At 42.3% G+C, this 71257-nt stretch overlaps 4 protein-coding genes and 1 long non-coding RNA gene across 11 annotated transcripts in view; 3 read left to right on the top strand and 2 right to left on the bottom strand.

The window, feature by feature from the left end:
• Window positions 1-9091: 9091 nt before the first annotated feature.
• On the top strand, window positions 9092-11524 carry LOC121581640 (patched domain-containing protein 3-like). The gene is made up of 3 exons (XM_041897128.1): window positions 9092-9195; window positions 9355-9500; window positions 9972-11524. Exons 1-3 carry the CDS (start codon window positions 9092-9094, stop codon window positions 11522-11524), a joined length of 1803 nt encoding a protein of 600 aa, XP_041753062.1.
• Window positions 11525-15804: 4280 nt separating this feature from the next.
• LOC121580619 (ATP-dependent zinc metalloprotease YME1L1-like) lies at window positions 15805-47483 on the bottom strand. 3 transcript variants are annotated; one of them, XM_041895591.2, is made up of 18 exons: window positions 47142-47482; window positions 31732-31863; window positions 29236-29416; window positions 28644-28742; window positions 28179-28285; window positions 27783-27933; window positions 27300-27383; window positions 26583-26735; window positions 25756-25908; window positions 25413-25545; window positions 24325-24387; window positions 24068-24180; window positions 23548-23703; window positions 23020-23171; window positions 19385-19511; window positions 18240-18313; window positions 16357-16443; window positions 15805-16131 (listed from the first exon to the last, which is right to left on the bottom strand). In XM_041895591.2, the coding sequence occupies exons 1-18, from the start codon at window positions 47172-47174 to the stop codon at window positions 15988-15990; spliced, it is 2142 nt and encodes a 713-aa protein (XP_041751525.1). In that variant the 5' UTR covers window positions 47175-47482; the 3' UTR covers window positions 15805-15987. The 3 variants fall into 3 exon arrangements, with proteins under 3 accessions (XP_041751525.1, XP_041751524.1, XP_041751526.1); XM_041895590.2 differs by having other exon boundaries at window positions 26583-26756; window positions 47142-47481; XM_041895592.2 differs by lacking the exons at window positions 15805-16131; window positions 16357-16443 and having other exon boundaries at window positions 18253-18313; window positions 19352-19511; window positions 26583-26756; window positions 47142-47483.
• LOC121580618 (nascent polypeptide-associated complex subunit alpha, muscle-specific form) lies at window positions 41716-45030 on the top strand. Of its 3 annotated transcripts, XR_006661708.1 has the most exons (3): window positions 41716-42512; window positions 43258-44196; window positions 44254-45030. XR_006661708.1 is itself a non-coding variant. In XM_045224636.1 (2 exons), the coding sequence occupies exons 1-2, from the start codon at window positions 41716-41718 to the stop codon at window positions 44018-44020; spliced, it is 1533 nt and encodes a 510-aa protein (XP_045080571.1). In that variant the 3' UTR covers window positions 44021-45030. The 3 variants fall into 3 exon arrangements, 2 of the variants coding, with proteins under 2 accessions (XP_045080571.1, XP_045080570.1); XM_045224636.1 differs by having other exon boundaries at window positions 41716-42439; window positions 43212-45030; XM_045224635.1 differs by having other exon boundaries at window positions 43258-45030.
• A 912-nt stretch (window positions 47484-48395) lies between the features above and the next one.
• On the top strand, window positions 48396-49229 carry LOC123492348. The gene is made up of 3 exons (XR_006661707.1): window positions 48396-48562; window positions 48993-49104; window positions 49193-49229. It is a non-coding gene; the product is annotated as an uncharacterized LOC123492348 (long non-coding RNA).
• Window positions 49230-61596: 12367 nt separating this feature from the next.
• LOC121580617 (acyl-CoA-binding domain-containing protein 5) overlaps window positions 61597-71257 on the bottom strand; it is a 12703-nt gene continuing 3042 nt past the window's right edge. For all 3 annotated transcript variants that reach the window (XM_041895585.2, XM_041895586.2, XM_041895587.1), the window contains 7 exons: window positions 69291-69512; window positions 67570-67640; window positions 67258-67429; window positions 66764-66969; window positions 66571-66624; window positions 63101-63210; window positions 61597-62806 (listed from right to left, as the gene is read on the bottom strand). In XM_041895585.2, coding sequence (XP_041751519.1) covers window positions 62794-62806; window positions 63101-63210; window positions 66571-66624; window positions 66764-66969; window positions 67258-67429; window positions 67570-67640; window positions 69291-69512 — 848 coding nt within the window. In that variant the 3' untranslated portion in view covers window positions 61597-62793. The remainder of the gene's footprint in view (window positions 62807-63100; window positions 63211-66570; window positions 66625-66763; window positions 66970-67257; window positions 67430-67569; window positions 67641-69290; window positions 69513-71257) is intronic.

The following is a 71257-nucleotide window of genomic DNA, read 5'->3' as shown; positions in this document are numbered from 1 at the left end:
CTGCCACCAATGTGTCCAGTGACAGGAAGGTGAGGAGGACTACTCTCAGTTTCCCTACTGTCTGTACTCATTTTAACATAACATTTTAGTCATTTAGCAGACGCTCTTATCCAGAGCGACTTACAGGAGCAATTAGGGTTAAGTGCCTTGCTCAAGGGCACATCGACAGATTTTCACCTAGTCGGCTCGGGGATTAGAACCAGCAACCTTTCGGTTACTGGCACAACGCTCTTAACCACTAAGCTACCATTACAAAACACAGCAGCCAGACCATAACACAAAATACAGTACACATCACTCAGTGCCAGCACACAGACAGATGTAGCAAAGATGGTTGAGAAGAGATTATATTGAAAAAGCAAATACCACCCTTATATCAACCTTACTATGACTTTTTAAATAAATGATTTGTGAACCATTTATGTAGTGCTTATGAAGACTTTATAATGTCCTATTCAGTTTTAATAAATTGTTGGTTTTAAGTGACCGAAATCTGAGGTGATTTGGCCATGTTGTTTAGAACTTTAGTTTAATTCAGTTTATTACGATGCACGTCACACAATTTAAATAGTACATCGGTCGAGAGTGGTCGGGAGAGGTTGTGTTTTCTCTAGCAGGAGGTAAGCTTGGCTTCTTATATGGTGTTGAGTAAAGCTTAAACCATGTATTTAGATTGTAGGTAGGTAGTTGTAGTTAGGTATTGTAGGTAGTTTATTTAGGTAGTTATTGTAGGTTATTGTAGGTAATTATTGTAGGTAAGTATTGTATACGGCGGAGCCCGGCGAAGCACGAGGCTAGCTAACCCACTACCTGGACCAATAAAGCTAGCTAGCTAGCGGGTAGCTACTGGTAACTTTTAGCAACGGTGGATAGTTGTTTCCAATGTTATTTCACGCTTAAGAGTACCTGTAATTAAGCCAGCTAGCTACCTACCATTCAGCTGTTTTTCTAACCTCATTATCTGAGGCATTAACGTTAGGTAGTTAGTAGCTAGTGTACTTAATTACAGCTACTGATTGCAGAAGACAAATGTCTTCTTGTCTGCCACCCAGACAGCTGGCGTCGGGTAAGTTTGGCTTTATACATAGCTTGGGCTTTGTCGAGTAAGGCTTAAATTATGTATTTAGATTGTAGTTAGGTATTGTAGGTAGGCATCGTGGGCTGTTGTGGGTAGTTATTGTAGGTTAGCATTGTATTCGGCGGTGCCGGGTGTAGCACGAAGCTAGCTAGCTAGCTAACTCACCTCCTGGACTAGCTGGCGAGTAGCTATTAGCAACGGTAGCAACTAGATACAATATCCTTTTAGCCAGTTACATTTGTTCGCAGCGCCGCCGTTTTTCAAACAAAGTCAACACAGCAGCCATTGCTAGCTAGCCAACACGACCAGCTAGCTGTACTGTAGCAGCTAAATACAATATATTTGTGCTAGCTAGCCAACGTTTAATTATTGCTGCGTTATGAAAGGAACTAGACACGGACACGAATTATCTGTTTAGTGTGTTAACACACTATTGGTAGTTTGTTGTAACCAAGTATTGGTGCTAAACTGTGTGTTATTGGATGCTAGCATGCTAGTTAGCTATGGCGTCATAGTTAGCTAGCTGAATAAAGTAAGTTGAGTCTATTCCTTGAAACATTGAACCGCTGTAGTTCACAACAATTCTAATTTCTAAAGTGGAAGTTGCGAGAGTTTTTATTCGGGTGGTTCAGTGAAACAATTATAGTTTCTGAGGTGGAAGTTGGGTGAGTTATATTTGGGAGTTTTGGTGAGGGAGGCCCTACTCTCTCCTTTCCCAGATGTTTAGTTCATTTCATTCCGATCTCCTCTGCATTATTGTAGCCATTTGCTACAGCCTGTCAACTATGCCTCTGCCTATCCCTGTTCTCTCCTCTCCGCACAGGCTACACAAACGCCTCACACCGCGTGGCTGCTGCCTCTCTAACCTGGTGGTCCCTGTACGCACCCCACACCTGGAGTTCCAGGTCTCAGGCAGCCTCTGGAACTGCCGTTCTGCTGCCAACAAGGCTGACTTCATCCCAGCCTATGCTAACCTCCAGTCCCTCGACTTCCTGGCGCTGACGGAAACATGGATTACCACTGAAAACACTGCTACTCCTACTGCTCTCTCCTCGTCTGAGCATGTGTTCTCGCATACCCCTAGAGCATCTGGTCAGAGGGGTGGTGGCACAGGAATCCTCATCTCTCCCAAGTGGACATTCTCAATTTTTCCCCTAACCCATCTGTCTATCTCCTCATTTGAATTCCATGCTGTCACAGTCACTAGCCCATTTAAGCTTAATATCCTTGTCATCTATCGCCCTCCAGGTTCCCTTGGAGAGTTCATCAATGAGCTTGACGCCTTGATAAGTTCCTTTCCTGAGGATGGCTCACCCCTCACAGTTTTGGGGGATTTCAACCTCCCTACGTCTACATTTGACTCATTTCTCTCTGCCTCCTTCTTTCCACTCCTCTCCTCTTTTGACCTCACCCTCTCACCGTCCCCCCTACTCACAAGGCAGGCAATACGCTTGACCTCATCTTTACTAGATGCTGCTCTTCTACTAATCTCACTGCAACTCCCCTCCATGTCTCCGACCACTACTTTGTATCCTTTTCTCTCTCGCTCTCCTCCAACACTACTCACTCTGCCCCTACACAGATGGTAATGCGCCGCCGCAACCTTCGCTCTCTCTCTCCCACTACTCTCTCCTCTTCCATCCTATCATCTCTTCCCTCTGCTCAATCCTTCTCCCTCCAATCTCCTGATTCTGCCTCCTCAACCCTCCTCTCCTCCCTTTCTGCATCCTTTGACTCTCTGTGTCCCCTATCCTCCCGGCCGGCTCGGTCCTCCCCTCCAGCTCCGTGGCTTGATGACTCATTGCGAGCTCACAGAACAGAGCTCCGGGCAGCGGAGCGGAAATGGAAGAAAACTAAACTCCCTGCCGACCTGGCATCTTTTCACTCCCTCCTCTCTACATTTTCTTCATCTGTTTCTGCTGCTAAGGCCACTTTCTACCACTCTAAATTCCAAGCATCTGCCTCTAACCCTAGGAAGCTCTTTTGCCACATTTTCCTCCCTGCTGAATCCTCCCCCCTCTCTCTCTGTGGATGACTTCGTCAACCACTTTGAAAAGAAGGTTGACGACATCCGATCCTCGTTTGTTAAGTCTAATGACACTGCTGGTCCTGCTCACACTGCCCTACCCTATGCTTTGACTTCTTTCTCCCCTCTCTCTCCAGATAAAATCCTGCGACTTGTGACTGCAGGCCGCCCAACAACCTGCCCGCTTGACCCCATCCCCTCCTCTCTTCTCCAGACCATCTCCGGTGACCTTCTCCCCTACCTCACCTCGCTGATCAACTCATCCTTGACCGCTGGCTATGTCCCTTCCGTCTTCAAGAGAGCGAGAGTTGCACCCCTTCTCAAAAAACCAACACTCGATCCCACTGATGTCAACAACTACAGACCAGTATCCCTTCTTTCTTTTCTTTCCAAAACTATTGAGCGTGCCGTCTTTAGCCAACTCTCTTGCTATCTCTCTCAGAATGACCTTCTTGATCCAAACCAGTCAGGTTTCAGGACTGGTCATTCAACTGAGACTGCTCTTCTCTGTGTCACGGAGGCTCTCCGCACTGCTAAAGCTAACTCCCTCTCCTCTGCTCTTGTCCTTCTAGACCTGTCTGCTGCCTTTGATACTGTGAACCATCAGATCCTCCTCTCCACCCTCTCCGAGCTGGGCATCTCCGGCGCGGCTCACTCCTGGATTGCGTCCTACCTGACCGGTCGCTCCTACCAAGTGGCGTGGCGAGAAGCTTTCTCCGCACCACGTGCTCTCACCACTGGTGTCCCCCAGGGCTCAGTTCTAGGCCCTCTCCTATTCTCCCTATACACCAAGTCACTTGGCTCTGTCATATCCTCACATGGCCTCTCCTATCATTGCTACGCTGACGATACACAACTAATCTTCTCCTTTCCCCCTTCTGATAACCAGGTGGCGAATCGCATCTCTGCATGTCAGACATATCAGTATGGATGACGGATCACCACCTCAAGCTGAACCTTGGCAAGACGGAGCTGCTCTTCCTCCCGGGGAAGGACTGCCCGTTCCATGATCTCGCCATCACAGTTGACAACTCCGTTGTGTCCTCCTCCCAGAGTGCGAAGAGCCTTGGCGTGACCCTGGACAACACCCTGTCGTTCTCCGATAACATCAAGGCGGTGACCCGATCCTGCAGGTTCATGCTCTACAACATTCGGAGAGTACGACCCTGCCTTACACAGGAAGCGGCACAGGTCCTAATCCAGGCACTTGTCATCTCCCGTCTGGATTACTGCAACTCGCTGTTGGCTGGGCTCCCTGCCTGTGCCATTAAACCCCTACAACTCATCCAGAATGCCGCAGCCCATCTGGTGTTCAACCTTCCCAAGTTCTCTCACGTCACCCCACTCCTCCGCACACTCCACTGGCTTCCAGTTGAAGCTCGCATCTGTTACAAGACCATGGTGCTTGCCTATGGAGCTGTGAGGGGATCGGCACCTCTGTACCTTCAGGCTCTGATCAGTCCCTACACCCAAACGAGGGCATTGCGTTCATCCACCTCTGGCCTGCTGGCTCCCCTTCCTCTGCGGAAGCATAGTTCCCGCTCAGCCCAGTCAAAACTGTTCGCTGCTCTGGCACCCCAATGGTGGAACAAGCTCCCTCACGACGCCAGGACAGCGGAGTCACTCACCACCTTCCGGAGACATTTGAAACCCCACCTCTTTAAGGAACACCTGGGATAGGATAAAGTAATCCTTCTACCCCCCCCTAAAAAATAAATAAATAAATATAATAATAAATAAAATAAAAAATAAAATAAAATAAAAAAAACATATTGTAAAGTGGTTATCCCACTGGCTATAGGGTGAATGCACCAATTTGTAAGTCGCTCTGGATAAGAGCGTCTGCTAAATGACGTAAATGTAAATGTAATTATTTCAATCAAATGAATAGAATCACAGCTGCCTGGCCAATTGCATGCTTAGGTAGCCTAGTGATCAGCGCTATCGAGACTCAGATGACTAAAGATATACAGTGGGGAAAAAATGTATTTAGTCAGCCACCAATTGTGCAAGTTCTCCCACTTAAAAAGATGAGAGAGGCCTGTCATTTTCATCATAGGTACACGTCAACTATGACAGACAAATTGAGGAAAAAAAATCCAGAAAATCACATTGTAGGATTTTTTATGAATTTATTTGCAACTTATGGTGGAAAATAAGTATTTGGTCACCTACAAACAAGCAAGATTTCTGGCTCTCACAGACTTGTAACTTATTCTTTAAGAGGCTCCTTTGTCCTCCACTCGTTACCTGTATTAATGGCACCTGTTTGAACTTGTTATCAGTATAAAAGATACCTGTCCACAACCTCAAACAGTCACACTCCAAACTCCACTATGGCCAAGACCAAAGAGCTGTCAAAGGACACCAGAAATAAAATTGTAAACCTGCACCAGGCTGGGAAGACTGAATATGCAATAGGTAAGCAGCTTGGTTTGAAGAAATCAACTGTGGGAGCAATTATTAGGAAATGGAAGACATACAAGACCACTGATAATCTCCCTCGATCTGGGGCTCCACGCAAGATCTCACCCCGTGGGGTCAAAATGATCACAAGAATGGTGAGCAAAAATCCCAGAACCACACGGGGGGACCTAGTGAATGACCTGCAGAGAGCTGGGACCAAAGTAACAAAGCCTACCATCAGTAACACACTACGCCGCCAGGGACTCAAATCCTGCAATGCCAGACGTGTCCCCCTGCTTAAACCAGTACATGTCCAGGCCCGTCTGAAGTTTGCTAGAGTGCATTTGGATGATCCAGAAGAGGATTGGGAGAATGTCATATGGTCAGATGAAACCAAAATAGAACTTTTTGGTAAAAACTCAACTCGTCGTGTTTGGAGGACAAAGAATGCTGAGTTGCATCCAAAGAACACCATACCTACTGTGAAGCATGGGGATGGAAACATCATGCTTTGGGGCTGTTTTTCTGCAAAGGGACCAGGACGACTGATCCGTGTAAAGGAAAGAATGAATGGGGCCATGTATCGTGAGATTTTGAGTGAAAACCTCCTTCCATCAGCAAGGGCATTGAAGATGAAACGTGGCTGGGTCTTTCAGCATGACAATGATCCCAAACACACTGCCCGGGCAACGAAGGAGTGCTTCGTAAGAAGCATTTCAAGGTCCTGGAGTGGCCTAGCCAGTCTCCAGATCTCAACCCCATAGAAAATCTTTGGAGGGAGTTGAAAGTCTGTGTTGCCCAGCGACAGCCCCAAAACATCACTGCTCTAGAGGAGATCTGCATGGAGGAATGGGCCAAAATACCAGCAACAGTGTGTGAAAACCTTGTGAAGACTTACAGAAAACGTTTGACGTGTGTCATTGCCAACAAAGGGTATATAACAAAGTATTGAGAAACTTTTGTTATTGACCAAATACTTATTTTCCACCATAATTTGCAAATAAATTCATTAAAATTCCTACAATGTGATTTTCTGGATAATTTTTTCTCATTTTGTCTGTCATAGTTGACGTGTACCTATGATGACAATTACAGGCCTCTCTCATCTTTTTAAGTGGGAGAACTTGCACAATTGGTGGCTGACTAAATACTTTTTTTCCCCACTGTACTTCATGAATTCATTGCCAAGAGGAGCCAATGTGTTATCCAATCTAATGTCATATTGTTTCATCTAAACCGCTAATATTTAATGACACAGTATGATCATCTCTCAGTCAAAATAATAAACTCTCATCCATGAGAATATATGCTCTAAAAAAAGTATAGAGTTTGTATACCGTATTAAAGCATAAGCTGTGCATTTGTTTGCGTGTGTATTTCTGTTCCCTGAAAGACAACATGGTTTATCCTGGTGTTGCATATAGCTCCCTGTCTTTACATGAGGTTTACTTCCTTATGGTGACTGGAGGTTTACATAATATGGCTTGCAGGTAAATTGGTCTCTTGTGCTCTGGGGCAATAAGGAAGCCTCTGATGAGAAGGTGTAAAGGGAAATTTTAATAACACTGACCGATGTTGTTTTCTTACTATCATTTTCCTGAGAAAAATCTAATAAATGTATCAATGTTGCCTTCAATTCATTAAAGTAGGAGTTTACACAGGTCTGTGTTGCCAATATGCACAATTTCATTAATATTGTTGCTCACACAGCAGACACATTTTGTTGAACTACTACATATAACATAATCCCTCTGCAAGATGGATGTATCCAATGTAGTTAATTTTTTGTAGATTTCTTTTCGGGTTTGCAAGATCCCAGCCAGCATTGTCTGATTTAAAGCTAGGGTCAGTCAGCAGCGGCGTGCTGTAGTGAGTCGGCACTGCCCCCAGGTTGGATGGACGGGAAACCAGGATGTCTACCCTAAAAAGATTATAGTCCATTCAGAATCTTTTAATTACATGATGCTACAGTATCACTGACAAAGGAGTGATCAACACTACAACAACCCATTGTTCCCTGGAGTAACGAAAAGCTTATCTGTAGAGGGTCAAATTACTTTTTGATGCTTCTTCCATAGTAATACGCACCTATTGTTTCCAATGCTGATTGATATGAGCCAATAACAGTAAATACTACAAATAATTTTACAACTCTGAACAACAAGGATTTTATTTGTTGAAAAGTCTATGAATCTATGATATGATTACTGTTGAATTGGAATCTTGTCGTGTAGTTTGACTGTTTTGAATTTCAGTTGTGAGGCATCAACAGCCAAACACCAACTGACATGACCCAGCTTTTGACAAAGGTTTCATTCATTCATAATGTACTTTATCATGTTATTTCAATACATAAACTAAAAAAATAATTGTGTTTTTTTCATGACTGTTATACTGAAAACTGTGTGAGGACGAGGGCTCCATTTCTTCCACTACATGAGGAATAAAGTTCAGACAGTGGAACACTGGTGCCATTGATAACAACCTAGCTATCCATCCAATGATGAGATAGATGGTTATTGGCCAATTTTCTTTGCTACCTGATAGTCAGGCTCCATCACATGCAAATATCCCCCTGATGAAGGGGTAGTAAATCCTCTGGTTACTGAGGACTGAGGCACACTGAGAGGTGAACTCTACTGCTCTGAGGACTGCTTTTGTGGATCGGAATTTATAAAGAGGCCAACATTAGCTATGGCTTTGGCGAAATACCACACAGACTGCATAGAAAAACCGATCCGCATGTGTTTCAGAATAATCGGCCATTTCATAGGAACACATCCGTGGTGGTTCTTCATCGTACCCATCATCATCTCGACAGCATTAGGAAGTGGATTTTACTTATTGGAAGACAGAACATCTAACGACATCGAAAAGCAGTTCACACCTCTAGAGGGACCAGCCAAGAAGGAAAGAAAATTTATTCAAGAATATTTCCCACAAGATGAATCCATGTTTTCCAGCTTGCGGTTGAGCACAGATGGAACATATGCATGTTTCATAGCCACATCTAAGGCAAACATTTTGACAGTGCCACCACTCGAGGAAATATTAGTCTTGGACAGCAAGGTTCGGAACATGACTGTGGAGTTTGAGGGTGAACCGTTGCAATATGTGGATATTTGCGCAACAGTGAATGGAAGTTGTTACACCAATGCCATACTGGACATTATAGGCTACAATGCTAGCAATGTTGATCTTATTAATTTGACGTTTCCAGCGCATTATTCTACATCTGGCAGGGTTTCCTTGAGGTCAACACTTGGTAGTGTGAAAATAGACAACTCAATTGTTCAAAGTGCCGAGGCAATACAACTTTTTTACTATTTACGAGAATACAACGAAACAAGAACCAACATTTGGCTGACTGAGTTTGTTAAGTTGCTCTCAGAAGAATCAACAAATGTCACAGAGGTGAGATACCATACATCCCTGTGTATATATTACAATGTTTTATTTGTGTTCTATTTTCCTGCCTGGACCTGTAATGTATGTTTCTTTGTAAAACATTTTTTTCTTTTTACAAAAAAGTATTTTTACACACTTTTGTCATCTCTTTCTAGGTGTCATATTCTACATCCATGTCAAGACAGTGGGAATTGGACAAAGTTCCAAAGAGTATTATTAGATTTTTTTCCATCACATATACTATTACCATTTCTTTTGCAATTGTTTCAAGCTTAAGGTTTGTAAAGCATTTATCTACTTTATGTTACATGACATGGACATGTAGATGTACATGTGAGGGGTGGTGGGGTGGTGGTGGTGGGGGGGGGGTTAGTTACATAGCACGTGTCCACAGTATGTATGGAAATCCACTTTTAAATGGTTTTAATTTCTTCAGGTTGGACAACGTGAGGAATAAGGTGTGGGTGGCCACCATTGGAGTCTTCTCTACAGGACTAGCAGTTCTTTCCAGTTTCGGGATGCTGTTGTTAATGGGTCTGCCTTTCGTCATGACTGTTTCTTCCTCCCCTTTACTGATACTGGGTAAGGGGAAAGAGTATTTTCTCTTCAAACCTTCATTAGTATTTCCTTTCCATTCCATTGAAGGTAAAATGTATAGATAATAGCTTCATACCAAGAGGGCAAATAACTTCCTTATACAACCAGTATACAACCAGACCATGACGTCATTGCAACCAGTTATGTCCGCTGGGTAAGGCCTTCAAATTCATATTCTAGTGTCTCGCTGAACTTTCTGCGTCATATGGCGCAGAGATTCTTCTAACATACCACATATTCTTCATTTGAATGTCATGAATTACTTAAATGTCATGACTGTCCATGCCTTTCTCTGTCTCAATCCACTGGGCACAGACATCAATTCAACATCTATTCCATGTTGGTTCAACGTAATTTCATTGAAACGACATGGAAGCAACGTTGATTCAACCAGTGTGTGCCCAGTGGGAAGTCATGTTCACCGCCTCGCTCAACGACAAACCCTTTCTGTTTAAGGTATCGGAATGAACGACATGTTTATCATGATCTCCTGTTGGCAGAAGACCAATGTCCATGACAGCGTGATAGATCGTCTGGCAGACACCTACGAAGATGCCGCCATCGCCATCACCATAACCACACTAACGGATGTCCTGGCGCTGTACCTGGGCTTCAGCGTGCCCTTTGGCTCTGTTCAGACCTTCTGTCTGTACGCTGGCACGGCTATTCTTTTCTGTTACATCTACAACATCACATTCCTTGGCGCGTTCTTAGCACTGAATGGCCAGAGGGAAACTAGCAACCGGCACTGGTTCACCTGTGTAAAGATTCCAGTGGATTGTCCTCCTGGGAAGTCGAGAAGGTATGGAATCTGCTGCGTTGGTGGGGCCTATGATCATGACACCGGGACAGAGGAGGAGCAACCAATTAGCGGCTTCTTTGGGAAGTATTACGGGCCGTTTCTGACCCAGAAATGGACCAAAGCGTCCATTGTGGTTCTCTACGCCGGATTTCTGGCTGTCAGCATCTATGGATGTGTTGAACTGAAGCAGGGAATTGAACTAAAGAACCTGGCTTTAGATGATTCCTACATTATCAAATATTACAACAACGAAAATACGCACTTCTCTCACTACGGTCCAAATGTTATGGTGGCTGTTAATAAGTCACTTGCCTACTGGGAAGAAGACGAGCGCAAAAATCTCAGCTTGTGCATTGCAGATTTTAAAAAGTTGGAAAATGTTGACAAAAACTTCTCTCTCTCCTGGCTTGACTCTTTCCAAAGCTTTGCAAAGGATCTTGATATAAACTCTGAAAATACCTTCAAAAGCAACCTGCTTCCCTTCTTGGAACAACGTCCAATGACCAGGCAGGACATTCATTTGGTTGCAGACAACAAGATCCGCTCATCTCGCTTTTTTCTTCAGACGCTAAACATCAGCACGTCAAAGAAACAGAAGGACATGTTGATAAGCCTCAGAAAAACTGCTGAAAAATGCCCCATCGATTTACTAGTTTATCATCCAATGTTTATCTACTTTGACCAGTACAACGTTATTGTGGATAACACCATCCAGACTACCGTGGTTGCCACAGTGGTGATGCTGGCGATCTCCTTACTCCTGATACCCAACCCGCTCTGTTCGCTGTGGGTGGCCTTCTCCATTGGGTCGATCATCGTGGGCATAGCTGGATTCATGGCGCTATGGGACGTGAATCTGGACTCAATCTCCATGATAAATCTGATCATCGGAATCGGTTTCTCAGTGAACTTTTCCGCCCATGTCTCGTACGCTTTTGTCTCGAGCGCCAAGGCCGACTTGAACGAAAAGGCTGTGGATGCGCTGGCCCAGATGGGTTATCCCATAGTGCAAGGAGCTGTCTCCATCCTTTTAGGGGTGGTGGCGCTCTATTTCTCAGAGAGCTACATCTTCAGGACTTTTTTCAAACTCATTTTCTTGGTTATTATGCTCGGGCTGGTTCACGGTGTTGCTTTCCTTCCTGTGTTTTTGACATTCGTTGGGATGTGCAGAAATGGATGGTGTAGTGATGCAACACTAAATACATGATGTAAATAAAAAATACAATACTTTTTTTTAGATGGTAGTGTGAATGAATTAAGGAATGTAAAATAGGTTAAAACCAACTGACGCCACTAGCTATTTCTCTTACGGACATAGTCATTGGATATTGACGTGAAACCACCTGTTAAAAAAATTGTTAACACAATAGTTTTCCTTCATCTGCGATTGATTGAATTGGTCGGTCCGATTTTCTTATGTTTCTATGTTATTCTCTTTGCTGTAATTTGACATTTTATTTACTTACACTGTGGACTTTCAGCTGCATTGGCAAAACTTGTGTTCTATAAAAGTTGCATACTGTATTATAAATACATTAAAATGGCTATTTAACACAAAAATCTGAATCTGTCAGTGTATTTACACAGGTGCAAATGTTTGCTAGTATATTTTAACATCTAGTTAAAGTTAAGTTATCGTTTTCTTCTTACAAAAAATTAATATATACATGTATATAGTTTCTTTATCAAGTTTAGTACATTTTCGACTTGCCTTGGGTGTTGTCGTTTAACCCAAATAGTTAGCTGATATATGTTATTGATCAACGTCCAGAATCTTCTGGCAAGCATTTGTGAACATATATCAACTACACTGTAGTTGAACATGCATACATTCTGATGTCAGGAAAGGTGTGCGTATCAAACAGATAAAACAGTGAAGATCATCCACAGGGGTTAAGATTATAATAGGGTTTTGTTTATTTAATTCAGCTGCACAAAAGATTCCTCCAACGTCTGTCATCATATCATTGAGAGAATGAAAAGCGTGTCAGCCAATTGCAGAGCCAGCCAATGCATACGCAGCCCAAAAGCCTTCTATCTATATACAGTGTTCCTGTTAAACCCCATTCATATATACAACTAAAGGTGGGTAAAAAGCCAAAAACAGGAGCTTGAAATGTACAAAGCATACAAATAAGTTATACTGGTTATACACTGGGCAATGTGGTATACAGTATTTCATAATAATAATAATAATCTTTGCCTCTAAAGAAAAGTCTGTATTCTTAAATGCTAAAAAGGTATGTATTTAAACCTCCATTCTATTGCAATCTTAACGCTTCCAACTCAACATTAGCAGACATTTCAAAAAGGATTTCAACACTCTTGCCTAAAGCGTTCATGCTAACCAAAGATGGAGATCCTAGATTGTTGAAGCGATTGAGTATTGTCTACAGATGCATTTGACCGTTTCCCTTAAAAGGCTCACACATCAGCAAATGACTATGATGGTACTTGCTTACAGTATGAGGTTCTGTGCTTGTGTTTAAAAACATACAACGTGAGGACATGTAAAGAAGAGATTCCCAGATCTACTGAACGGTGGAGACAGCTGGTGTTCAGATGTGAATAGAGAGTAGACAGCAGAAGTGGGGTGAACCAGGATATGAGGGGTTGTAGGGTCTTCTAATAGGTTTCATTGTTACTTTGAAAATTGTTTAGAACTAGAAACCAGATAACTTGAGTTATTTCTTCATTAAATGGATAAACTAATGTTGGCTGAATTGAAACTAAAAACGAACGATTTAATGGCCCGTCACTGCTTAATATACCAACGTTGGGTTTGAAGTAACAAACATAATTTCGAAGCACAGCAGCATTCCCTTCCATATACAGTACCAGTCAAATGTTTGGACACACCTACTTTTCCAGGGGTTTTCTTTATTTTTTTACTATTTTCTACATTGTAGAATAATAGTGAAGACATCAAAACTATTAAATGAAACATACGGAATCATGTAGTAACCCCCAAAAAGTTTTAAAACAAATCAAAATATATTTGAGATTCTTCAAAGTAGCCACCCTTTGCCTTGATGACAGCTTTGCACCCCCCCCCCCCTACCTTGTCACAACACAACTGATTGGCTCAAACGCATTAAGGAAAGAAATTCCACAAATTAACTTTTAACAAGGCACACCTGTTAATTGAAATGCATTCCAGGTTACTACCTCATGAAGCTGGTTGAGAGTATGCCAAGAGTGTGCAAAGCTGTCATCAAGGCAAAAGGGTGGCTACTTTGAAGAATCTCAAATATAAAATATATTTTGATTTGTTTAATACTTTTTTTGGTTACTACATGACTCCATATGTGTTATTTCATAGTTTTGGATGTCTTCACTAGTATTCTACAATGTAGAAAATAGTCAATATAAAGAAAAACCCTGGAATCAGTAGGTGTGTCAAATCATTTGACTGGTACTGTACTGTATATGCACACAGCATTTACATATTATATCACACATACAGAGTACATTTTCAGACTAAGAGATACCAATTTGTAAGTCGCTCTGGATAAGAGCGTCTGCTAAATGACGTAAATGTAAATTTAATATTTTAATTTTGGGTTAAGTCCTAACAGTACATTCCCAAAAGGGACAGGGAAAGGGGTATATCTAGTCAGTTGTACAACTGAATGCATTCAACTGAAATGTGTCTTCCGCATTTAACACAACCCCTCTAAATCGGAGAGGTGCGGAGGACTTGCTTTAAATCGACATCCACATCTTCGGCAACCCGGGGAACTGCCTTGCTCAGGGGCAGAACGACAGTTTTTTTTTTTACCTTGTCAGCTCGGAGATTCGATCCAGCAGAAAAACCTGGGAATCTTGGTAAACTACTTACGGAGAATCAGATTCAATCATGTCTCTGTAGTAGGTAGTCTCAGGTAGAAATAACTGCATTTTTTACTGAGGTTAGATTATTTCGTAGTGATTCTGGGTGTCCAGAGCAAGACATGGAATCAATGGACTTGGACTTTTACTTGGCATAAAACATTTAACACGTACATACAGTACATATACAGTGCCTTCAGGAAGTATTCATACCCCTTGACTTATTCCACATTTAGTTGTGTTACAGCCTGAATTCAAAATTGATTCAATAAATAAAATCCTCACCCATCTTCAAACAATACCCCCCATAACGACTGCTATTAGAACTTTTTGCAAATGTATAACCAAAAAAAAATAAGAAATACTAAAATATCTAATTTGCATAAGTATTCACATCCCTGCCTGAGTCAATACATGTTAGAATTACCTTTGGCAGCGATTGCAGCTGTGCGTCTTTCTGGGTAAGTCTAACAGCTTTCCACACCTGGATTGTACAATATTTGCACATTATTATTTTTGAAAATTCTTCAAGTTCTTTCAAGTTGGTTGTTGATCATTGCTAGACAGCCATTTTCAAGTCTTGCCATAGATTGTCAAGCAGATTTAAGTCACTCAGGAACATCCAATGTCGTCTTGGTAAGCAACACCAATGTATATTTGTCCTTGTGTTTTAGGTTATTGTCCTGCTGAAAGGTTAATTTTTCTCCCAGCGTGTCTGTTGGAAAGCAGACTGAACCAGGTTTTCCTCTAGGATTTTGCCTGTGCTTAGCTCACTTCAGTTTCTTTTTATCCCCCCCCAAAAACTCCCTAATCCTTGCCGATAACAAGCATACCCATAACATGATGTAGCCACCACCATGCTTGAAAATATGAAGAGTGGTAGTCGATGATGTGATGTGTTGGATTTGCCTCAAAAATAACACTTTGTATTCAGGACATAAAGTTAATTTCTTTGCCACATCTTTTGCAAACAGGATGCATGTTTTGGAATATTTTTTTCTGTACAGGCTTCCTTCTTTTCACTCTGTCATTTAAGTTAGTATTGTGGAGTAACTACAATGCTGTTGATCCATCCCCAGTGTTCTCCTATTACAGCCATTAAACTCTGTAACTGTTTTAAAGTCACCATTGGCCTCATGGTGAAATCCCTGAGCGGTTTCCTTCCGCTCCGGCAACTGAGTTGGGCAGGATGCCTGTATCTTTGTGGTGACTGGGTGTATTGATACACCATCCAAAGTGTAATTAATAACTTCACCATGCTCAAAAGGGATATTCAATGTCTGCTTTTTTTTTTTACCCATCTACCAAAAGGTGCCTTCTTTGCGAGGCAATGGAAAACCTCCCTGGTCTTTGTGTGGTTGAATCTGTGTTTAAAATTCACTGCTCGACTGAGGAACCTTACAGATGATTGTATGTGTGTGGTACAGAGATGAAGTAGTCATTTAAAAAAATCACATTAAACACTATTATTGCACAGAGTGAGTCCATGCAACTGATTATGTGACTTGTTAAGCACATTTTTACTCCTGAATTTATTTAGGTTTGCCATAACAAAGGTGTTGATTACTTATTGACTCAAGGCATTTCAGCTTTTCAAATTTGTAAACATTTCTAAAAACATAATTCCACTTTGACATTATGGGGTATTGTGTGTAGGCCAGTGACACAAAATCACAATTTTATCCATTTTAAATTCAGGCTGTGAATGCTTCTTGAAGGCACTGTACACAGCTCCGTAGCTCTGTTTGCGTAAGACTGTGAAATCACTGCGGACAGCGATTTAATGTCTCCCCACCCCATCTCCCCAATTAACCAGTGACGCCTCCACCCTTGGAAGTCTCATCTGGTCTCCAGGGCCTTGCCCTCCAGGACCATCTTGATCTCTCTGGCGTCCAGTGTCTCGTATTGCAGCAGGGCCCTGGCCAGGCTCTGGTGCTCTTTGGCGTGAGACTTGAGGAGCACCCTGGCCCGCTCGTACGAATCCTGAGGACCATACAAACCACCAGAGGAGTTGAGGGAATTTCTGAAACGGGCTTGGATATGTTCCAGTGCAATTACAGGGCTTAGACACACCTGTAAATTGGGTCTGTTATTTCCTTAAACTGTAACACTGAATAAGCCTGGTTTGAAAAATGGGGAACATAAAAAACCACAAGCCAAAGAGCACTGGGACAGGGGCTTGGAAGGTCGACGGAGGTGGAAACGTACCTTTAAAAGTTTCCTGACTTCGTGTTCGATGGCAGCCTGTGTCTTTGGGCTCTGCTTGGTTTGGTCAGCGTAGGTCATGACACCCAGCTACAACGCAGGTGAGAGACAGATAGTGTCACAATATATATATATATATATACACACAATGAGGGAAAAAATTATTTGATCCCCTGCTGATTTTGTACGTTTGCCCACTGACAAAGACATGATCAGTCTATAATTTTATTTAAACAGTGAGAGACAGAATAACAACAAAAAAATCCAGAAAAACGCATGTCAAAAATGTTATAAATTGATTTGCATTTGAATGAGGGAAATATGTATTTGACCCCTCTGCAAAACATGGACTTGATGGCAAAACCCTTGTTGGCAATCACAGAGGTCAGACGTTTCTTATAGTTGGCCACCAGGTTTGCACACATCTCAGGAGGGATTTTGTCCCACTCCTCTTTGCAGATCTTCTCCAAGTCATTAAGGTTTTGAGGCTGACGTTTGGCAACTCGAACCTTCAGCTCCCTCCACAGATTTTCTATGGGATTAAGGTCTGGAGACTGGCTAGGCCACTCCAGGACCTTAAATGTGCTTCTTCTTGAGCCACTCCTTTGTTGCCTTGGCCGTGTGTTTTGGGTCATTGTCATGCTGGAATACCCATCCACGACCCATTTTCAATGCCCTGGCTGAGGGAAGGAGGTTCTCACCCAAGATTTGACGGTACATGGCCCCGTCCATCGTCCCTTTGATGCGGTGAAGTTGTCCTGTCCCCTTAGCAGAAAAATACCCCAAAGCATAATGTTTCCACCTCCATGTTTGACGGTGGGGATGGTGTTCTTGGGGTCATAGGCAGCATTCCTCCTCCTCCAAACACGGTGAGTTGAGTTGATGCCAAAGAGCTCCATTTTGGTCTCATCTGACCACAACACTTTCACCCAGTTCTCCTCTGAATCATTCAGATGTTCATTGGCAAACGGGCCTGTATATGTGCTTTCTTGAGCAGGGGGACCTTGCGGGCGCTGCAGGATTTCAGTCCTTCACGGCGTAGTGTGTTACCAATTGTTTTCTTGGTGACTATGGTCCCAGCTGCCTTGAGATCATTGACAAGATCCTCCCGTGTAGTTCCTCACCGTTCTCATGATCATTGCAACTCCACGAGGTGAGATCTTGCATTGAGCCCCAGGCCGAGGGAGATTGACAGTTATTTTGTGTTTCTTCCATTAGCGAATAATCGCACCAACTGTTGTCACCTTCTCACCAAGCTGCTTGGCAATGGTCTTGTAGCCCATTCCAGCCTTGTGTAGGTCTACAATCTTGTCCCTGACATCCTTGGAGAGCTCTTTGGTCTTGGCCATGGTGGAGAGTTTGGAATCTGATTGATTGATTGCTTCTGTGGACAGGTGTCTTTTATACAGGTAACAAGCTGAGATTAGGAGCACTCCCTTTAAGAGTGTGCTCCTAATCTCAGATTGTTACCTGTATAAAAGACACCTGGGAGCCAGAAATCTTTCTGATTGAGAGGGGGTCAAATACTTATTTCCCTCATTAAAATGCAAATCAACTTATAACATTTTTGACACGAGTTTTTCTGGATTTTGTTGTTATTCTGTCTCTCACTGTTCAAATAAACCTACCATTAAAATTATAGACTGATCATTTCTTTGTCAGTGGGCAAACGTACAAAATCAGCAGGGGATCAAATACTTTTTTTCCCCTCACTGTATATGTAGTGCTGCAACATTGGGTGGTTCCCATTCATGCCAATAAAGCTAATTCAACACTACATGTCCGGAAGGTTATACAGTAAAATCATGGGACTTTGCTGATGCGTTATAAAAGACATGACTTCATTTTGTCTCTCCCTGACCAAACGTCCAGCATCCATAACTTACCCTCTCACACATACCAAATCTGGTCACCATCATTTTTGCAATTTTGGTGGCAGCATCAAAGTCACTTGATGCACCTGAAAAAACAACAAAAAAGATGAACGTGGTTTATATATAATTTGTTTAGTCTTTAAGCACTCTTGGAAGATGACTAATAGGGTAAAATATATAAATGTCTCAGCAACACTAATGACGTGGGTTAGTCAGAGCATGGTTCTGGTAACACTAATGACGTGGGTTAGTCAGAGCATGGTTCTGGTAACACTAATGACGTTGGTTAGTCAGAGCATGGTTCTGGTAACACTAATGATGTTGGTTAGTCAGAGCATGGTTCTGGTAACACTAATGACGTTTGTTAGTCAGAGCATGGTTCTGGTAACACTAATGACGTGGGTTAGTCAGAGCATGGTTCTGGTAACACTAATGACATGGGTTAGTCAGAGCATGGTTCTGGTAACGCTAATGACGTGGGTTAGTCAGAGCATGGTTCTGGTAACACTAATGACATGGGTTAGTCAGAGCATGGTTCTGGTAACGCTAATGACGTGGGTTAGTCAGAGCATGGTTCTGACAACACTAATGACGTGGGTTAGTCAGAGCATGGTTCTGACAACACTAATGACGTTTGTTAGTCAGAGCATGGTTCTGGTAACACTAATGACGTGGGTTAGTCAGAGCATGGTTCTGGTAACACTAATGATGTTGGTTAGTCAGAGCATGGTTCTGGTAACACTAATGATGTTGGTTAGTCAGAGCATGGTTCTGGTAACACTAATGATGCTGGTTAGTCAGAGCATGGTTCTGGTAACACTAATGACGTTTGTTAGTCAGAGCATGGTTCTAGCAACACTAATGATGTGGGTTAGATTCCTGAATGGGCCACATATTACTGAAAATATGTGTCACTCTTAATCTCCACAATTCTGTAAATCAGTTTGAATAACAGATAAATGACCATATCATACCCTCAAAAACATAAATCCCCAACATTTAGATTGAATATTATCTATTAGAAATTTGGATGACAGGATTGCACCCCTTGAGATGTGGAGGAGGAATATGCTTATTGCACTACATTACTGTACACGTTGACTGTAATTCTGTACTCAAATTACCCTCCTACACCAACTCTTCATCCCCCTGCATACCAGTGGTGATGAACTCATTGCCAAATATGATCTCCTCTGCCACGCGGCCTCCCATGCTGACGTCCATCTGGGCCAGCAGCTGAGCACGCGTCTCGCTCCAGCGGTCATCGTCCGGTAGCATGGACACCTGGGAGACAGTGGGAGAAGGAGTGAGGCCTGGCAGCAAATGGAACCAACTTATTGCACACTTGATGTCTCTAAAAACATCAAAAACAACTATTTAATTTGCCAGAAAAAAAAACCCAGGAGGAGGACTAAGCCGCTGTTCATAATTACCAAAATGAGGCCTTATTATATTGGCATGCTCAGCAGAACGGATTCCTAAAAAACATGGCGGTACAGATAAACTACAGTGCCTTCAGAAAGTATTCATACCTCTCGACTTATTCCACATTTTTGTTGTGTTAAAGGCAGCCTGAATTCAAAATGGATTCAATATATGTTTTTCCTCACCCATCATCACACAATAGCCCATAATGACAAAGTGAAAACACGTTGTTGTTTTTTTTTAAATCTTGGCAAATTTATTGCAAATGAAATAAAGAAATATCTAATTTACATAAGTATTTACAGCCCTTTGCTATGACCCTCCAAATTGCGCACAGGTGCATCCAATTTCCTTTGATCATCCTTGAGATGTCACTACAACTTGATTGGAGTCCACCTATGGCCAATTCAATTGTTTGGACATGATTTAAAAAGAAACACCTGTCTATACAGTGCATTCGGAAAGTATTCAGACCCTTAAACTATTTCCACATTTTGTTACGTTACAGCCTCATTCTAAAATGGATTAAATAAAATTAAAATCCCTCATCAATCTACACACAATACCCCAAAATGACAAAGCGAAAACAGGTTTTTAGAATGTTTGGAAATGTATTAAAAATAAAAAAACAGAAATACCTTATTTACATAAGTATTCAGACCTTTTCCTATGACTCGAAATGGAGCTCAGCTGCATCCTGTTTCCATTGATCATCCTTGAGATGTTTCTACAACTTGATTGGAGTCCACCTGTGGTAAATTCAATTGATTGGACATGATTTGGAAAGGCACACACCTGTCTATATAAGGTCCCACAGTTGACAGTGCATGTCAGAGCAAAAACCAAGCCATGAGGTCGAAGCAATTGTCCGTAGAGCTCTGAGACAGGATTGTGTCAAGGAACAGATCTGGGGAAGGGTACCAAAAAATGTCTGCAGCATTGAAGGTCCCCAAGAACACAGTGAACTCCATCATTCTTAAATGGAAGAAGTTTGGAACCACCAAGACTCTGCCTAGAGCTGGCCGTCCGACCAAACTGAGCAGCCGAGGCAAAAGGCAAAAGATTCTGTGATCTGATGAGACATAAATTTAAGTATTTGCCCTGACTAAAAAGCGCTATGTCTGGAGAAAACCAGGCACAGCTCATCATCCGTCTAACACCATCCCTACCGTGAAGCATGGTGGTGGCAGCATCATGCTATGGGGATGCTTTTCAGCAGCAGGGACTGGGAGACTGGTAAGGATGGAGGGAACAATGAATGGAGCCAAATACAGGCAAATTCTTGATGAGAACCTGCTTCAGAGTGCAAACAACCTTAGACTGGGGTGAAGATTTACGTTCCAACGGGACAATGACACCAAGCATACAGCCAAAAGCAACGCTGGAATGGCTTAAGAACAAGAATGTGAAAGTCCTTGAGTGGCCCAGCCAAAGGCCAGACCTCAATCCCATTGAAAATCTGTGGAAAGAATTGAAGATTGCTGTTCACCGCCACTCCCCATCGAACTTAACAGAGCTTGAGAAAACCTGCAAGCAAGAATGGGAGAAAATCCCAAAATCCAGATGTGCAAAGCTGATACAGACATACCCAAGACAACTCAAAGCTGTAATCGCCACCAGAGGTGATTCTACAAAGTATTGACTCAGGGGTGTGAATACTTATGGAAATGAGATATTTCTGTATTTCATTTGAAATTAAATTTGCAAAAATGTCTAAAAACATGTTTTCACTTTGTCATTCTGGGGTATTGTGTGTAGATGGGTGAGAGAAAATATAAATGTAATCCATTCTGAATTCAGGCTGTAACAACAACAACAACAACAACATGTGGAATAAGTCAAGGGGTATGAATACTTCCTGAAGGCGCTGTATTCCGGCGTCATAGCCTTCATATAAGAAACCAGTATCACAGTAAAAAAATAAATACACTGTTGATATTCTACTAATCAAATCAAAGTGTATTGGTCATGTGCACAGCAAGGTTATTCTAGTAAAACTAAAACAAACAAACTAATCATGAAAAAAAAAAACTGTTCAGTAAACTAAAAAAATTTAACAAACCTGTTTGAAAAACAAACTATACTGAAACTATAAATAAAACAAACTCAAATAAAATAAAAACCAGCATGAATTATGTTCAGTTTGAGGGTTTTTTCTAAACTTAGGGCAAAACGTAATAGGGTTTTCAAGCTTTTGGGGTGTTTTCAACAATGACGTATGCAAACCCTGGATGACTAAGCAGCCATCTTGGCACTCCTCCTCAGATGTAAAAAAAAGATTTTGGAAGCTATAGAAAAGCATGTATTATTGTCTACATTCATTTTGACACGTTTATTCTATTAGAGACACCTTAATGAATGCGTTTAAATTATATTATGTTAGCTAAACATAAACATTTAAAATAAAAATATATAGTAAAACATTTTCCTGAAAGTTTTCTTTGAGTACTAATGTTATTGTCCACATCACAACCAAAACATTCTTAAATACATGTAATTTTGTCCTGTAGAATTCCATTCATTCCTATGGAGGACTGCTTCTACTGGGGAGTGTCAATATGGCCGACCGGTGGCTTCAAAGCCTCTCATTGGCCAATACATAAATAGTATCAGCAATCCAGGGTTTATACACATTCATTGGTTTCCAAGCTACTGTGGCAGGTAAATGCGGCCAGGAGATGGCGGTGTTTCAAATAGGCCTAGCTTGTGTATCACTATCACTAGCTAACAACGAAGAAAAAAAACTCAGCTTGGTAGCTAACTTGATTCTTCTAACAGGTATGTACTACTAAAGTAAAAAAAAGCATTGGATTGGTATAAACATGGGTGAGACAGTTTCCTTCCGCCATATTTTTTGCACCAGTCTCTGTTTCCTTTAAAATCCAAGTCACAACAGCCTGTTGGGTTTGAGTGAAAACGGTGAGGTGAGAGGATGGGAGATGTGTGGGAGTGTGTAGGCATGTTGGAGTTTTTGACTTTATAATTGAAACCTTCCCTAACCTATGAGCTGACCCATCACCTTATGTATTACTGCCCCCCAGTGGCAAGAAGTGACATAGCAACAAAACATAAAACTACCCTACGCACGCTTTCTGTCCCTAATACTAAAACGAACAAATCTATAAACTGAAACGAAATAAAAACTAGCAAATCAGGTCTGAAAACTAACTGAAACTAAACAGAATTTTAAATAAAAGCGTATAGAAATAAATAAACGAATATAAAAACACAAAACTGTAATAACCTTATTAGTGCACAGGACATGGCGTAAACGGTAGAGTGAAATGCTACTAGTCTATCCATGTAGCACTCCCTACCCATCTTATTTCCTATAGATTTTAATTTCCCTATTTCCAGTCCTACTTACATGACCCAGCGTAGGTCCTCTGGGCATGATGGTGGCCTTGTTGATGGGCATGGCGTCCTTGGTGTAGTACGCCACGATAGCGTGGCCTGACTCGTGGTAGGCCGTGATCTCCTTGTTCTTCAGGTCTATCTCAACACTCCTCCTCTCTGGGCCTGTGGGAGGGAAGCGGGACAGATATAAAAGTTGATTTCCAAAACCTGCTCAAAGATCCCCGAATCTCCAATAAACTCCTAACCCCTACGTCAGGGATCATCAACTATATTCAGCCGCGGGCCGGTTTTTCTTTGAGTGGATTGTCGAGGGGCCGGAACATAATTAAAAATAAACCGCAAATTGACCGCAAGAAGCCCAAACAGATATAATATTTGACGAGTTGGGGGTTGGGGGCTGGGGGCTGGGGCTGGGGGTTGGGGCTGGGGCTGGGGCTGGGGGTGGGGGCTGGGGCTGGGGCTGGGGGTTGGGGCTGGGGCGATTTGTGATTAAGGGTTGTATTTCTATTTTCCTCCCCATTCCTACAGCAGAGCTCACCCATGAGGATCTTGTCCTTGGCGAAATCCAGCTCTTTGAGGGTCACCATGTCTTTGCCGTCCACCGCCGCCTTCAGAGCCGCCTGGTTGACCAGGTTCTCCAGGTCTGCCCCGGAGAAGCCCACTGTTCCCCTGGCGATGATCCCAGCCTCAATGTCTGCATGAAGTCGTTAGCAGGAACAGGTACAGCTAATCAACTACGGTGAGTCTTACTAGCATGTTTTTCTCTTTTAGTATGTACACATAGGCTATTAGCATGCAGCCACTGCAGATTCTCATATAGCCATTGTCTATAAGTATGCATCATTAGCATGTAGCTATATTCTATTAGCATGTATTCATTAGCAAGTAGCCATAGTCTATTGGCATGTTGCCACTGTAGATTCTCATATAGCCATAGTATATTTGCATGTACCCATTAACATTTAGCCCAGCAGATTCACTTGTGTGAAGCTATTGCTCATCAGCAATTGACTCAAGCTATGATCAACATAGGTCACACATGCATGTTGCTCACGTACCAGGGTCTACTTTGATCTTCCTTAGGTACCAGTTGAGGATCTCTGTGCGCCCCTTCACGTCTGGCTTGGGGACGGTGACCTGCATGTCAAAACGTCCTGGCCGAATCAGAGCGCTAGGGAGGGGAGGAGCTTCACTGACTTTAGGTTTGTTTTAACATGGCAAGTCAATCTGTACTCATGTCAACTAATGAAACCCTGTAAAAAAACAAACATGTCATTGAGCAACATCATTACGAGATGAATAAAGCTTAACATACTTATCCAAAGCCTCAGGGAAATTTGTTGCTCCAATGATGATGACCCCTTCGTTTGGTTTGAACCTGCGGGCGACAATCGTGACACGTTCAGGGAAGTCAGTGGATCCATCCTACTTGGAAAAAAACTGCTTGAATCAACGTTGTTTCCACATCATTTAAAAAAAAAATCTATGCGATGACGTTGAATCAACGTGGAAAACTGACTGGATTTGCAAAAAGTCATCAACGGGAATGTTGTATTTTTTTCACCCAACTTTTAATCTAAATCCAATGACATGGTGACATTTGTTGTTGATTTCATGCTGAATTCACAACTCAACAAAATGTAAATCAAAACTAGATGTTGAAATGACATCTGTGCCCTGTGGGATGTTTCTCCCCACAGAAAGTAGGGTCGTGTTCCGAACAGCACAAACGTTTTGCAACTAAAAAATCTGTGTTCTTATTGGACAATCTCACAAACCCCTACAACTTATTCAGAACGCTGCAGCCCGTCTGGTGTTCGACCTTCCCAAGTTCTCTCACGTCACCCCGCTCCTCCGCACACTCCGCTGGCTTCCAGTTGAGGCTCGCATCTGCTACAAGACCATGGTGCTTGCCTACGGAGCTGTGAGGGGAACGGCACCTCCGTACCTTCAGGCTCTGATCAGTCCCTACACCCAAACGAGGGCACTACGTTCATCCACCTCTGGCCTGCTAGCTCCCCTACCTCTACGGAAGCACAGTTCCCGCTCAGCCCAGTCAAAACTATTTGCTGCTCTGGCACCCCAATGGTGGAACAAGCTCCCTCACGACGCCAGGACAGCGGAGTCACTCACCACCTTCCGGAGACACTTGAAACCCTACCTCTTTAAGGAATACCTGGAATAGTATAACAGTAATCCTTCTACTCCCCCATAAAAATAAAAAATAAAAGTGGTTGTCCCACTGGCTATCATAAGTTGAATGCACCAATTTGTAAGTCGCTCTGGATAAGAGCGTCTGCTAAATGATGTAAATGTAAATGTAAATGTAAATGTATTTCACTTCGTTTTATAACGTTTTTCCTCACTGAACACAACCCAGAAAAAACGCGTCTGGAAACATACCCGTCCATCTCAGCCAGTAGCTGGTTGATGGTCTGTCTGGAGTAAGGGTGCATGGGAGACTCGATTCTCTTCCCTCCGACGCTGTCCAACTCGTCAATGAAGATCACACACGGGGCGTTTGCTTTAGCTTCCTCTGCAGATGAAATGTATAGAGAGGGTGGGTTGAAGTCTAGGGCTGGGGTCTCAGATATACGGTTGATAAATTATGACAATACCATCTAGCATCGTTGCAACCAGGTTATTTTTTTTAATTGTATTTTTAAAGGACAGTGAAAATTACAATATTAGGGTCAGGGTTGGAAGCCAGGAATAGGCCGAGACTTAAAGAGAAGATGGGACTCACTGAAGAGGTTCCTGATGCGACTGGCTCCAACCCCAACAAACATCTCATCAAACTCAGAGCCTGAGGCATAATAGAAGGGGACGTCGGCCTCTCCAGCCACGGCTCTGGCCAACAGAGTCTTCCCAGTGCCAGGAGGGCCAACCAGCAAGATCCCTACACACACACACACACACACACACACACACACACACACACACACACACACACACACACACACACACACACACACACACACACACACACACACACACACACACACACACACACACACACACACAGAGAGACAGAGACACAGAGAGACAGAGACACACACACACACACAGAGAGACATAGACATAGACGTAGAGATAAAGACCTATGAACAACTGTAATAGGTAATATACAGTAATACAATATTTACCTAACAAAGTAGCCAGTTTTTTTTTATGAATGTTGACTACAATATTAGATTGAAATCCAATGTGGAAGTAAACAACAAGATATGTAACTAAAAACTGTGAGTCAATTAAAGTGGTGACAAAGATTAATGCCGCCATTTAAAATGTCCCATCAGGGGAAGATCGTGTGCCTGCCTAAACAACTTCTTGAATTCAGAATTGTTCAGTCAGTCTACACCTGGGTCGTGCTCATTAGGGCACGGAAACTGCGTATATATATATATTTTTTTTGTAAAATGTTTTGCAACGGAAAAGAAAAATGAGCGTTTCTTACTGGACAAATCCACGTAGTCCTTCCTGTTCCAGTCCATTTATTTTCTCTATTTGGTGCCTAATGAACACAACCCTGATCAACTAAAGGCCATAAAAGAGTTCCACGGTCTACTGCACCTCTCGGCAGTTTCCCTCCGAGGACGGTGAACTTCTCTGGGCTGCGGAGGAACTCCACCACCTCCTGCAGCTCGTTCTTGGCCTCCTCCACCCCTTTGACGTGCTCAAACGTCACGTTCTTCATGTGGACAGGGTCCACCGCCGAGTCCAGGCCTGATGTGGTTCGGAATCGCACTGTCCAGAATGGTTAGATTAAGGTTCGAAAACACACTGCTCGGATGCAAAAGCGTTCTTAGCTATGGTTAGATTTAGTTTAGTTTGGCAACAAATCACTGTCTTTTAGAAGCATTCGGTCAACTAAAATCGATGGAAACAATTGATAACAATATTCTTATCAAGTTCTCTTGATTATTCATCATCAAACTTGCTGAACATGCTTTTTGTGTGTGAATTCTGAATGCATCAGCAAAGAGTTAAAGGCTCAATCTCGGACACTGTTCAACTGTCATTTGAATAAATTAATTAATTAATGAATGACATAGGCTACCCATTAACTTATAAAGAATGGAACTTTAAAACAGACAATATACAGCTTCAAAAACCATCATGTCACTTTGACACTGGTTTACGTTTCTCCTGGCCCAACCCTTTCTAGCGAGGAGTGCAGTTGGACTAAAACGCAAACTCCGGATTGTGGCTTTAACAGGTACACACCAAGCTGCATGCCAGAGTGATGGACTTGATTAGAGAGATGAAAAAATGAAAAGGAGCCTTTACCCGATAGGAAGGGGGTCTTTGAGAGGCCGTAGAATCCCAGCAGTAGCAGAACCAGCAGGACCAGCCTCGTCCTCCTCAGAGAGTCTGCAGACAAGGGGAGAGAACATGGGGAGTTTCCAATCCACTTTAAATCCGGGAAAAAAAATGAAAGTTGGGCACGCATCTCTTGTTGCAGTGAGCCTTCGGGGCCTGCAAGCTGAAACGTTGGTCATTTAATGCTCACTGCAAGGAGAGTGGAGCTGGTCACTTTTGTTTTCTGAAAGATAACGTGCACCCAGGTCATGTTTGGTAGGCAGTAGAAACACGAGACAATGTTGTGAAAAACGAAGGAGGTACTCACGGAGCTCTTCCATTAAGAACAGCCGTTTTGGTTTTCAGTTTCAAACCGTTTAGCAATGTTGTGTCTTACTGAGCATGACTCTGGTCTTGTAGTGTAGTGTAGTGTAGTGTAGTGTAGTGTAGTGTAGTGTAGTGTACACTTGCCTTGTGTGCGCTGTGTCAGAGCTTGGGATTTCAGGAAGCCCTCAGCAAACCCGGTCTTGAAAGAATCTTGCTGCCCATCGGGAATATTCTTGTTCTTCAGGAGCTTGTCCAAGGTTTCCACCTCCAACCCCTTATCACGCGTCAGGAGGCCCTGCACGAGACAACGACGTTAGAGATGTTTACAATGCAACCAGGGGCATGTTCAGTAGGGAAACACCTGAAGAAAATGTGAAACTGGGAGGTACCATTAGTCTTTGTCAAATAAGAAACGCTTTTTTTTCTTTCATTTTCCGTTGTAAAAATGTTTTCACACATTTTTCTATGGTGTGACCTAATGAACAAGACCCAGGTACTCTCTCCAGAGAGTGACAGAGTGCAGACAAACCGGGGTCTCACCTTCATAAAGGAGGGTGTAAAGCCATCTGGTTCCATCGGACGCTCAAAGCCTGCCTGCAGTCGCTTGTGTTTCCCTAGAGTTTTAAAGCCTCTGTTCTGGACCCACACTGGGAACAAGGACACATACTGTATGTTCAACACATATAAAATCAAACAATACATTTATAAGTAGAAAGCTGTTTGGTAAATATGAATGCACTTTAGGCGTTCACGATCGCACTCAAATATGGGTGAGTGATTGTCAAAACAACAGACATACACCCTTGCCCTCCATTTCATTGCGTGAACCCTTCCTCCAATAACAACGGTAGAATAAGCTCCCATCCAAATATAGAATTCTATCTGTCACAAGCTTGCCACTGTTGACATTAACTTGCATTTACAGGAGGACTACGCTGGGACTTTTGCTGGATATTTATTAGTCACTTAATTACAAAATAACATAATACAATTATATTTGGTTACCAGGCCAATAGTGGAACTCTGTACAAATGGCCTGAAGAGGGGAAGGGACCTGTCTGCAGAAAACAGGGTAGGACGTGCCCATTTTACCACCAGAGAACCCTAGAAAGACAATGAAAGGAGAGTTGGATGTGCATATTCAACCCAATGGTCTTCTTCCCTACAGACATTCTTCTTATTAGGATATAATTTGTGATTCTCTTGTCTCAAAAACAACTCGTTCATATAAACGATACTAAATGAGTTCTATAATAGACAATCCGTGCGATGCAAAAACACTTATCATAAGCGAATCATATGTATTCTATGCTGCAATCACATGCAGTCAACCCCAAACACACCCTTTGATATGGGCCCTACACAAAATTCGACTTAAACTCAACTCAGCTGAATCTAAAATCGGGTTACAGCTAATTGTACTATTACCGGGTGAGTTTCCCAAAAAACATAAAAGATCATGTTTAGCATTAAGATCATCATTCGTACAAGATGAACTTAGTGCTAAAGATGAACATAATAATGTTTTGGGGGGAAACTCACCAACCAGCAGTAGGGTTACTATGGTCATTATCTATAGACGTGTCCTTCGCCTCACCGTGCTTGTTGTGGAAGAAGGAATGTGAGGAGAGGTGGGAGGTCCTCCAGGCCTGTTGGCTGGGGCTGGATGAGGACAGCGCCCCCTGTTGACTCAGACGTGGTAACATAGCGCTCGCTAGCTCGTCCATCTGCCCCACGCCCAGGTCAGACAGGCCAAGGTCCCTAAGGCTCCATGCGGGCTACGCATACAAATCACACGTTATTTGTCACATGCTTCATAAACAACAGGTGTAGACTAACAGTGAAATGCTGTCTGACGGACCTTCACAACAATACAGAGAGAAAAACAGAGAACTAATAGAAAGATAATAACACCAGGAATAAATACACAATGAGTAACGATAACTTGGCTTTATACACGGGGTACCAGTACCGAGTCCATGTTCAGGGGTACGAGGTAATAACTTGGCTTTATACACGGGGTACCAGTACAGTACTGGTATATATAAAGTACAGGCGCACACACACAGAACACACTTTAAATGCTTTATTTGAATCCACAAATCATATTCAATTTTTAAAAGATCCAAACATTTCAAAGGTTACAGATACAGTGCCTTCGGAAAGTATTCAGACCCCTTGACTTTTTCCACATTTTGTTACGTTACAGCCTTATTCTAAACTGGATTAAATTGTTTTTTCCTCTCATCAATCTACACACAATACCCCATAATGACAAAGCAAAAACTGGTTTTTAGAAATGTTTGCAAATGTATTATAAATAAAACACTGAAATATCACATTTACATAAGTATTCAGACCCTTTACTCAGTAATTTGTTGAAGCACCTTTGGCAGCGATTACAGCCTTGAGTCTTCTTGGGTATGACGCTACAAGCTTGGCACACCTGTCATTGTAAATTAGAATTTGTTCTTAACTGACTTGCCTAGTTAAATAAAGGTAAAATAAAAATAAATAAAAATGTTGGGAGTTTCTCCCATTCTTCTCTGCAGATCCTCTCAAGCTCTGTCAGGTTGGATGGGGAGTGTCGCTGCACAGCTATTTTCAGATCTCTCCAGAGATGTTCGATCGTGTTCAAGTCCGGGCTCTGGCTGGGCCACTCAAGGACATTCAGAGACTTGTCCCGAAGCCACTCCTGCGTTGTCTTGGCTGTGTGCTTATGGTCGTTGTCCTGTTGGAAGGTGAACCTTTGCCCCAGTCTGAGGTCCTGAGCGCTCTGGAGCAGGTTTTCATCAAGGATCTCTCTGTACTTTGCTCCGTTCATCTTTCCCTCGATCCTGACTAGTCTCCCAGTCTCTGCCGCTGAAAAACATCCCCACAGCATGATTCTGCCACCACCATGCTTCACCGTAGGGATGGTGCCAGGTTTCCTCCAGACGTGACACTTGGCATTCAGGCCAAAGAGTTCAATCTTGGTTTCATCAGACCAGAGAAACTTGTTTCTCATGGTCTGAGAGTCTTTAGGTGCCTTTTTGGCAAACTCCAAGTAGGCTGTCATGTGCCTTTTACTGAAGAGTGGCATCTGTCTGGCCACTCTACCATAAAGGCCTGATTGATGGAGTGCTGCAGAGATGGTTGTCCTTCTGGAAGGTTGTCCCAGCTCCACAGAGGAACTCTTGAGCTCTGTCAGAGTGACCATCGGGTTCTTGGTCACCTCCCTGACCAAGGCCCTTCTCCCCCGATTGCTCAGTTTGGCCGAGCGGCCAGCTCTAGGAAGAGTCTTGGAGGTTCCAACTTCTTCCACTGTGTTCTTGGGGACCTTCATTGCTGCAGAAATTTTTTGGTACCCTTCCCCAGATCTGTGCCTCGACACAATCCTGTCTCGGAGCGCTACGGACAATTCCTTCGACCTCATGGCTTGGTTTTTGCTCTGACATGCACTGTCAACTGTGGGACCTTTTATATACACGTGTGTGTCTTTCCAAATCATGTCCAATCAATTGAATTTACCACAGGTGGACTCCAATCAAGTTGTAGAAACAACTCAAGGATGATCAATGGAAACAGGGTGCACCTGAGCTGAATTTTGAGTCTCATAGCAAAGGGTCTGAATACTGTAAATAAGATAGCTGTTTTTATTGGGAATAAATTAGCAAAAATGGCTAAAAACCTGTTTTTGATTTGTCATTATGGGGTATTGTGTGTCGACTGATGAGATTATTTTTAAAATCAATTTTAGAATAAGGCTGTAACGTAACAAAATGTGGAAAAAGTCAAGAGGTCTGAATACTTTTCCGAAAGCACTGTACATTTTATTTTATTTTTTATTTCACCTTTATTTAACCAGGTAAGCCAGTTGAGAACAAGTTCTCATTTACAATTGAGAACAGGTTCTCATTTACAACTGCGACCTGGCCAAGATAAAGCAAAGCAGTGCGATAAAAACAACACAGAGTTGCATGCCACTTATGGATACAGAAATCCCTTTATTTTCCATATAGCTAGGTTGCCCATGACAGCTGGACAGAGCAGTATTGCCAGCTGCTTTGCCTTGGTTCTTGGCAGATCTGCAAGCTGTAGGCCGTGTGCGTACCTCTGTGCTCTGCAAGTCCTGTTCCGAGGCATGCTCTCTGTGCTGAGGTTCAGCAGTGGCACTGCTGCTGCTGCCCACTGCGGTCTTCAGGTATTGGAGGGCATTGATCAGTTGACTCAGGGGAACAGTGACCTGCCAGGCGAAACACAACAGGAAGACATCAGCTAAAACACACTAATTGCTGTTTAGTATGAAACTACAAATTGGGCAAGACCAATTTAAAAACGGTGTCCCACACAACACAAACACAGTCATGCACAATGTGGGACTCTTCCCAAAGTATCTTATTATAGGAAAGGAAGGAAGGAAACAAGGAAGTAAGGATAGAAGGAAGGAGGAGGAAGAATATATAGCTTACATATAGTTATTATATAAGTTATTTATGAAAATACATGTTATGGGTGTTTTTTTAAAATTATGGTCAGTGGTATAAAGTACTTTAGTAAAAATACTTTAAAGTACTACTTAAGTCGTTTTTTTTGGTATCTGTACTTTAATATTTATAATTGTTGAGAACTATTACTTCCCTATATTCCTAAAGAAAAGAATGTACTTTTTACTCCATACATTTTCCCTGACACCCAAAAGTACTCGTTACATTTTGAAGGCTTAGGAGGACAGGAAAATGGTCAAATTCACGCACTTATCAAGAGAACATCCCTGGTCATCCCTACTGCCTCTGATCTGGCGGGCTCACTAAACACATGCTTCATTTGTAAAGTGTGCCCCTGGCTATATGTAAATTTAAAAAACAAGAAAATGGTGCCTTCTGGTTTGCTTAATATAAGGAAATTGAAATTATGTATACCAATACTTTTGATACTTAAGTATATTTAAAACCAAATACTTTTAGACTTTTCTCAAGTAGTATTTTTACTGGGTGACTTTCAATTTTACTTGATTCATTTTCTATTAAGGTAGCTTTACTTTTACTAAAGTATGACAATTGGGTACTTTTTCCCCCACTGATCATGGTGCATATCATATAAAGTAATCATGGCCAGTATCCTATTGTAAATACTATGAGCAGAACAAATCACGCCAACCGTCATGAAACCCCACAGAAGGAGAACAAAGTAGAATCAAAGATCCTGATAACGAACCTATTTTGTCTGTGGTAGAATCGGAACTGAAAAGAGTATAATTTGCATTTAGTTAAATTAACCGTGGTGGACCGGAAGCGGTTGCAAATTCAAATACGGTTTCTTTAGCTATTATTCGCAGGCGTGGTAGCTAACAACAACGACAAAGAACCATTTTTCAAGCTTCGTGTGGTGAAACGAAGGATTTCCCCAAGGTAATGCCGTCTATTTTTATTCAACTAACAACGTTAGACGCCAACTAGCAATCAAGGAACTAATATAACTAGCTAACTAACAACGTGTTACTAGCTAACGTAGCCAGCTAGCTAAGCTGGTTAACTGACTAGCTAGTTAACGTAAGATAGCTAGCATAATTGATTATCCAACCTGGCTACCGCTAGCTTTATTACCATATATACTTTTGTGTAACCTACAATTCTGTCGGCACTGTTGAGGCTAAAAACGTTACGAGCTGGCTGGCTAGTCTGCTAATGTCGGTCACAAATGTTTCCCCTTACATCTGTGGTCTTGCTAACATCAGTAGCGTTAACGTTAGAGAAACAACTTGCGTTTAGCAAACCGGGCTTCTGCATAAGCCTTTTCTCATCATACTGTTTTGTTGCTTGTGGAAGAAGTGTGTTGTGTGGGTAGAATAACACAATGTGGACATGTATGCCATGTAAAGGCATTTGAAATCATAAAACGTTGAACGTCATTAACATGGTGTAACGTTAGCCACACTGCTAATGTTCAGAGTGCGAACTACATCGTGACATTCGGGGTCTTACGGGCCTAATAATAACGACGTGAAAATGAATTACCTTTTAATTTGGCATGAACACAACCAGTCATGTCTTAATGTTTGTCAAACAAATCACTTCAGAAAGCAAGCTACCTGTGCATGTTCGTCCACTCCAAAATAATCCCAGCATCCAATCAGTGCATTGTATGTACACTCGCGCCATTTCATATGAATGGAAATAGTCATCTGTTTACTAAACACAAGTGTGCCTAATGACATTCGGCGAATGCATTAATTGATGAGTCTTGACGACAAATGATACTTTTATGTAGCCTGTAAAGTCTGGAGACCTGAAATGGGGCTGAAAACGGGACGGTGAATTTACAAGGCTAGGCTACAATGTGTATTGCCATGAACTTCAAATAGGCCTAATCGTAGCCAGTGACGTAGTGGTAAAAACATTTTTGGTGGGAAACAGTTTTCCCTCTAAACTGTTGCCCGGAGAATGGCGTGCAGGATATTATCCCACAGAGAGATGCACGAGCCAAACATTTCTGTAAAAAACCCAACGATAAAGTCTTGTTCCTATTTTGATTTTTGTATTCGTCTCGGGCTGTTTTCGTTAGGTGCACCCGTTTAGCGAAACACTGCCTTCCCGGCGGGTCCAGAGAGCAAATCAAGTGCACTATAGGTCTACCGCTGGCCAAACGCATGGCTCAGATGACCGTGTCTGCAGTAACGTAGCAAGTATAAAATAAAGCTACAGCAAAGTTGATATTGTGAGATTTCAAAACGTTTAAAACCCTTACTAGAGAGAGACTGTCAACGAATACAGCAAAGAGATGCTGTTTTTATGAGTGAGTTTGTTAAAGTTCTTACTTAGCACTGTCAACACATTGTATTCAACACTTTTCTGAGCCATAAAATGTGCGTTCTTCCTAGTTCGACTCAGCACTACAACAAGCACTGCAGCTGTAATGAATGAGTAGGAAAGGGTATTTGTACTCTTGCGTTATTTGCGGCTTTGGTCTTTTTTAAAATATGGAAGAATATTTCACTTTCTCTGTTCATAGGAGTAACAACATGAAATTGTGCATGAGGCAGAAATAATGCGGTGCGACTTGAGTTTCACCATCATCTGGAAAACTGTGTCCCTTTTTGGTAAAGGGAGAGTGGAGGGATGTTGAGGCGAAACAGTCTGCTGCAGGCACCATCAGCCCAATAAAAGAAAAAACATTATTTAAATGTATGCTCACTCAGCTGTGGCTCACAAGTAATACAACAACAGATCTATTACCGGTGTGATTATATAGCCTACCTAAAATGATGTTGAAATATATATATATTTTTTAATGGCCCGAACAATGCATTGGCAGGGCAATTCAAGCAATCCAATATGCTGTGATTATGTATTGGGTCTATAGCTTACTGCACAAACTTCATTGCTACAGTATTGTTTAATTGGTTAATGTTGCATAGGCTTATGTTTAAGTCATAAAAAAAAAAAAAAAATCTGAGTGGTAGATCTCGGCTTGTATTTTGACTCCGTTATCTTAACTCAGAAAAGGTTGTTGACCACTATTCTAGAGTTTTTTTCCTGTTAACACCATCAACATTTCCCTTTACTGTGGCAATTGTGATCGAATCAACACAATATTCGCCACATTCAATGCAACATACTGAAACAAAACGAACTATGCAAGAGATTTTGTTGTAGGCAGAACACATCGGAGTAGGATTCTATTGCGTTGACATGCACGACTCAGCCCGTACTCTATACAGACCGGTGTGGCAAACAAACAGCTGCAGTAGTCCTATATGCAAATAGACCATTGCCATATATGGATCTGTGCCATTTACTTTGAACTGGACTGTGTTTACAGCATGAGCGGTCGTGAGTAGATGCACTTGTTTTGAGATCAAAGCGAGAGCTGCATGTAGCCACCTGTGCACATTTTGTTCATATCCTTTGCTAGTTATTGAGTTATTAGCCCAGTTATATATAATTTGTAGTCAGCAATAGGGGAGTGATTGCTCCCTACAAGAGCACAAAACGTGTATATTTCAAGACCTCGCTGAAAAGCGAGTCAGGTAAAGAGCTTTTTTTGTCTTAAAAGGGGCAGTGTTGTATTTTGAGACCTGCTTGAATAAGCTAAGTAGCCAATAGGCAGAGGGTAGCATAATGTCTGATCCTCTGTAATAAGGGTATGGGAATAATAATGCATTTAATTTTGTAAAGTGGTTTCTTGCATCCAACAACATTTTGCAGTCACCTCCTTGTCTGAAGGACTAGTGGATGAACTGGCTTTTACTGTCGGCTGAATGACAGAGCAGCTGTTTCCATGTTCAAATGTTATGGGATACATTTTCTCCATGGTTTTTGGTGGTAGGCCACTCTGGTAGGCCTACATTATGATCAAGTAGCCTACATGGCTACTGTTAACTAACTTAAAGCGGGTATAGCCTCAGTGTTCACAGTAAACGCGCGCTGGAAGTTGCACAGAATTTAATGTTCAGGTTTTCGCTCAGCAGACCTGAAATTTGCTCATTGCCGGAAAATACATTTCGTTTTTACATTTTAGCCATTTAGCAGACGCTCTTATCCAGAGCGACTTAAAGTTAGTGAGTGCATACATTTTCATACTGGCCCCCTGTGGGGAATCAAACTCACAACCCTGGCGTTGCAAATGCAATGCTCTACCAACGGAGCTACACGGGGGGTAAACATTGGTGGGTAAACTCTGATTTCCGGTCGTGGTGGGGGGTAAAAAGTAACTCTCCCAATAATTTCAATGCATTTTTCTGAAAAACGTGGGTAAACTGTGTTTACTTCCGTTTACCCTCCACTAGTCCTACTCCACTGCCGGTAGCCTACCCTCTCAGCCTAGGCAATTTTTACACACAAACACACGCAGAATATGTAACCTACAACGGTTGAATAAAAACAACATGTTTACACCCTAGTTCATGAGTTGTCCATAATTCATTAATTGAATGCTTGGAGTCTTCACAGATCATGTGACATAAAAATACTATCTTTCTTTCCTTACATTAATGACAGTTATGTCATTATTAAGCATTTAACAATTAAACTTAAAACCCTGTACGAATTCTGGATCTTGGAGATCTTGGAAAGTGCACTGTGAGTGTAACTATGCCTACGTAACATTTCATTATGTTTCGCCATAAACACTTCTCATGGGCGCACAAATCCAAAATAAATGTAGGCCTATGCCATTGCAAAATCGAATGCTTCTATCCAAAAGAGTCAACTATAGGCCTACTGTCATTAACATATACAGTGGGGAAAAAAAGTATTTAGTCAGCCACCAATTGTGCAAGTTCTCCCACTTAAAAAGATGAGAGGCCTGTAATTTTCATCATAGGTACACGTCAACTATGACAGACAAAAATCCAGAAAATCACATTGTAGGATTTTTTATGAATTTATTTGCAAATGATGGTGGAAAATAAGTATTTGGTCAATAACAAAAGTTTCTCAATACTTTGTTATATACCCTTTGTTGGCAACGACACAGGTCAAACGTTTTCTGTAAGTCTTCACAAGGTTTTCACACACTGTTGCTGGTATTTTGGCCCATTCCTCCATGCAGATCTCCTCTAGAGCAGTGATGTTTTGGGGCTGTCGCTGGGCAACACGGACTTTCAACTCCCTCCAAAGATTTTCTATGGGGTTGAGATCTGGAGACTGGCTAGGCCACTCCAGGACCTTGAAATGGTTCTTACGAAGCCACTCCTTCATTGCCCGGGAGGTGTGTTTGGGATCATTGTCATGCTAAAAGACCCAGCCACGTTTCATCTTCAATGCCCCTGCTGATGGAAGGAGGTTTTCACTCAAAATCTCACGATACATGGCCCCATTAATTCTTTCCTTTACACGGATCAGTCGCCCTGGTCCCTTTGCAGAAAAACAGCCCCAAAGCATGATGTTTCCACAACCCGTGCTTCACAGTAGGTATGGTGTTCTTTGGATGCAACTCAGCATTCTTTGTCCTCCAAACATGACGAGTTGAGTTTTTACCAAAAAGTTATATTTTGGTTTCATCTGACCATATGACATTCTCCCAATCCTCTTCTGGATCATCCAAATGCACTCTAGCAAACTTCAGACGGGCCTGGACATGTACTGGCTTAAGCAGGGGACACGTCTGGCACTGCAGGATTTGAGTCCCTGGCGGCGTAGTGTATTACTGATGGTAGGCTTTGTTACTTTGGTCACAGCTCTCTGCAGGTCAATCACTAGGTCCCCTCGTGTGGTTCTGGGATTTTGTGATCATTTTGACCCCACGGGGTGAGATCTTGCGTGGAGCCCCAGATCGAGGGAGATTATCAGTGGTCTTGTATGTCTTCCATTTCCTAATAATTGCTCCCACCGTTGATTTCTTCAAACCAAGCTGCTTACCTATTGCAGATTCAGTCTTCCCAGCCTGGTGCAGGTCTACAATTTTGTTTCTGGTGTCCTTTGACAGCTCTTTGGTCTTGGCCATAGTGGAGTTTGGAGTGTGACTGTTTGAGGTTGTGGACAGGTGTCTTTTATACTGATAACAAGTTAAAACAGGTGCCATTAATACAGGTAACGAGTGGAGGACAGAGGAGCCTCTTAAAGAAGAAGTTACAGGTCTGTGAGAGCCAGAAATCTTGCTTGTTTGTAGGTGACCAAATACTTATTTTCCACCATAATTTGCAAATAAATTCATTAAAAATCCTACAATGTGATTTTCTGGATTTTTTTTCCTCATTTTGTCTGTCATAGTTGACGTGTACCTATGATGAAAATTACAGGCCTCTCATCTTTTTAAGTGGGAGAACTTACAATTGGTGGCTGACTAAATACTTTTTTCCCCCCACTGTACTTGTTGGATGTGCGTTGGTGTCTAAATATCTACTTCTGAACGCCAATATTTGCGGCGCACCTGGAAAAACAAAGCAATGAGCGCTCTAAACAGCTGACTGACAAAAGCAAACAATGATAAATCAACAGATAAATCGAATGCATTGGAATAAAGGCTCTTTTATTTTTTATTTTTTTTATTAAGGACACATGGCAAACAAATGGAGAAAATTAAGAAGTAGAAATGAAAATCGGAGTTTTAAAGGAGCTCAGCACTACTAAGTGGACAGTGATGTTGTCTAGCCAGCGATAGAATTCTACAGTACCATTCATGGACAGGGAGACTTTGTGCAGCCACGTACAGTACCAGTCAAAAGTTTGGACACTTACTCATTCAAGGATTTCTTTATTTTTTACTATTTTCTACATTGTAGAATAATAGTGAAGACAAACTTTTAAATAACACATATGGAATCATGTCGTAACCACACAAAAAAAGTGTTAAACAAATCAAAATATTTTATATTTGAGATTCTTCAAAGTAGCCGCCCTTTGCCTTGATGACAGCTTTGCACACTCTTGGTACTCTCTCAACTACCTTCACCTGGAATGCTTTTCCAACAGTCTTGAAGGAGTTCCCACATATGCTGAGCACTTGTTGGCTGCTTTTCCTTCACTCTGCGGTCCAACCATTCACCTACTCTGTGTCTCACAAAGACATGGCGGTTGGAAGCAAAAATCTCAAATTTGGACTCATCAGACCAAAGGACAGATTTCCACTGGTCTAATGTCCATTGTGTGTGTTTCTTGGCCCAAGCAAGTCTCTTCTTTTTGGTGTCCTTTTTAGTAGTGGTTTCTTTGCAGCAATTCGACCATGAACAGTCTCCTCTGAACAGTTGATGTTGAGATGTCTGCTACTTGAACTCTGTGAAGCATTTATTTGGGCTGCAATCTAAAGTGCAGTTAACTCTAATGAACTTATCGTCTGCAGCAGAGGTAACTCTGGGTCTTCCTTTCCTGTGGCGGTCCTCATGAGAGCCAGTTTCATCATTGCGCTTGATGGTTTTTGCAACTGCACTTGATTTAAAATGTCAAAGTTCTTAATTTTCCCAGATTGACTGACATTCATGTCTTCAAGTAATGATGGACTGTCGTTTCTCTTTGCTTATTTGAGCTGTTCTTGCCCTAATATGGACTATATGTTAAAAGACCATCTTCCGTATACCACCCCTACCTTGTCACAACAACTGATTGGCTCAAACGCATTAAGGAAAGAAATTCCACAAATTAACAAGGCACTACTGTTAATTGAAATGCATTCCAGGTGACTACATCATGAAGCTGGTTGAGAGAATGCCAAGAGTGTTTAAAGCTGTCATCAAGGCAAAGGGTGGCTATTTGAAGAATAAAATATTTTGATTTGTTTAACACTTTTTGGGTTACATGATTCCATATGTGTTATTTCATATTTTGATGTCTTCACCATTATTCTACAATGTAGAAAAGTCCAAATAAAGAAAAACCCTTCAATCAGTAGGTGTGTCCAAACTTTTGACTGGTACTGTAGATATAAATGGTTTAAACCATGATGTTTGTTTCATTTGGAAGATTTTTTTTCTCTTCATATTTACAACAAACATATTTACCACTGCATTTTAAACAAATAGGAGAATGGTTAAATTAGCATTATTTATAGCCCCCTCCAAAGTTTGACTTTTGTTGCGTCCTGTATCCCCTAAAGCTCATTATGCCCCGTGTAGCTCAGTTGGTAGAGCATGGCGCTTGCAACGCCAGGGTTGTGTAAGTCGCTCTGGATAAGAGCGTCTGCTAAATGACTAAAATGTAATGTAAATGTTGCATTTAGGGGAGCTAATGTCTCATTCAGGGGAGCTGAGCCCCCCCCGGCTCCCCTGTAATTCGCACCCTGCTAACGTTAGCTAGCTCAGCCTTAACTTTTGTTGTGTGAAAATGTGCAGCACAACTGCCCTGTAGGTAGGCGATAGCCCAATAATGGACTAAAGGAGCCTAACATTACACCTTTTATAGTCCAAGGACCTTACCATGTTCTGTTTAGAGGCCAATTGGTTCTGGCAGCCAAAACAACCAAATACTCCCATCTAAACGTGAATCGATTCTCAATTGCGGTACGGTTCTAGAAACAAAGCCCTCTACTTTCATATCACATCAAAATAACTCAAATGCTAAAATATACACTTACTGTTAAACACCAGTTTTAACCAGTTGCAGCCAACAGTATTTTTCAGTGACGACACGTTTGTGGCATCAGCCTTCCGTTTACACACAGGGGTTCGGCGACGCAGATTAGCCAAATTAGCACAGGTACGTGTCTGTTTTCTGTAAACAAGCGCTGTGACATGGAAATATGGCCGTGTGGGAACCCTGACCCTATAAAAGGAGTGTAGTTAGTTATTTAACCTTTTTTAAAAATTGATTATTTCTCGCTTATCTAAAAGAAACGCTCCTTATGTTTTCCTAAAACCTTACCGCAAGTAATGTGGTCCTCTGTAGCTCAATTGGTAGAGCATGGCGCTTGTAACGCCAGGGTAGTGGGTTCGATCCCCGGGACCACCCATACGTAAAAATGTATGCACACATGACTAGGTCGCTTTGGATAAAAGCGCCTGCTAAATGGCTTATTATTATTATTATTATTATTATTATTGTTATTATTATATTATAATGCGTTTCAACATTTATAACGTATAACGAGCGCCGGGGCTCTTAACAGAACTCCCCCGGCCAGAAGTTCCTATCGTCAATATGGGCTAAAAGGTTTGGCACAGAGGTAAAGTTAGTTTTATATTGGATATTCGGTTTTGTCTCGTCAATAGCTATAAAATTGTATATTCTGAATCAGGGGAAGGTGGAGAACACATAAAAAATTAATTGTTCTCCACCCTCCCTGATTCAAAATATACAATTTTCATTGTCATGGCATGCTTGGTTCAATAGCTATGGATGAGAGAAAATGATATCCAATATAAAACTAATTTTACAGAGGTACGGAGGCTCTCTAAAATGTTGGGTAAACAATACTTTCCTATGGTTAGGTAGGCCTTTACCACAAACCGTATCGGTAAACCAACTTATTGATGCTTTTAATGTCATTTCTGATTTCAAATCACTAACCTTATTGCTGTCCTAATAATTGTATGGAGTCATTGAGAATAATTCTCTTAGGATAGATTTGTCTTTCATTGAGGCAATTTACAAATATTTTTTATAAGTAACCATGTCAAATGTCTTTTACAGTGCGGTGCCCCTGAAGATCACAGGTCCATCGGAGAATGGCAATGAACCAGGTTGAAAGAATAGAAGGAATGGAGGTGGAAGAAGAGTCAACCAATTCTGAAGAAGTGCAGGTGGATGCTGCTGGCAGTGAAGAGGAGTCAGATAATGCCTTGTCCAATGGGAACCTCACAACACCTAAAAGGGGAACGGGTAGGCCGTCCAAAAATGGATCAGTCTCCAAGTCCCATAAATCCTTGTCTAATGGTAACCCCTCAACACCTAAGAGAGGTAGGCCTGAAGGATCAGTTTCCAAGTTAGGTGCTAGCCCCATAACACCTAAGAGAGGTAGGCCTAAAGGATCCGTTTCCAAGTTAGGTGCTAGCCCCATAACACCTAAGAGAGGTAGGCCTAAAGGATCTGTTTCCAAGTTAGGTGCTAGCCCCATAACTCCTAAGAGAGGTAGGCCTGAAGGATCAGTGTTTACGAAAATCAAGGTGATAGGCAAGCCGCCGCGAGGCCGACCCCGAAAACCAAGAAGGCCACGTATCTATCCATGCGATGATCCTCCAGTCACTGCGCCTAGGGAAAGAGGTCGCCCACGCAAGACTGAGGATGCCACCAAGCCCCCCATCTATGATTGTCCCCCACGGAAAAGGGGCCGTCCCCCTAGTGCAGCAAACAAAGTTAAGGGGGAGGCAGAGCAGGATAAGGCCAACAGTGAACCTCCAGTCAAACGCTCCTTCCACTCCAAAGAAAGAAGCGAGGAAGTAGGATTTCCACCAGTAGAAGAAAGTGATCAGGAAGATGAAACTGGGAGGATGGATGAAGAAAGTGAAAAGTGGAAGGTGGAAGAATATAGAGAAGACCCCAAGAAGCCAGTTACCCCCAGTGACCGCACTAGCTTTCTCTGTGCTAGCCCCATAACACCTAAGAGAGGTAGGCCTAAAGGATCTGTTTCCAAGTTAGGTGCTAGCCCCATAACACCTAAGAGAGGTAGGCCTAAAGGATCAGTCTCCAAGTTAGGTGCTAGCCCCATAACACCTAAGAGAGGTAGGCCTAAAGGATCAGTTTCCAAGTTGGGTTTTAGCCCCATAACACTGAAGAGGGGTAGGCTTAAAGGATCAGTGTTTATGCAACCCAAGATGCTGAAGGTGATGGGCAAGCTGTCGCGAGGCCGACCCCGAGAAATGGTTGACCCTTCCTCTAAGTGTCGCCGGCCCAGTAAAGTTGAATTGAAAAGGGGTAGGCCAAAGAAGATCCTAACACCAGATGAAGAAGAGCTAAAGAAACTGGAAAACCAACCAAGAAGGCCAAGCGGAAGGCCGCGTATCTATCTCTGCGATGATCCTCCAGTCACTGAGCCTAGGGGAAGAGGCCGCCCACGCAAGACTGAGGATGCCACCAAGCCCCCCGTCTATGATGCCCAGGGGGTCCCCCTAGTGCAGCAGACAAGGGTTAAGGGGGGAGGCAGAGCAGGATAAGGCCAACAGTGAACCTCCAGTCAAACGCTCCTTCCACTCCAAAGAAAGAAGCGAGGAAGTAGGATTTCCACCAGTAGAAGAAAGTGATCAGGAAGATGAAACTGGGAGGGTGGAAAAATATAGAGAAGACCCCAAGAAGCCAGTTACCCCCAGTGACCGCACTAGCTTTCTCTGTGCTAGCCCCATAACACCTAAGAGAGGTAGGCCTAAAGGATCCGTTTCCAAGTTAGGTGCTAGCCCCATAACACCTAAGAGAGGTAGGCCTAAAGGATCAGTTTCCAAGTTAGGTGCTAGCCCCATAACACCTAAGAGAGGTAGGCCTAAAGGATCCGTTTCCAAGTTAGGTGCTAGCCCCATAACACCTAAGAGAGGTAGGCCTAAAGGATCAGTTTCCAAGTTAGGTGCTAGCCCCATAACACCTAAGAGAGGTAGGCCTAAAGGATCCGTTTCCAAGTTAGGTGCTAGCCCCATAACACCTAAGAGAGGTAGGCCTAAAGGATCCGTTTCCAAGTTAGGTGCTAGCCCCATAACACCTAAGAGAGGTAGGCCTAAAGGATCCGTTTCCAAGTTAGGTGCTAGCCCCATAACACCTAAGAGAGGTAGGCCTAAAGGATCCGTTTTCAAGTTAGGTGCAAGCCCCATAACACCTAAGAGAGGTAGGCCTAAAGGATCCGTTTCCAAGTTAGGTGCTAGCCCCATAACACCTAAGAGAGGTAGGCCTAAAGGATCCGTTTCCAAGTTAGGTGCTAGCCCCATAACTCCTAAGAGAGGTAGGCCTAAAGGATCCGTTTCCAAGTTAGGTGCTAGCCCCATAACACCTAAGAGAGGTAGGCCTAAAGGATCCGTTTCCAAGTTAGGTGCTAGCCCCCATAACACCTAAGAGAGGTAGGCCTAAAGGATCAGTTTCCAAGTTAGGTGCTAGCCCCATAACACCTAAGAGAGGTAGGCCTAAAGGATCCGTTTCCAAGTTAGGTGCAAGCCCCATAACACCTAAGAGAGGTAGGCCTAAAGGATCCGTTTCCAAGTTAGGTGCTAGCCCCATAACACCTAAGAGAGGTAGGCCTAAAGGATCCGTTTCCAAGTTAGGTGCTAGCCCCATAACACCTAAGAGAGGTAGGCCTAAAGGATCAGTGTTTACGCAACCCAAGATGATTGGCAAGCCGCTGCGTAGGCAACACCGAAAACCAGTTGACCCCTCCCCTAATAAGCGTGGCCGGCCCAGTAAAGTTGAATCGAAAAGGGGTAGGCCAAAGAAGAGCCTAACACCCAAGCTGGAAGAGAATAGAAAAAAAGTAGAAAGCCAACCAAGGCGGCCCCTCGGAAGGCCGCGTATCCATCTCTGCGATGATCCTCCAGTCACTGAGCCTAGGGGAAGAGGCAGCCCACACAAGACGGAGGATGCCACCAAGCCCCCCGTCTATGATGGTCCCCCTAGTGCAGCAGACAGGGTTAAGGGGGAGGCAGAGCAGGATAAGGCCAACGGTGAACCTCCAGAGGAAGCAGGATTTCCACCAGTGGAAGAAAGTGATCAGGAAGATGAAACTGGGAGGGAGGATGAGATGAGGAAATTGAAACTGGGGGAAAATATACAGAAGTCACCATTAAGCCAGTTACCCCCAGTGACTGCAATAGCTTTATCTGGGCCATAAACAGGATGGCGTTTGGCAACAGCCTAGCCAGCGACAGTACCCCTTCATAGTTCCACTAGTTTGTAGAAATGTGTGTTCCGGTAAAGCCTGATTGTTTTGTATGGCCACCCTCATCTGATCGTGCAGTTTCCTATTGGGGTGATAACTCATGAACATACACATAAGCAAAATATAAATGCAGCATGTAAAAAGTGTTGGTCCCGTGTTTCATGAGCTGAAATAAAAGATCTCAGAAAATGTACATACGCACAAAAAGCGTATTTCTCTCATATTGTGCAAATTGGTTTACATCCCTGTTTAGTGAGCATTGCTCCTTTGCTAAGATAAATCCATCCACCTGACAGGTGTGGCATATCAAGAAGCTGATTAAACAGCATGATCATTACACAGGTACACCTTGTGCTGGGGACAATAAAAGCCCACTCTAAAATGTGCAGTTTTGTCACAAGTTGTCTCAAGTTTTGAAGGAGTGTGCAATTGGCATGTTATAATATAATATGCCATTTAGCAGATGCTTTTATCCAAAGCGACTTACAGTCATGCGTGCATACATTTGTGTATGGGTGGTCCCGGGGATCGAACCCACTACCTTGGCGTTACAAGCGCCGTGCTCTACCAGCTGAGCTACAGAGGACCACAGCTACAGAGGACCACGTTGACTACAGGAATGTTCACCAGAGCTGTTGCCAGAGAATTCAATGTTTATATCTCTACCATAAGCCACCTCCAATGTCATTTTAGAGAATTTAGCAGTAGGTCCAACCGGCCTCACAACCGCAGACCTCCTGTAACCACGCCAACCAAGGACCTCCACATCCGGCTTCTTCGCCTGTCTGAGACCAGCCACCTGGACAACTCATGTTGCGTTTATATTTTTGTTATTATTGCATTCTTCACCATTTATGTGGTTAAAACGGTTATTGTTATCTGGACTGTGCAACTTTCAATTCAATCCAACATCCCTAAAATGTATCCATTAAGACGTACATATATTCACTTCTGTGAGGATTTTGCTCACCAATATCATCCTTGAGGTTTTCTTATAAACGTTACTCAGATCTTTAGGATTTAGACTACTGTACTTTGTTGGCTGTCAGTCCTGATCACTACTTTTTGATAGAACCTGGGCCCGGTTTCTCAAAAGCATCTTATGGCCAAGTTCATCGTTAGAACCATAGGACCCCGAGGAGTAACATTTCAAATGGTTTAGCTTGTGTGAGATTTTTCTAGGTTTTAGTCTCCTTTATCAATTGAGTCTTCACATTTTAGTCAACATTTTCTATAATCATTTATCGTCTGTAGGTGACATTTTAATGTCTGAGGGTAGTATGAATGAGTCGTGTTTGTGACTAAATCGTGTAAGTTTACTGCAATAAAATGTCAAATGTATTACATTTCATGGTTTTTTAATCTCAATAAAAAGCAAAAAGGTCCATTCTTCTGTTCTTATTCAGTACATGGCTTTCGACTGTATCGTACATGTTTGAAAATCAGATTGCGGTCAGTTGGCTATCAGCTAATCCAGCACCCCTGGAGCTGTGTAGGAGTAAAATGCCTTGCTCAAGGGCACACCGGCAGAGACGGTACCTGGGATTTGACACCAGCAGCACTCTAGTTGACAGTCTGTCTACCTTATTGCCCATGCCAAGTTTCACACCAGCAACCCTCCAGTCTGCTTCTCTAACCTCTGGGCTACCTACCACCCCCTCCATATGGACTCATCTACAGTCTGAAGTAGCTCTACTCATGAGGATCAAACCAATATAGACTACACAGGTGCCACAACACCAACAACTGACTAGCTACATTATTTTAATACAACAATCAGTCATCAAGTTCAGCCAGCTAGCTATCGCCTCCCCTACAGCACAGCTGCACTAAAATAAAGGCCCTCGGGAATAATATTATGCAGACCACTGACTGCCTCTTAATAGGCTAGCTGTGTTAATTAGCTAGATTGCTGCAACTACCCAATGAGACCACAAACCCTGGGCAGTGCCACACTGACTGACGCAGTTTCTAACATCGCTGCTTTTCTGCAGTAGGAAATAACGTTAGCTAATGTTAACTCATCTAGCTAGCAACGGCCGTGGGCAGGTGAAGGTATCTTTTAAAACCCTAGTGAAATTGATAAGATATCCCTCAAACTGCACAATAACTATATTTTGGGGTCAACAGCACTACCTATAGACATCGCTATTTGCGAAGAAAGGAATGACTGGATTGACAGCTAGCTAAGGTTAACTTAGCATAACGGCTAGCTAGTTACTGTAACTGGTAAACATCAACACTAAGCTACTGTCAATGGCTAGCTGACACATTAAAGTAAGCTAGCTAGCTACTTTTCTTTACCTGTGGTTGGACCGTTGTTGACAAGGAAAACATTCCCAATACTCTCTAGACAGGCCAACAATGTGTTTCGAGGTTCCTTTCCGAAATGTCCTTGCCCTTGTTTCTCGCTCCTTCACTGAAAACTCCTGTCCAGACAGTGTGCGGTCCACTCAGTTTGCTCGTGAAGTTCGCTAAATGAAAGCGGCTAATTATAAATGTCAACCGGATATTTCACTATTTTTGTAATTGCCAACCGGGGTAAATGCTTAAAGCCACAATCCTTAATTCGTTATTCAGTCAACGTCAACACCGACACTTCGTTTGATAACATAGTAAGGCTGGGCAGATATGCATAAATGGATGGAGCTGTAAGTATGAATGCAATGATTCCATGAGATCAACATAATATTTTGGAGCTATATAGCTAGCCTGAATCAATGGATCATTTATATTATTAATTATTATTTTAGGCCGATGCATGCTATACCTAAATAGGGCAAGATTGCATATCAATAACATACCAATCCAAATGATAAAGTAGCCTAAATACAAATTACTCTTATCACAACATTTGTGGAAAATATAAATATGACTAAATATTAATAATAATATTTGACCAGTACATATAAAATGTATTGTCCCCAAATGCTCTTGCAAAAGCAAATTTCATTTGGCAACTATACACATAGTAATGATGATCAATCTGACACAAGAAACAAGGAACATACAGTGCCTTCGGAAAGTATTCAGACCCCTTGACTTTTTCCACATTTTGTTACTTTACAGCCTTATTCTAAAATGGATAAAATAAACAAAAATCCTCAGCAATCTACACACAATACCCCATAATGACAAAGCAAAAACGGGTTTTTAGACATTTTTGCAAATTTATTAAAAATTAAAAAACATACCTTATTTACATAAGTATTCAGACCCTTTGCTATGAGACTCGAAATTGAGCGCAGGTGTATCCTGTTTCCATTGATCATCCTTGATGTTTCTACAACTTAATTGGAGTCCACCTGTGGTAAATTCAATTGATTGAGATAAAGGCGAAAGAAACGCACACCTATTTGGGCGAGGTGCTGGCTGACGGCGTCAAACACTTTTAAAAGAAAAGGAAAGCCGCACACTAGGAGCTCAGATGCAATAATTTAATATCCTAATAACCAACGCAGAGCTGCCAACTCTCACGCTTTCGCCGTGTGACACACGTTTTTGCCTGTTTTCACACGCATTCACGCCACACATCCAATTTCTCACGCAAAAAAAATCGGCCGAGCCTCGTTCGTTCCTCTTTTCAACCCTCCGACGGTAGATGGCGCTGATGAGCGCCACTGAACCATATGCGCTGCACCCCGAAGTTAGCGACAGAAAAAGACAACAGGAGAAGAAACGGTCACTACTTCAAGAAGTCTGATAAGAAGCTGAGCTGAGACTAGGTATGTAACAATGAAATGTCGTCCAATTGAGTACTCACTCTCTTAAACTTAAAATCTTGAAATAAATTATTTGTTTGTGCGTGTGAACATGATTTAGTGTGGTGAATGTAAACTCAGCTGATTTCGAACAGGTAAGATGTATTCAAAAGAATTTAACATAAATACAGGAAATGTGTGCAATAGAAGTAGACTTGTGCAGACATTCACTGACCCCATGACAGAAGTGTACCTGCTGTTCTTCCAAGCCACAGTACCAACTTTCACTTCTTTCAACTTACTACTTCAGAGAGAGCAGTCATCAATATTTTTGTTACATGATGCGGTGGGATTGGATTTTGCTGTTTTTTTTCCATTCTGTGTTTCTTGCTGATATCTGCAGGGATCCTCTAAAACAGGTTTCACCTACTATTTTTGTAAATGTCTGTTATAGATGGTGAAATTCGTACGCAAGCTATGTTCCAAGTTTATGGTTCCAGCAGCTCTGCAGTGCCATGAGGAGCCTTGTGAAATTGCCTTTAAAGAAAAGGCAAACCATTTACCAGGTTAGTATTTGACTATTATTATGATCAAACACTGTGATATGTGATATTTAGCCTTGTACCTTATACCGATATGCTGTATCTGTGACAGGAAGAAAGTTGAACATTGGGTTCACAACCAGGGCTAAATTTAACAGATTACTCAACGAGGGTGACATCACACCACAGCAGGTGGATTCATTCCATGAAGCTGTGTTGTGTTTCCTGACAAGTGCTGTGGACTATGCACTTAAGAAGCTGCCACTGGAAGAGCCACTGATCAAGCACGCACAATTTGTAGATCTACAGCAAAGGGCTGAAAGTGACATCGAAGATGTCCTGTACTTTGTTGAAAGGTTAGTTTTTTTTCTCTAATTATTGTCTATCATCTTAGCTAAAATACCCTGTGTTTTATGATGAGGTGTGTTCACTCCTAAACTGCACATGAGATATTCTTATGTGGCTTCTCCTCAAAGATGTGTATGAACTGCTGCTGGTTGATGACTATATACCTAAAACGTAACAACTTGTAACTCTACTTTCATAAATAGGTTTCCCCATCTCCTCTCCTCCCATACCATGGGCCAGAGGAGCATGACCTTCTGGGTGAGGAGTTCTTGGCTGAAATGGCAACCCGGAAGCATAAGGTAAATTTATTTTCCTTTTTTGACTTTCCTTTTGGCAGGTGTGGCTACATCTGTTGCTTAAAATTGTTGCATGCATATATGTGTCATGCATGTTGCAAATTATGCATGTTTTTATCTGAACTTTGTTAATGGATCAACCTACAGTATACTTACAGTATTAATCAATCAAAAATCAAGGTATGTTTTTCCATTGTGTTTTGGTGCATTTTCCATAGGTGACAGGAGCCAAAGAATTCGAGAGGCTTGCTGCCGTCGCCAAGCTTGTCCTGGTGTTGCCCCCATGCAAACGCAGATGCTGAGAGGGTGTTTTCAGTTGTGGGACTGAACAAAACCAAGAGAAGAAACAGCCTAGCATTGGATGGCACCTTGTCCTCAATAATGACCATAAAGATGGCCAATCTGGAGCCCTGCTTCAAATGGGAGCCCCCCTCCGATATCATCAAGGCCTCCATGAAGGCCACAGGCCAGTATAACCATGCCGACAGATCATAGACAAGAGGCTCATTTGAGATGAGCCAGGTCTGCGCAGAATCGATCACCGGCGATCACCGCCCAATGCATGCTGGTTAGATTTGTGTCCGACTTGATCCCGACTTTCTCTGACGTCATGCACACGTGGGCAACGATATCCTCATGAGATCAAGGCGGCCGCAGTTCTGAGACGCAGGCAGTGCAATTGCTTTTCACCGACTGCAGGACCCAGGCGGACCCAGGACAAAATCTCACTCCAAGGTTTTTTAAAAAGTTGGCAGGTATGCCAACGTTTCGACAGACAAGCTGTCTTCATCAGGGTATAATGACAAACACTGCGGGTCACTAGTTTATACAGTGTCAAAGGACACACGCAGGTCTCTGTAATCATGGCCGGTGTGGCCTAATAGCATTGGCCAATTCACAGATAAAAACAACATACAAAAAACAACATACAAAAAACATGGATAGCATATGATCATAGATACTTGGCTACATAGGCCCACAACATTTACAATGAATAGCAAAATCACAAGAATGGCTTCAAATCAAAGTCTACGCGGGGCAGAAATCTCAGAGATCAATTGGTAAACTCTGATTTACCACACCTAAATATCCCTGCACAACGTCTATTTGCGCCTCTACCGGATGGAAACTACAAGTGTAACGGCTGCGCTCAATGCAATGGCACTTACAAATGTAGATCCTTCAAACACCCCCAAACAGGGAAACAGATCCCAATCAAAGGTGTTATTACGTGCTCCACTAAGGTAGTTATTTATCTTATAACTTGTCCTTGTGGTAAAAATGATGTGGGTAAAACAAAGCGCGAATTAAAAGTACGAATCTCGGAGCATCGTAGCACCATTAGGTGCAAAAACTTGACATACCCAGTCGCTGCCCACTTTTTGGAAGCGAACCACTCGACTTCTTCCCTACGTTATATCGGCATCAAACAGGTCACCCTCCCTAGGAGAGGGGGTGACCTCGACAACATATTGTTAAAACGAGAGGCTGCCTGGATCTTTAATTTAAAGACCCTTGCTCCCTTCGGTCTCAACGTAGACTTTGATTTGAAGCCATTCTTGTGATTTTGCTATTCATTGTAAATGTTGTGGGCCTATGTAGCCAAGTATCTATGATCATATGCTATCCATGTTTTTTGTATGTTGTTTTTTGTATGTTGTTTTTATCTGTGAATTGGCCAATGCTATTAGGCCACACCCGGCCATGATTACAGACACCTGCGTGTGTCCTTTGACACTGTATAAACTAGTGACCCGCAGTGTTTGTCATTATACCCTGATGAAGACAGCTTGTCTGTCGAAACGTTGGTTATTAAGATATTAAATTATTGCATCTGAGCTCCTAGAGTGTGCGGCTTTCCTTTTCTTTTTCAAATTCAATTGATTGGACATGATTTGGAAAGGCACACACCTGTCTATATAAGGTCCGACAGTTGACAGTGACAAACTGAGCAATCGGAGGAGAAGGGCCTTGGTCAGGGAGGTGACCAAGAACCCGATGGTCACTGACAGAGCTCTAGAGTTCCTCTGTGGAGATGGGAGAACCTTCCAGAAAGACAACCATCTCTGCAGTACTTCACCAATCAGGCCTTTATCAGTGGCCAGACGGAAGCCACTCCTCAGTAAAAGTCACATGACAGCCCGCTTGGAGTTTGCCAAAAGGCACCTAAAGACTCTCAGACCATGAGAAACAAGATTCTCTGGTCTGATGAAACAAAGATTGAACTCTTTGGCCTGAATGCCAAGCGTCACGTCTGGAGGAAATCTGGCAAGGATGGTGGTGGCAGAATTTACATTCACATTTACATTTACGTCATTTAGCAGACGCTCTTATCCAGAGCGACTTACAAATTGGTGCATTCACCTTATAGCCAGTGGGATAACCACTTTACAATGTTTTTTTTTTTTTTCGGGGGGGGGAACTGTGCTGCCGCAGAGGTAGGGGAGCCAGCAGGCCAGAGGTGGATGAACGCAATGCCCTCGTTTGGGTGTAGGGACTGATCAGAGCCTGAAGGTACGGAGGTGCCGTTCCCCTCACAACTCCGTAGGCAAGCACCATGGTCTTGTAGTAGATGCGAGCTTCAACTGGAAGCCAGTGGAGTGTGCGGAGGAGCGGGGTGACGTGAGAGAACTTGGGAAGGTTGAACACCAGACGGGCTGCGGCATTCTGGATGAGTTGTAGGGGTTTAATGGCACAGGCAGGGAGCCCAGCCAACAGCGAGTTGCAGTAATCCAGACGGGAGATGACAAGTGTCTGGATTAGGACCTGTGCCGCTTCCTGTGTAAGGCAGGGTCGTACTCTCCGAATGTTGTAGAGCATGAACCTACAGGATCGGGTCACCGCCTTGATGTTAGTGGAGAACGACAGGGTGTTGTCCAGGGTCACGCCAAGGTTCTTTGAACTCTGGGAGGAGGACACAATGGAGTTGTCAACCGTGATGGCGAGATCATGGAGCGGGCAGTCCTTCCCCGGGAGGAAGAGCAGCTCTGTCTTGCTGAGGTTCCAAGAGTGAGCCGCGCCGGAGATGCCCAGCTCGGAGAGGGTGGAGAGGAGGATCTGATGGTTCACAGTATCAAAGGCAGCAGACAGGTCTAGAAGGACAAGAGCAGAGGAGAGAGAGTTAGCTTTAGCAGTGCGGAGAGCCTCCGTGACACAGAGAAGAGCAGTCTCAGTTGAATGACCAGTCTTGAAACCTGACTGGTTTGGATCAAGAAGGTAATTCTGAGAGAGATAGCAAGAGAATTGGCTAAAGACGGCACGCTCAATAGTTTTGGAGAGAAAAGAAAGAAGGGATACTGGTCTGTAGTTGTTGACATCAGAGGGATCGAGTGTTGGTTTTTTGAGAAGGGGTGCAACTCTCGCTCTCTTGAAGACGGAAGGGACATAGCCAGCGGTCAAGGATGAGTTGATCAGCGAGGTGAGGTAAGGGAGAAGGTCACCGGAGATGGTCTGGAGAAGAGAGGAGGGGATAAGGTCAAGCGGGCAGGTTGTTGGGCGGCCGGCCGTCACAAGTCGCAAGATTTTATCTGGAGAGAGAGGGGAGAAAGAAGTCAAAGCATAGGGTAGGGTAGTGTGAGCAGGACCAGCAGTGTCATTAGACTTAACAAACGAGGATCGGATGTCGTCAACCTTCTTTTCAAAGTGGTTGACGAAGTCATCCACAGAGAGAGAGGGGGGGGAGGATTCAGCAGGGAGGAAAATGTGGCAAAGAGCTTCCTAGGGTTAGAGGCAGATGCTTGGAATTTAGAGTGGTAGAAAGTGGCCTTAGCAGCAGAAACAGATGAAGAAAATGTAGAGAGGAGGGAGTGAAAAGATGCCAGGTCCGCAGGGAGTCTAGTTTTCCTCCATTTCCGCTCGGCTGCCCGGAGCCCTGTTCTGTGAGCTCGCAATGAGTCATCAAGCCACGGAGCTGGAGGGGAGGACCGAGCCGGCCGGGAGGATAGGGGACATAGAGAGTCAAAGGATGCAGAAAGGGAGGAGAGGAGGGTTGAGGAGGCAGAATCAGGAGATTGGAGGGAGAAGGATTTAGCAGAGGTAAGAGATTATAGGATGGAAGAGGAGAGAGTAGCGGGAGAGAGAGAGCGAAGGTTGCGACGGCGCATTACCATCTGAGTAGGGGCAGAGTAAGTAGTGTTGGAGGAGAGCGAGAGAGAAAAGGATACAAAGTAGTGGTCGGAGACATGGAGGGGAGTTGCAGTGAGATTAGTAGAAGAACAGTATCTAGTAAAGATGAGGTCAAGCGTATTGCCTGCCTTGTGAGTAGGGGGGGACGGTGAGAGGGTGAGGTCAAAAGAGGAGAGGAGTGGAAAGAAGGAGGCAGAGAGAAATGAGTCAAAGGTAGATGTAGGGAGGTTGAAGTCACCCAGAACTGTGAGGGGTGTGCCATCCTCAGGAAAGGAACTTATCAAGGCGTCAAGCTCATTGATGAACTCTCCAAGGGAACCTGGAGGGCGATAAATGACAAGGATATTAAGCTTAAATGGGCTAGTGACTGTGACAGCATGGAATTCAAATGAGGAGATAGACAGATGGGTCAGGGGAAAAATAGAGAATGTCCACTTGGGACATTAACTATAATTGTTGTAAACTACAGCGGTTCAATGTTTTCTAGGAATAGACTAACTTAGTTTATTCAGCTAGCTAACTTGGTACAGTATTCTTCCGTGAAAACCGTCCAGGGCACCTAGTCATATGAAGCCACAGCCAACTAGCATGCTGGACTCCAACAACACGGTTTAACACCAATACTCGGCCACAACAAACCACCAGTGTGTCAACACGCCAAGCAGATCATTCGTGTCCGTGTCTAACGTTGTGGGTTAGTCATGCTGTGGGGATGTTTTTCAGCGGCAGGGACTGGGAGACTAGTCAGGATCGAGGCAAAGATGAACAGAGCAAAGTACAGAGAGATCCTTGATGAAAACCTGCTCTAGAGCTCTCAGGACCTCAGACTGGAGTGAAGGTTCACCTTCCAACAGGACAACAACCCTAAGCACACAGCCAAGACAACGCAGGAGTGGCTTCGGGACAAGTCTCTGAATGTGCTTAAGTGGCCCAGCCAGAGCCAGGACTTAAACCTGATCGAACTTCTCTGGAGAGACCTGAAAATAGCTGTGCAGCAACGCTCTCCATTCAACCTGACAGAGCTTGAGAGGATCTGCAGAGAAGAATGGGAGAAACTCTCCGAAAACAGGTGTGCCAAGGTTGTAGCGTCATACCCAAGAAGACTCAAGGCTGTAATCACTGCCAAAGGTGCTTCAACAAAGTACTGAGTAAAGGGTCTGAATAATTATGTAAATGTATATATTATATAAATTAGCAAACATTTCAACTGACCTGTTTTTGCTTTGTCATTATGGGGTATTGTGTGTAGATTGATGAGGAAAAAAACAATGTAATCAATTTTAGAATAAGGCTGTAACGTAGTCAATTTTAGAATAAGGCTGTAACGTAACAAAATGTGGAAAAAGTGAAGGGGTCTGAATACTTTCCAAAGGCACTGTACTCTTTCCTTTAAAAAATCCCTCAAACTTTATTCATGCTCCTGATAGATTTGTATCAACGTGCTATAGATCTGGTCCTCGGTGAACAGAAGTGGGAATGATAGTGTGACATTAGATTCAAAGGCACAATCTGTAAATTCATATCCCTGCTTACAATATGAAATAAAAACAGTAGTCCTCAATTTGACCTTATGCCAATTACTGAACTTGTTGATATTTTTCGGTTTTAATGAGCAGGTACAATCGTAGAGGCCCTCCTGTATAGTCTTCCAAAAGGTCCCGCTAGAAATTTAACTTATGGATAATGCTTTAGTAACATAAGCAACCATAAGGTTGGCTATATAGCAGGGGCGGACTGGGACAAAAATTCAGCCCTGGCATTTCTGTCCCCCCCCCCCCACTTACACTAACAGGCAGTAATGCTACTGACACAACATAGGCAACTATAGTACAGTGTTTCTCAACTTTTACTCTACCAGTGACCGGTGAAACAGTCCTCCTTTTTTAACCAGCTCTTTTTAACCAGCTCATGTTTAAGACATTTACAACATGTAAAAGCACCACTGGAGATACAACTCACAACTATAACTGGGCCTCTGTTGCCTTCCTGTTGTGTGCAATCTGTCTCTGCATCTTCTCTGCTGTCACTGTGTCTGTCTGTCCGTCTGTCACTCCAACTGTTTTTGCTTCTCCTTGTGCTCCTCTGTCTGCCTGTCACTCCTACGTGTGAATTGCTATTACATATAGAGACAACATATTAAGGAACTGGCAGTACATCTGTGTCTCTCTGTTTTCTTCCTACCTCCACTGCACTCAGCTCTGAGCTGTTTCTGCTAAGCTTAGCATCCTTTCTCACGGCACTGGGACCAGAAGACCAGGGGACCACACTGCCTGTACTGGGCCCAGTAACCTCCTAGGGTAACACTTTATTTTAACGGTCCATAACGTATGGGACTCTTGTATGTTGAGTCAGGGTGTGGAGATCTATGTGATGCATTCTATGTTTGTGATCTAGGTATCGTATTTCTATGTTTGGCCGGGTGTGATTTCCAATCAGAGGCAGCTGTCGCTCGTTGTCTCTGATTGGGGATCATACTTAGGTAGCCTGTTTGCCTACTATGTTTGTGGGATCTTGTTCCTGTGTTAGGCTTGTATTGTGCATAGCCTTGGACTTCACGTTACGTTGTTTTGTTGTGAGTGTTTATTCGGAAATAAACATGTTCGCATACCACGCTGCACCTTGGACTGATCCGTCTCTCAACGATCGTGACAATAAACCATTTATAAAGGCATTTATAAACAGTTTCCTCACCATTTATTAATCGTTACTCCCACATTTGTAAATGTTAGTAAGCTAGTATATATATATTTCCTTAAAACATCCTGTGTTGTGTGCTTATTCTTTTACCAGGTACAGCAGGAATGTAAAAAAAAAAAAGAATGTCTACCAATGGCATGCCTATCTTTTTGTGAAAAATTACACGGGTCACTCAAAACATTTGTGAAGTATTAATAGCAGTCATTTTTAGATTAGGGAATACAAAAATACTTTAATGATTAGTAAATGGTTTATTAATGTAGGAGTAATGATTAATGGAAGAGAGAGACCCGCACCATGTCGAAAAAATGAATAAATACATAAATGCAAAATAAAGATGTTTATTAGAACATCATGGTGTCCCCCCAAAAAATCATAAATTAAATGTGAAAACAAAAGACAAACGTTTCGGCCTCAGGCCATCCTCAGTGTAAATCCTCCGCGCACACACCTGACTTCTACTGCATTTCAAGTATAATTGCATGTCACACGATCAAGCAAGAAAATACATCAGAAAATCTATAAATCAGTACCCAGTGCAATAGAATGCATGATCTAGATTATATACAAAATGTAGTAATGCGGACAGAAAAATATAATCAATTATTGTTTTTACATAAACCATGTGAACATTTCCTCAATAAATAACACAGGATTGTAATAGAGAAGGGAGCTAGAGAGACCACTAGATGGGGGTATCGAACACCAATACTAGGCAATACCAGTTACAGAAAACACTTCAATAACAATTCTTCATTCATTCCTGATGGGTGGAGAGTTTTTAAATATAACACCCCATCTGCATTCTGTCTGGAGAAGACTAAATTCAAGATTACCACCCCTACGTGAACATTTTAATCTACTGTATAGCACAGTCCTTCTGTGTCAGTAGCTAGGTTTCCATCCAATTGGCGACAGATTTTCATGCGAATATTCTAAAATATGCGCATTGTCCGAGCAGTCGGTTAGATGCACACAATAATGCGATTATTTTGTATAGTCGGATTAATATAATTGTTCGATTAAAACGTTTACATGATTTGCAAGAAGAACGATTCCCTTACATGGACATCTGAAATCAGGCTACCTGATGGCACTCCATCAAAATAAACGTTCTAGTACAGCGAACATGTTCTTTTTGGGAAGCATGTTTGATTCTGATTTCGGACATATAACGTTTATGTGAAAACGATTTATACTACGCATACATTGTTGTTCCGAACTCACTTCACTCGCATTTAAGAGGGAGGCTCGCTCGGCTGCTGGCACATGCGCATATCAAATACACCGCTGTAACGCCGATGAAGGTGTTTACGTGTCCTAATAATTCGAAAGATTGCTCAGAAAACCCGGTGTTTTAATCGGCGTATGCTTACTTCGGTTTCGACTTTACTTCGGTTAAAATAAACAGAGTAAATTGCTTACATGACTATTGCATAATCTGCCTACTGCCATAATCCGTTTAATATCGAATTATTAGTGTGCATGTAAAGGTAGTGTTGTGTTTCCACCAAATTGACTTGTTGTGGATAAAAATCAGTGCGTGATGACCTAGTGCACACAAAATTGACTTTTTCGCTTAAGTTTTCATGTAGCCTACCGAAGAAAAATCTAATGTTCAATGTGTTTCCATCGCATTTTAAATTCTACCGATAGTTTTGTCACAAACTGTTGCATTACATAGCAAATGTGCCTAATCTGGTTTTGGCATGTGCGGTCTAGCCAACAGCTCGCTGATGCGGGTAGGCTCTGCCGGTAGGTTAGTCCACATGATTAGATTATTACGGATAAGAGCGAGAATATTTATTTTTCAAACGGCAGTCAAGCGTCGATCATCATGTTACCAGAATAAGACCCTCGACTTTTATTGGCTAGGAGCATCAAACTCATTCCGTGAACTTTCACCACCCTGTGAAGTTAATCATAAATTATTTTATCTGTAGTTTAATAAACTGTATGGTTTCCCGAGTCGTAGTGGGTGGACCACACACCATGTCATCGCGTGACTCCAAGTTTACTTCGATATGATGGTTATTATATCAATATTTGCATATAAAGGCGTTTCCACCGCCATTTCTCACATAATTAATTTTACCGACACAAAAATATCCCACCATGTCGAACGAATAAATTATCTGTCGGCATTTATAAAAGTGTACTGAAACTTCCTGTTTCCATCACAGCTGTTCGGATTTTTTAAAAGGACTTTACTTGCATAAAAACAGTGGTTGAGAACGAGGCTAATGTGCGTGAGTGTGTCTCTCTGTTTTCTTCCTACCTCGACTGCACCACCGCAGATTATCTGTCATTTTCACAGACGCAGAACCAGACGTTTTAGCAAATAAATCGGTTAATTTTACAAATTTAGCAGCGTAGGCTTCAAGCGCACTTTTTCGGTCTCTACTTTTTCGGCACCACCATTACGTTTTTCTGTTTTGACTGACAGAGTCACAGCGGGTCTCACTCTCTTTGATGATGCGCGTTTGACTTTGAATGTGAATTTGCGCCACCTCAGCTCAGCCAACCAGAAAACCGGGCCGGCCCATTTTGTAAGGGGGGCCGGACATCGCCCACTGGTCAGTGAAAATGCAAAAAAATATAAATGCAACATGTAAAGTGTTGGTCCCATTTTTCACGAGCTGAAATAAAAGATCCCAGAAATGTTCCATACACACAAAAATCTTATTTCTAAGATAATCCATCCACCTGACAGGTGTGGCATATCAACAAGCTGATTAAACAGCATGATCATTACAGAGGTGCACCTTGTGCTGGGGACAATAAAAGGCCACTCTAAAATGTGCAGTTTTGTCACAACACAATGCCACAGATGTATGGAGCCAGATAGTGGCCAAAAAGTTGAACATACGTATCGTTAGGATCGTAAGAAAATCCATGCGTGAAACATGAAACATAACCGTTAAATTGGACCTGTAAATGTACAAACCCTACGCTACGACTATGAACGAACATTTACACGTTCAATTCTTACTTCACATCGCCCTTTACTCGGTTACAAATATTTTTTATACATAGCCTACAAATCTTTGTCAGGAATGTGGTATCTGCAAAGCTAGTCAAAGTTAGCTAGTCAATAAGGTGGTCCTCTGTAGCTCAGCTGGTAGAGCACTGCGCTTGTAACGTCAAGGTAGTGGGTTCGATCCCCGGGACCACCCATACACAAAAATGTATGCACGCATGACTGTAAGTCGCTTTGGATAAAAGCGTCTGCTAAACGGTATGTTATTATTATAATAAAGCAACTCTAGCCCAGACGTTCCACTATCTAAATATGCCATGCTGTTGTGTTATTTAATGGCCATACAATTGCATAATTTATTTTTTATAGCCGCGTGGGGCTACATTTTGACTGTTGTATTTGCGAGGTATACTCTGTATGTAGGCTTGTTATAGCCATTTGCGTTGCAAAACCCCATCACGCAGAGGCTATATCCATATTAATAAATGAGACAAAACAAAAATATTGATTAAGTCTTGGCTATAACCTGTCCTGAGCTAAATAGCCAAGGGGTCCCAAATGGTCAAGACTTCCTATAGCCTATTCTTATTGCCAGATCCGTTTTCCCTGTCAGCCACTGCATGTCCTTCTTCAACTATTTGGTTTAAACTGTATTTAGAGGCTATATTTCGAGGCCTGTGAGCCAGTGTCTCTTTTTTATAATAAAAACAGTTATAAAACACAAAATGATTCCGCAAGACACCAGTACCCAAAATTATAGCCTAAATTGCAATGCCTACAAGTTGAAGGCCTATTTAATTTTTTTGGGATAGGCCTAAATTAAACATTGAATTATTAAAGTGATAGACTAAAGAACTTTGGAGAATTTTGAAAAATATTTTGAGTGGCAAAGGCTCCAGTGGTCATACATCATTCATAGATTGACCAAACATCTATTATTATTCTATGGTTCATTATTACTGGTAGATACTACTGGTTATGATTGCAGACAGAGGCCAGAGAATGGGATGGTGCAATATTGAATTAGTCATATTTTGATAAGGTGCATGCATGGGGATGTCAACGTCACCCAGAGATATGCCCATGCTGTAGAGTTACACCTAGCGGACTGAAAAATCACTGTTGTAGGCACTGGACTTGCGCTGGCAAACATATCCATTACATTAGAGACCTAAATGTGAAGTAAACTCAACTGAGGAGTATTAGAGAATGGAGACTTTTAACTTGAAAACGTGCAGGATACGTTTTTTCCGGTTTCCCTGACTTCTGTTTTTTTTTATACTGTGTTTTATGCTTGTTCGTGTAGCACTCCTCACAGGCCGTTTGGTGTACATTTTGTTGTTGGCGAGATGAAACTGCCAAAACTCTGAAAGGTATTATTGTACATCAGAATTGCAACACAAGATTTGTTCAATCCTAAAATGTTAGTCCGTAATCGTAACATTGTTTCACGTTTCACGCATGGCTTTTCTTACGATCCTAACAATTTACATAATGATTTTCTTACGATCCTAACGATACGTACATTCAACCTTTTGGCAGCTATCTGGCTCCATAGTGGAGAGCTGCAACGGCTGGGTCTCTCCAACAGCACCATGGGGAGGCTTGCTGGGCATGGACGATACATATTTTCCGCCCCTGCCTTTCGCAGAGTGAGCGCTACTTACCATGGGGCGGCATCAGGGCTCAGCTTAATAGCTCATATGCAACTGGGTGAGAGAAGTGTTCATTGTTTTTGGGGCAGAATTAAGTGAGGTGTTGTTGGAGGTGCGTCTTGGTCAGTTTAGCTCGGAGAATGCCGTTCTCGTTAATCTGCCGCTCTAGACGGCCGCCATCCTGCTAATGGGCGGGCCGGCCCTGAGCTCCTCCCCCAATCAGTCTACACCACTCACTGAGGTATAATGACGCCACTGCGCACACACCCGTGGTTACTATGACAACTAGTATAGCCATGTCAGTAAATGACTGCTGTCTGAACACACAAATTAAATTTGGCCACTTTTAACTTGCTGTTTGGACAGTCAGTATTCCAAAACAGATTTGAAAAAAACTGATTTGAGCATTAAGGCCTGCAGTGTGAACAATGCTTTATTGCAACTTGCAAGTGCATCTCTGCACATAATTGTATAATCATCAGTAGGCTACTTAGATACATTCTTGTAGTATAATGAAATACTATAAATACAATATTTTGCACTATAGTCCTGTTTTCTATCAGTAATTCTCATAAATTACACAATGTGTTCACAGGAAGAAAATAGAGATAGAGAAATAAGATTAGGAAAATAAAACATTCCTACAAACCCTGTAGGATTTCTTTCTGGAAGTGAATTATTTTGGGCTTATTGCAAATGATAATAGACAGCAGATATTGCACAATAATGTTAATCCTTTGATCCACACAGAAACCTTCCTAATCCCACTGTGTTAATGAAAGCCGTCTTCTGGGATTTCTTTGCTAAACATTCTGAAATATTTACCTATATTGGGAATAAAATATGAATATTTAATCCATTAGTGTTAGTGGAAGGTTATTAATCAACATCAATGTCAAGTATGAGTACACTTCAGTATGTATGATTAATATGGTCAATAAATACAGTATAAAATATATTCATGGACCTCAACACCACATCAATACATCTATTACGTCTTGATCCCCCCCATGTAAAACTTGTGATGTTTTGTTTGTACACTACCTTTATGAGTGTACGTTTGACAAACATTCATGTATTTCCTGTTTTTGAGAAACAAAACCATTAATGTCATTCTAAGTGAGAAAGGGGTAATATATATTGCGAAGCACCCTGTTTTAAATTTGAGTGAATGATCAAGCAAGTTAGTGGGTCACTATGTCATGTGTTAAGTAATATTAAGCTATAAGAGCCTACCTCTTGGACTAAAACACATGTTCAATGGAGAATCCTCATTGAAAGCATTGAAAGTGCTTTTTATTCCAATAGGAATCAGGGAAACTGGTCCATGAAGTTACAATATTGTATGGCATTAGTGGGGTACCAAAATAATATTTAAAAAATGTCACGTGGTAAGCAAACATTCTATTGTGCCCATAAATCCAGACAATGTTTAAATAAAAAATAAATTATGAATTATGTATTACAAATCACCTCTCTCTTGCACAAGTACAGTTGTTGTACAGTGCCAAACAGTGGCATGTAGAGAATTTAAATGAAAAGTATAACTCCTGTGCAAAAGTAGAGCAAATTCTCTTAAGAGTCTGGCTTGTTTGGATAACCCACTCGATCCTCAGTTTATCTTTCTGAAAAGAGAAACGTTGAACAACACATTATTATAATGAGCTGATTTGTATTGATTCAATGTGACAAACTGGTAACTGACAACATATAAAGTAGACGTCCCCTAACCTAAAGGTGCACATATTCTGCACAAGGTTAGGACACCTATGACATAGATAGAACACTGACGTCAACAGTTGACGATATAAGCACATTTACAACTGAGGCATATACAGAGATATTTTCTATATATTTATACATGGCTCTGATTCACAGGGCACTGATGACATACAGTATAGAACACACAGTACACTCACTTCCTCTTTCGTAGCAGGTAAATCTGAACCAGCCAATGAGAAATCAAAGGCCAGACAGTAGTAAACGCCACAGTGGTAGGAGACAGGTGAAAAGGCCACCACGAAGGACTCTGGAAAACCAAAAAGACAACTTCTCATTTCTCTCATCTGCTGCTGACATTAAAGAGTATACAAAATAAATGTTAAACCTCTCTTCTTACATGTGTAGACGTTTTAAGATATTCAATGGGGAAAAAACTGTATGATTCTGGCATTGTGAATACAGTATGATTCTGACATTGTGAATGCAGTATGATTCCTGGCATTGTGAATCCTGTTTTTTTTTTTTTTACGATTATTTAATAGTTAGACAGAAGATTCAAAACCTTCTTCCTTATGCTTTATTTTTGGACAGTTTTTTTTGCCATTTATGAATGTGTTATTCAATGCGTTTCTATGGGCTATAGTAGTAAAGGCCAAATTCAATATTTTATTAAATTCTTTTTTTATACACTACCGGTCCAAAGTTTTAGAACACCTACTCATTCAAGGGGTTTTCTTAATTTTTTACTATTTTCTACATTGTAGAATAATAGTGAATAGACAAAACTATGAAATAACACATATGGAATCATGTAGTAACCAAAAAAGTGTTAAAACAAATCAAAATATATATTTATATTTGAGATTCTTCAAATAGCCACCCTTTGCTTTGATGACAGCTTTGCACACTCTTGGCATTCTCTCAATCAGCTTCTTGAGGTAGTCACCTGGAATGCATTACAATTAACAGGTGTGCCTTCTTAAAAGTTAATTTGTGGAATTTCTTTCCTTCTTAATGCGTTAGAGCCAATCAGTTGTGTTGTGACAAGGTAGGGGGGTATACAGAAGATAGCCGTATTTGGTAAAAGACCAAGTCCATATTATGGCAAGAACAGCGCAAATAAGTAAAGAGAAACAACAGTCCATCATTACTTTAAGACATGAAGGTCAGTCAATACGGAACATTTCAAGAACTTTGAACGTTTCTTAAAGCGCAGTCGCAAAAACCATCAAGCACTATGATGAAACTGGCTCTCATGAGGACCGCCACAGGAATAGAAGACCCAGAGTTACATCTGCTGCAGAGGATAAGTTCATTAGAGTTACCAGCCTCAGAAATTGCAGCCCAAATAAATGCTTCACAGAGTTCAAGTAACAGACACATCTCAACATCAACTGTTCAGAGGAGACTACGTGAATCAGGCCTTCATGGTCAAATTGCTGCAAGGAAACCACTACTAAAGGACACCAATAAGAAGAAGAGACTTGCTTGGGCCAAGAAACACGAACAATGGACATTAGACCGGTGGAAATTTGTCCTTTGGTCTGGAGTCCAAATTGGAGATTTTTGGTTCCAACCGCCGTGTCTTTGTGAGACACGGTGTGGGTGAACGGATGATCTCTGAATGTGTATTTCCAACCATAAAGCATGGAGGAGGAGGTGTTATGGTGTGGGGGTGCTTTGCTGGTGACACTGTCTGTGATTTATTTAGAATTCAAGGCACACTTAACCAGCATGGCTCCCACAGCATTCTGCAGCGATATGCCATTCCATCTGGTTTGGGCTTAGTGGGACTATCATTTGTTTTTCAACAGGACAATGACCCAACACACCTCCAGGCTGTGTAAGGGCTATTTTACCAAGAAGGAGAGTGATGGAGTGCTGCATCAGATGACCTGGCCTCCACAATCCCCCGACCTCAACCAAATTGAGATGGTTTGGGATGAGTCGGACCGCAGAGTGAAGGAAAAGCAGCCAACAAGTGTTCAGCATATGTGGGAACTCCGTCAAGACTGTTGGAAAAGCATTCCAGGTGAAACTGGTTGAGAGAATAACAAGAGTGTGCAAAGCTGTCATCAAGGCAAAGGGTGGCTATTTGAAGAATCTCAAATCTCAATTATTTTTTGATTTGTTTAACACTTTTTTGGTTACTACATGATTCCATATGTGTTATTTCATAGTTTTGATGTCTTCACTATTATTCTACAATGTAGAAAATGGTAAAAATAAAGAAAAACCCTTGAATGAGTAGGTGTTCTAAAACTTTTGACCGGTAGTGTATATATTCTTTATACCTAAAGGGGTCGTAAAATGAAATAGCTAAATTATTCATGGTATGACAATCTTAAAACAATTCCATATGTCAGCTTAGACTTTTAAGAATTAATACAGTGAACAAAAATATAAACGCAACATGTAAAGTGATGGTCCCATGTTTCATGAGCTGAAATGAAAGATCCCAGAAATGTTCCATACACACAAAAAGCTTATTTCTCTCAAATTTTGTCCACAAATTTGTTTACATTCCTGTTAGTGAGCATTTCTCCTTTGCCAAGATAATCCATCCACCTGACAGGTGTGGCATATAGAGAAGCTGATTAAACAGCATGGTCATTACCCGTGTGGGCCCTGTGTAGCGCAGTTGGTAGAGCATGGCGCTTGCAACGCCAGGGTTGTGGGTTCGATTCCCACGGGGGGCCAGTATGAAAAAATAAATTTAAAAAATGCTCTGGATAAGAGCATCTGCTAAAATGTGCAGTTTTGTCACCCAACACAATGCCATAGATGTCTCATATTTTTGGGGACCGTGCAATTGGCATGCTGACGGCAGGAATGTCCAACAGAGCTGTTGCCAGACAATTGAATGTTAATTTCTCTACCATAAGCTGCCTCCAACGTTGTTTTAGAGAATTTGGCAGTACGTCCAACAGGCCTCACAACCGCAGACCACGTGTTTTGCGTCGTGTGGGCAAGCGGTTTGCTGATGTCATTGTTGTGAACAGAGTGCCCCATGGTGGCAGTGGGGTTATGGTATGGGCAGGCATAAGCTACGGAAAACGAACACAATTGCATTTTATCGATGCCAATTTGAATGTACAGAGATACCGTGACGAGATCCTGAAGTCCATTTTGAGGCCCATTTTTTTAAAAGGTATCTGTGACCAACAGATGGATATCTGTATTTTATTGTATATTAAAACATACAATCTACCTGCAGTGAAGCCGCTCAACATTTACATCACATTCAGTCATCTAGCAGACATTCCCATCCAGAGCGACCCACAGGAGCAACCAGGGTCAAGCAACCCGCCCAAGGGCACATCGACAGATCTCCCACCAAGTCAAATCGGGGACCCGAACCAGGGACCTATCGGCCACCGGCCCAAGCTCCCAACCACCAGGCCACCAACCAATAGTCATGTGATGAAAAAGTGAAAAACTAATTCTGATTGGCTGGGCCTGGCTCCACAGTGGGTGGGCCTATGCCCTCCCAGGCCCACCCATGGCTGCGCCCCTGCCCAGTCATGTGAAATCCATAGATTAGGGCCTAATGAATTTATTTCAATTGACTGATTTCCTTATATGAACTGTACCTCAGTAAAATCGTTTAAATTGTTGCATGTTGCATTTATATTTTTGTTCAGTATAGTTAGATAGAAGCACATACCTTTCTTGCTAGGGATAAGGAGTCATCTTGTCTAGCCTGAGAAAGCGATCTAGTCTGAAAATGAACAGACACAAAATGTAGACTTGTGATTCAGATCGAATTTTTGACTGTACTGTGATACAGTTTTATCTTTGAAAAAATATCATTAAAAAAGTACTGTTTTATCTCTCTGGTTTTCAGACCGTGGTCTCACCTGTAATGTGGTCAGGGCCTCCAGAGTGTTCAGCCTCTGAAGCACGTTAGCCATGTCCTCCTGCAGCCTGGTCAGCGCCATGGCGATGTGCTCATTAAGGTTACCGCTGGCAACAGCCTCAGTCCTGTTCTGCATAACCCAGCCCTCTGCTGCATTTCCATTGGTAAAAAGCTGTGACCCGGAACCTCGCCCCGATGACCTGGAACCTATACCACAAACAATGGGCAGTGAGCAAGCATTACTCTATGGACTTCGAGGCCTGTAGTCACAAGACATCACCACGTCTCAGAGTATAAGTGCTGATCTAGGATCAGTTTGGCCTTTGAGATTATAATGAATGGACTGGGTGGATCCTAGCACTACCACTCTGAGACGCTTTACGAACAAAAGCCCAGAAGCACAGGAAAAAGGCTTCAAGTCAATCAAGGGATCAAATGCCACCGATTATACTTTTATCATGATTTCTTTTAAACAGTAAGACCATACAGACCCACCTATTCCACTCATTGACCAGCAACTGTCCCGTCGTTCTGTATGAAGCCCCTCCCTGTGAGGGGCGTCTTCCTGGAGACTCAGGTCCTCATCCAGGGTCTCTCCCTGAAGACTCCTCCTCTTAACTTGACTTGCCCTTGTCTCGGAGGAGTGTGCCCTCGGTACTCCCGATTTCTGTGAAGACAACCAATCAAAATCATGGGAGCGCTCCTTTTGCATTGTCATAACCCAAAACGAACCAACCCAATGAATAGATGGGCGGGAGCGAGTTCTAATTTGCTGGAGCAAGCACATTACGTTTCTTAACGCCTTACCTCGTCCATGGCTAAATGTTCCATTGAGTCACAGAATTCCTCGTTGTCCGAGTCGTTGGCTCGAAGACGCTCTGTGCGGAGGGGACGAAGCACACCACATCATTGCCAGATTATTGACCAAAATGTTTTATCAGGGGGTACTGCAGCCCCCTCAGCACCACTACTTCCCACGGCTATGGTAGGTCATAGGTCAGGTAATCCAAACTCCAGCTGACTCCATCTTACCGCTGAGACATCTGTTAATATGCCTGTACCGTCTCTCAGAACTGGGGCTCTTAAATACCTACAGAAAGGGTCCTACTAAACCAGCTACTGGAGGTGTTTATGGTGGCGGGTCTGAGGTGTCCGTTCATATGCCGGTTCAGTCTAGCGCTGTTACGGTGACCGTATTACCACCACACCAGCGGTCATGGTAACTAGGCTTACCCAAAACTGCTTACCCAAAACTGCTTACCCAAAACTGTGCTCTGATGCCGCTGATGGTCATTAGTAGCCTGCCAAACTTGCTAAGGGCCAGTCACTAATGGCCTGGCACTCTGCGCTCTATTGTCCCTCTAATCACTCTGACATCAATGCAAATGCAACTGAAAATCAAACATTTCATGAGAGCCCATGACCTCATGTTGCAACAATTATATAGGCTATGCAATCACGTGTGAAAACAGAATTTTGAAAGGCCACTATTTAAGAAAAGAGGATCCCAGCTTTCTCGTGCTGCTATATTTATCGCTAAATTCTTAACATTAAGCACATTAATCCGCTTTACAACTGGTGTAGCCTACATGGAATACATAGGCGGAAAGTACGTTTAAAGTATGGGGAAGCTCATTTTCACCATAAAAATGCACCTTTATAGTAAAAGCACTCCATGCGTCATCACATTTGCAGACTTATGTAAGAAAGACTACTATTCGTAATGTGATGAGTTGATTGGATAGTCATAATTTAGGCTAATAATATAACTCAATCACTGTTCGCAAAAAAGAGTTGAATGCATGGCTGAGTGTGTATAGAGTAGACCTAGGCTATATCAGATACGTTTCTTCTTTCTTTGCATGGGAAAAATGTGGTCTAAACACATTTCATGCAATTCTACTACACTTTATATTCCTGGAGACATTAGCAGAATATTTTTTTATACGACAAATTACAGGGCAGCCTACTCTGCATGTGCGCACTCAGAAATAGTTTGGGAAAATGTATTTTATTTATCATTCAGCTATGTTCAATTGTATTCTTCATACTATAAAATAATATAAAAATAATGCCACGGAATTCTAAGCAAATCTTGTCTGCTAAATGAACTAGTGTAGCTCACAGCCATATGGCATAGCCAGATCAGTTCTTCTGAAATAGGCTACATTTTCTTCATATCATGTTTCTTTAAACCTGTCTAAATTAAATAATACATTTTTGGTGATGTGTAGGCTATATTAAATGTATTTATTAGACTTTTTTAAATGTAGATGTTCCAAAGGTCTGCATCAGTGGCTTGTAGGCTATGCATGGAAGCCAGGAGATGCTAAATGTGTTTATGTTAATTAACGGTCAATTACCGTGAGACCGGCAGTTATTTGCATGACAATTACCGGCTGACAAAATGTCATGACTGCCACAGCCCTCCTTCTGTCTATCTTACAGGTGCTCTCAAATACAGTACCTACAGTTGGGTCCTACTAACTAACCCACCTACTGGAGGTGTTTATGGTGGCGGTCCTTACCACTGAGGTGTCTGTTCAGATGCCTGTAGCGGTTCTCCGGTAGGGGCTCTTCTGAGTAGGCCAGTTCCTCCTCCTCCACCTCACTGTCGAGGGAGCTGTGTGTCCCGTTGGTCATGGAGGAGACGCTGGGCTCCACAGTGCCGTTGGACGAGCTGACCTCTGACCTCCACCTGCGGTCCTTCACCCTGAGCAGACTCATGTCAGGGCCTGGGGCCTTCCTCTCTAACGGACAGTATGACATAAGCTCTGTTTCAATATCCACACTAGCATACTACTTAAAATGAAGCAATCAATTAGTGGCATGTTAGTAAGGATATTATAGTTATAAACCTGACATGACACAGCATTGACATAACAATGGTCCTCCCAGTCCTATGTTTCATAGTGATATAGAGCAGTTATGGTATGAATTGTGACAAACTGATATAACCACGGTCCAGGGACGTTTTATCTCTGAAATAAAAGTCATGAACTCTCTTTTGTGGTAACATACAAAACCATGTCAAATTCAGTCCTCAGCTTTCGCTTGAACTGCTTTATAGCTACCCATAGTTATAGCACTGTCATAAGTATAACCATGTTTGGCTTGCTAATACGTTATGCTACATAGTATTCATAATTAAATTGTCGTATAGAGAAACAGCTCAAAATTGGATATGTACTATTCGTGGTACCTCTCTCCTCCTCCTCTTCATCATCTGCATCTTCTTCCTCATCACTGTCCACTTTCTCCACCTCCTTCTCCTCCTCCTCATCACTGTCCACTTTCTCCTCCTCATCCTCATCTTCCTCCTCCTCCTCCTCCTCTTCCTCCTCCTCCTCCTCCTCCTCCTCCTCCAAATCAGTGCATTTACTTTCCTCCTTGCATTCCTCCTTGCCAGTCATATTCATGCCATTTATTTTGCTTTCTGGGACTTTGGTTTGAATATCCTTCCAGATTTCCAGACTCCCAAAGCCTGAGCAGTGCAATAAAACGTATAAGACACCTCGTTATAATTATAATGAGCTACACTAGATAACACCAACTGCATCTACATTGCCACAACATTTAGCAGTCTATGCCACGATTCACAAAGTAGCACAACTACACAGCTAACACAAATAGGCTGCTATTCATTAGCAACAGACTTTTCTACTATTGAGACAATACCAGACACTTTCAAAGATAAAACAATCAATCAATCAACCACGCCACAAAACACAACAGAAGAGCTTCTCTACTCATCCAGCCGTCAACATATTTGCACATATTTCCTTAAAGGGACAGTTCACCAAAATGTCACATTGAAGTAAACGTATGGATACCTTTAGGTTTGCTCTTTAGCGCAGGCTAACAGGAGTCCTGCTTGCACCATGCAATCAATGACGCTAATGCTAAACTATAGCTACTGTAAGTAGACAAACTCATATCTTATATCACCGATTCTTGGGTCCATAGACTACTTTCTAGTTTTTACATAATATGAGGTAAATGGGTAACTATCCCTTTAATTGTCGCCATAGACAACAGTCCACTCATCAATCTCTCTTCCTTCATCAGAACTGGTTGCTGATTACAAGGTGAGGATGACTGACATGAGTTCACTGTGGACCCTTGGCGAATGGAGTTCAGCGTCTAGGACCAACGCTACCACACAAACACTTGCCTTCCATCTTTGGTTTGTGGATATACCCCTTTAGCATCTGCATTTCCACTGAGCAAAAAGACAAAAAGGCGACTATGAAATATTCATCCAAAGGCCTTCTCTGCTAATAGCAAGGAAAGGTTAACATAAGAGAGAGATCCATCTTCCTCGGAGCTAAACCCTCCATTATTTGAGGTGAAACAATCTCCTTCTGTGTGAATTTATGGACTCTTTAGTGACTATTTATAGACTATGAGAGTGGTTAATTAATAATCAATAAACACATAAATCATATAACACTTGTACTCCTAGATGTGTTGGGGGGTATTGTGTTGTTGTGTT

Source organism: Coregonus clupeaformis, chromosome 14, assembly GCF_020615455.1.
Source record: "Coregonus clupeaformis isolate EN_2021a chromosome 14, ASM2061545v1, whole genome shotgun sequence".
Lineage (NCBI taxonomy): Eukaryota > Metazoa > Chordata > Actinopteri > Salmoniformes > Salmonidae > Coregonus > Coregonus clupeaformis.
This window is presented reverse-complemented; position numbering and strand designations above follow the sequence as displayed.

What these genes read in the sequence shown, in the direction of transcription:
- LOC121581640 (XM_041897128.1), top strand. Translation starts at nt 9,092, where the DNA reads ATGTCAAGACAGTGGGAATTGGACAAAGTTCCAAAGAGTATTATTAGA. An exon ending in GCAATTGTTTCAAGCTTAAG is followed by an intron (nt 9,196 to 9,354) that starts GTTTGTAAAGCA and finishes TAATTTCTTCAG; the next exon opens with GTTGGACAACGTGAGGAATA. An exon ending in CTCCCCTTTACTGATACTGG is followed by an intron (nt 9,501 to 9,971) that starts GTAAGGGGAAAG and finishes TTTCTGTTTAAG; the next exon opens with GTATCGGAATGAACGACATG.
- LOC121580618 (XM_045224635.1), top strand. Translation starts at nt 41,716, where the DNA reads ATGGCAATGAACCAGGTTGAAAGAATAGAAGGAATGGAGGTGGAAGAA. An exon ending in GAAAAGTGGAAGGTGGAAGA is followed by an intron (nt 42,513 to 43,257) that starts ATATAGAGAAGA and finishes GAGGGTGGAAAA; the next exon opens with ATATAGAGAAGACCCCAAGA.
- LOC121580619 (XM_041895590.2), bottom strand. Translation starts at nt 47,174, where the DNA reads ATGTTTTCCTTGTCAACAACGGTCCAACCACAG. An exon ending in CTACTGGCTGAGATGGACGG is followed by an intron (nt 24,388 to 25,412) that starts GTATGTTTCCAG and finishes TGTCGCCCGCAG; the next exon opens with GTTCAAACCAAACGAAGGGG. An exon ending in TTCCCTGAGGCTTTGGATAA is followed by an intron (nt 24,181 to 24,324) that starts GTATGTTAAGCT and finishes TCCCCTCCCTAG; the next exon opens with CGCTCTGATTCGGCCAGGAC.